Source organism: Rhinolophus sinicus, linkage group LG02 (assembly GCF_036562045.2).
Source record: "Rhinolophus sinicus isolate RSC01 linkage group LG02, ASM3656204v1, whole genome shotgun sequence".
NCBI lineage: Eukaryota > Metazoa > Chordata > Mammalia > Chiroptera > Rhinolophidae > Rhinolophus > Rhinolophus sinicus.
Window position 1 is genome coordinate 105,024,567 of NC_133752.1, and position 72,089 is coordinate 105,096,655.

Consider the following 72,089-nt stretch of genomic DNA (forward strand, 5'->3'; position numbering starts at 1 on the left):
AGCAAAAATAAATCAATGGGACTATATCAAACTAAAAGCTTCTGCACAGCAAAAGAAACCCTCAACAAATCAATCAGGAAAACTGAATGGGAGAAGATATCAGCAAACAATGCCTCTGATAAGGGGCTAATATCCAAAATATATAAAGAACTCATACAACTCAGCATCAACAAAAAATAAACAATCCCATTAAAAATGGACAGAGGACCTGAACAGAAACTTTTCCCAAGAAGACAAACGTCCAACAGATGTATGAAAAAATGCTCAACTTCACTAGTTATTAGGGAAATGCACATCAAAACCACACTGAGATATCACCTCACACCCATTAGAATCACCAAGACATATAATAACAAGTGTTGGAGAGGCTGTGGAGAAAAAGGAACCCTCATACACTGCTGGTGGGGATGTAAATTAGTACAGCTGCTGTGGGAAACAGTATAGAGGTTCCTCAAAACATTAAGAATAGAATTACCCTATGACCCAGTAATCCCTCTTCTCGGTGTCTACCCCCCAAATCTGAAAACATTGATCCGTAATGATATATGTACCCCTATGTTCACTGCAGCTTTATTTACAGTGACGAAGACATGGAAACAACCAAAGTGTCCTTCGATAGATGAATAGATAAAGAAAATGTGGTATATACAATGGAATGCTACTCTGCCATAAGAAAAGATGAAATACTGCCATTTGTGACAACCTGGATGCATCTTAAGATTATCATGCCAAGCAAAATTTCTACTAAGTTTTCATCCTTTAGTTTGCTGAGAAAAAACTAAATAATTTCTTCTGAAGTGATGAGTGAAAAGTAAAGTCTTACTCCATAGATATCTTTTAATATCTGACTGACCATGACAGCTTGGGATAGACCTCTCGTCTCACATTTGCTCACAGAACTTTCAATGGAAAGCACTAACATCCAATAGATTTCTCACCACAGTTTCAAAATTGAAGTCACTGGAAATCAACTTTGGTTCTGTTGTGTTCACTGCACTACATGACTGCCAGGGTCTAAACAGTATATATATTATATATCAGCTGTTCAATAAACATTTGTTGAATAAATGAATCAATATTTATGTGCTTACGCTGAGGGTAGTATAAAAAACAGAAGAAAAGTAACTATGGGAAATAAGCAGCAATCAATAGTAAAAGAATAAGTCTAATCAATTTTTGTTCTAAACATTTTTCATCAATTGTACATATCCCTACCATGTTAAAAGCCATATAAATATATAGAGGCCAGATAGTCTTTCTTCCCTTATTTTCCTTTCTTTCTTTCTTTCTTTCTTTCTTTCTTTCTTTCTTTCTTTCTTTCTTTCTTTCTTTCTTTCTTTCTTTCTTTCTTTTCTTTCTTTCTTTTTTTTTGTTGAAGTTTTTCTTATGACCTTTTATTAAAAGCTTGTAAATCACATTCTTAATCTGGCCGTTTTCCCTCTAAGAATTTCCCCAAAGTTATAAAAAATAGAAATTTATAAATATACTGAGAAGTATGTACAGTTTTTACACAATAACAACAGTTGGGTCAATGTTTCAAGTTGCCTCACCATCTCCCAGTGTCTCTCATCCAGAACAGAATTACAGCAGCACAGCCTCTGAAAGTCTCGCAGCAGAAATGGCGACTCTTTTCCAAATCTACCTTCTCCTGAGCGTGACAGGCACTCAATAGGTGTTTGTTTTAGACGTTAACAGCAAGAGAGGACCTGTGGAAATGCTGGCTGGGATGACTGCCCCCGAGAGCCGTGACAGCAGCCAGCAGGGGAGGTTTCTGCCTGCACCTGCCATGGCTCAAACGCGGCCCTGGAGTTAAGTAACTGAACAGGCCCAGCACCGCCGGGAGCCGAGTCACACACGCTGAGGGGCCAGCACAGTCTCCCCTGACTGCTCTCAGCGGGAAGAGTTTCTGGTCACTACAAACCTGAAAAACTCTTAATGTGGTCCAGAGCTGGGGAATCCAGATTTCTCACTAGCAACCCCTCTCCCCATGCCCACCCCTTCAGTTACTGACAAGCAGCTTTTTCCATCCAGGAGATGGGATGGAATGCCCTAGAGCACAGTGAGGCCAGAGGAACATGGAGCCTGCTGTCCAGCCACCAAAGTTTTTGAGTTTTCAAGTCCCAAGAGCCGGAAGGTTAAGAGACGACTGTGGAAGCCGAGTCTAAGGAGAGTTCAATATGGACTGGAAGACGCTAACCCAGGAACGCCTCGAGTGTTCTGTGTTAACTTCCAGGTGGCCCTGGCATTTTTCCCCTTAGACTTGGTTTTTAAATCTCTTCCTCCAGAGACCAGCCAAAGGGTATCAGCTTACCCAACATCTTCCTTAAACCCTTGTTTGGCTTGCTAGGTACATCAAAAACGAACTCTTCTGCTCCCAGGAGGCAGAGGTTGAACAAATTCAGACCTGCTTCTGGAAGGACACCTTGGCCTGGGCTGCAGGCTGCTCTCAGCCCACTTCCACCATAAGGGGGAAGAATAGCCCTGTCCGTGCCAGCCTTCCAGGAGACCGACCAGGCTCCTCAGCTCTCAGAACACAAGGCCCAATCCAGCCCTCAAATCTCATCATCCACTCTCCCACCCCCCATCAGATCCTTTTTCTGTTGATTAGAATCAGTGATTCCTCTGTCAAGTCACAGCATAATAGACCCACAGATCTAAGTAGGCTCTTGGCAGAAAGAACTCTTTTCCCAGCACGGGCAGGACTTGGGGGTTCCCAAGCATACATTCCACAGAGGGATAGAAACGACAAATCTCTCAGGAGACAGCGTGGCCCTGCTTTAGGAAGTTCATCAGATGCTCATGAGCATCGACACGGCCCTTACACATCACTGTCCTCCACATTTCCTATCTGCTCAGGCCCCCTGATTCCTGCCGGCCCCAATCGAGGAGTGTGATGTGTGGGCCTCCTGCTTCCAACATGGTGCGGGGGGACCCAGTTACCTTTGCTCAGCTCAACAGGGCACCTGGAGCCCAGATAAGGACAGAAACAAGAAGGAGGTCCTAGGATGATAAATCAGTGCCACAGATTGTCTGGGAGTCAATCAAAGGGATCTGGATATTCTGAAATAGAAACTAGGCAAACAGTCTTTCTGGCCCCTCTCTCCTGCCACCTCCCCGGCCTTCCAAGTTCCAAAGGAGTCAAGTCCTGTGACAACAAATGAAGTCACCAGCTGTTCCCACACCCCATAGGATGTCCTGCTTGATTCAGAAAGCCTCGTTATTATTATCGTATCTTACTCAACCCAAACATCCAGTGAAAATAAGGTAGCCTTAATATAGAGTTTGCTACTAAAATCATGCCTGGTCACACCCAGGCAGCCTCGGCTGAACCACGAGGAAGCCACCATCTCTTCTTCGAGTGGCTTTAACTCCCCCCAGAAAGGTGGTGTCCATGTCTCTGTACAAGGCAGGCTTCCTTCTCAGCTCAGGAGAGGGATTCCTTCCTGCGGATCTGGGATTTCTTCACAGGTCACAGGTAGGCATTATCGATGATGTTCTCCTCTCCATTCCGGCTCCCTGGCCAGGAAGGGTTCTGCTGCAGGACAGACGTGTTCTCCTTCTCGGCTCCAGAATCATCCGTGCTGATATGAAGAGGGAGGTTCTCCGTGTCAGTCTGTTCATCCTGCTCTGAGGAATCCGTCTCTAGCTGTCAGGTAGGGGATGGTGAAAGGTCTAGCAGCAATCAATGGAAACGAGTTGACATCATCTTTGTAAAGACTCGGGGTCTTGCCTGTCTTGGCCATTAAACGGCTGAGTGCCAGCTCTACATCTCATCTCTGGGATGCAGCCTTCTCCCGCAGGACCAGGTAGTCCCATACAGGCTCCCGGCACATCGGAGTTTTGATGTAGGTGTGGGGGTCAGGGAACTCTGGAAAATGGCTGGGGATGTGCGGCGGGTGGGGTCGGTTCTGCCTTGCAGTGAGGGCCTTGGGAGTCACCAGCTGATTGGTCACTGGAGAGACAGTGATGACCATTCTCTAAGACCGTTTTGCATAAACAGGGAGCGTGTCCACATTGAAACATATCTCAGCAGGTGTGACCACGATACCTGACAGCGTGAGCTGGGTCCTGGCTGTGTGCTCACAGTAAGACTTGGCACTCCTCCCAATTTCTGAAATGTGGTTCTATGAGGTGCAAATTGTCATCCCATTTCACAAATGAGGAAATTAAGGTTCAGGATGTTTAGCGACTTGCTGAAACTATTTATTTTCCTTTCTTTACCTTTAAAATGTAAAAATAAAAGGGGATCAGAATAATCTTAAGAAAATGGAAAAAATTTCTCAATATGCCTAAAATCAGTATAGTGTGATTTTATTGCAAATATAACAATGAAACACCTGAAAGAATTTCTATTACATATCTAAAGTTATTATACACAAGCAGCACTTAGCTATTTTCCTGTCACAATCCTGAGGGTAGCTTCTGTCAATTTTTACTGAGGGCAAAGTTTATTCCATGGAAGGAATGTGTTCCCCTGAAGGGCAGCAAACAAGAAGGAAGTAATCTTTTGGAGACACATGGAGAATTTTTTTGTGCATTAAGAAACAATTATTGGTAAGAGCAAAGAATTCAGAAAAGTGACTAGCTTAAAACCCAACGTTCATGATACTTTATTGCTGATTTAGAGGTAACACCATCACTCAGAAATGTGACAGAGAGAGAAGGAAGAAAGGGAAGAAGAAAGTTACTATTATCCTACTACCATTGCCTAAATGGCTTCATAAAACCAATGTAAATTTTTTAAAACATAGTGTTTTTTTTCAATCTCTCGCTCTTTGGGTTGAAAAATATCATCTCTTGAAAGTGACGACGACTGCTGTTGCTCATTAAACTTTGAGTTCCTGTCAGTACCTTGTAGCGTCTCTCCACACACTGTACACATAGCTGGGTGTTGACGAAATTGTAACAACTCGATGAAATTCACCTTGTGAAGAATCTGAACTATTTCAGAGGCTACACAATAAGATGAGAAAGATCATTCATTCCAGGGGATTTATATTTCCTGAGAATTAAAAAGGACGTTAGCAACTTCTTGCATGTAAAGGAAATTTTAAATATATTTTATTCTTAGTATTTTCCTAAATTTGAAAGTTTTCCATTTAGGAGAAAGTGTATGGATATATCCTGATGCTCATCCAGGATGTATATAACTTTTATGATTTTGCATTTAATTATTTATTGTTAAGTTATTTTTTTTAAGTAATCTTATCATAGTTCCCGAGACATGCAGTTTTGATATGCTATATACTCTTTGCACATGCTTCTTTATCTAACTGAATAGTATGTTCAAATCTCTGTAGTAGAATCCTAATGGGATGTCTCTGGCAGATGTTAAACCACAGAGAAATAGGGTACATGAGTTAAGAAAACTAAATTCGAATACTAAATTTGAAAGTGGAGTCTTCACACTACCTACCAGCATGAGGTTTCATCAGTATTAGAAGTGCAGGTCTCCCTGCTCCTTTGTATCCAACTTCCCCAGGTCTCTCTCACACAGTCTCGTGGAGCCCGATGTGGATAGAAGCCCTTCCCATGTGCCTCCTGGACTTACGCTGAATGGGGCATGAACAGATAACGCCATTAAGTTAACCGCATGCATTATGAGAACTCCAAAATAAAGGCTGTCTCCATAAGCCAGTGCAAAAGCCTACTTTTAAGTCATTTTTGCTTACAGTAACCTCTTTGAAATGCGAGATAGTCATAAGTGTGCTCCAGGTGGGGCAGGAAGGTGGCAGAGGGGAGCTCCTTGTCCTGTCACCAGATTGTGCAGGACCCTGGATGTGAAAGACACGGGAGATGGACTTCTCAAAGACACTCAGTGGTCAAGTCCACACCCCCCGAGCAGCGTTCTCATCCGCAGGACAATATGCTGATGCGCAGCTTTGTAAGGGAATGAGGACGAGACACTGTGGGAAGCATCAGGTTAGAAGGCACAGAGGGAGGACTCCAATCACACTTCTGTTTGAAGGTAGCGCCATGGACTGAATATCTCCAGCTCTCGTGCTGGCCCCTCAGCTCTAAAATGGGATGATCACGAAGGACCCTCCAAGCTGGTGCCTTCATTTCCAAGCGCTCACTATGACAGTGCCCTTGGGTTGCCTCCTGGACCCTGACGCCTTGCTCTCACCCATAACGTTTGCAGTAGCCTACCTGGTCTCTAGTAAGCTATTTTACAGACTGGAAAAAATTGGATATAAACTAGCGAAAAGATGTGAATGCTGGCAGATGGCTCCTGAGCACGTGGAGCTGTTCTGATACCTGTTTCAGAGAAGTCATCTGCATGTCGTGACTCTCAGCCGTTTTAAGCTGAGAATCAGCCAAAGACGCAGAACACAGTGCACAGAAATGTTGCTATTCCTATTTCATATGACTTTCACTGTAGGCCAAACGAAGGCACTAAGTGGTGAGTGAATTTTTTTCTTTGCTGCTCTCCTTTCCTGGGGAACATTGTGTCATCATTAACACTGATGGACTGACGTAGGTGCTTTACAAGGTTGGACAATTAAGTTCGCAAATTTGTTGCAATGATGTTGCTAACCTTTTTTGATATCAGAGGGATTATTCAATATGAATTTGTACCAACTGTATAAACAGTTAACCAAATTTACTATTTGGAAGTGCTGAAAAGGTTGCGTGAAAAAGTTAGACCACCTGACCTTTTCACCAACAATTCATGGCTCTTGCATCACGACAATGCACCAGCTCACACAGCACTGTCTGTGAGGGAGTTTTTAGCCAGTAAACAAATAACTGTATTGGAACACCGTCCCTACTCACCTGATCTGGCCCCCAATGACCCAAAGATAAAGGAAATATTGAAAGGGAGACATTTTGATGACATTCAGGATATCAAGGGTAATACGACAACAGCTCTGATGGCCATTCCAGAAAAAGAGTTCCAAAATTGCTTTGAAGGGTGGACTAGGCTCAGATGTTGGTGCATAGCTTCCCAAGGGGAGTACTTCGAAGGTGACTGTAGTGATACTCAGCAATGAGGTATGGAGCACTTGTTCCAAGACAAGTTTGCGAACTTAATTGTCAGACATCGTATGGCAGTGCCAACTACAAAGTACTGATGTGTTTTTATTCTTTTATTTTTTTTATTCTTTCCAACTTCACAAATACATTCTGCTCAATTCCCTGAATTTGATATTTCTTTAAGGTCTGTTCTTCACTGGATGTATTCATCCTGCCTCTGAAGGAGAGACTTAGCCAAGCTTCCATGTGATGTCGCTGAAGACCAGCGGCCTTAGCATTTATTGAGTTACAGGAGTAAGAGGAAGCCCCACTTCACAACGATGGCACGGGGATCACTGCGAGTCCAGACCCAGTAAGACAACCATAACTGGTTAAAAAAATTAACAAACAAACAAACAAACAACACTTAAAGTCTCTGGAAATTGTCCAAAGGTCATACAGCAAATGAGGAAACAAAACAATCTACTAAAGTTCAGTAAGTCAATGAGAGCCTGTCGCCCTTCAGCCACGACTTCTCCCCATGTGCCCCCTTTCCAGCTGAGCTTGACAGAAGCTCTGCTCCCAGTGGGAAGAAGGGACAATAAAATGGGATCCGTCTCTGATCAGCTCCCAATCAAAGGATACGGCATCCCACCAGGAGGGGCAGATGCCAGCATTTCTCCTCTCCTCACTCTTGCTGAGAGGTAGAGGCTTCCTTCCCCCACCCACCCACCTATGGGGTGGAAGCTCTACTCCAGGTCAAGAACAGTAGGGCACTGGCAGTCTTTGTCCCTGGACACTTGCAAGGCAGTTTCCAGGCCAGGAGAGGAGGCCAGCAAAGCAAGATGCCACTTTGAGATCAGAAAGCTCTAATGCTCTCCCTAAAAGTACTGACTATATTTGAAACAGAGTCTGGGAAAGTTGAAGCCCAAGGGTACTCTTGAAAACCATGGAGATTTCGGTGGTAAGCAATTAAGGAGAAGCTTGGAGCTCAATGAGAATAAGATAAACCATATACAGGTGAGTTGACAGTGAGAACTGATTAAAAAAAAAAAAAAAAACACTGTCTTCATAAAGCATCTGTGGGGACAGAGCCAGGAGTGCAGTTTCCAGGCTCTCGGCCTCATGTGGAAAGGTGCTGGCTCAGGTAGTAAATGGCCATCAACTGTGATTGGATGGCCATCAGCTGTGGCTAGTTGGCCGTCAGCTGTAACCAGTGAGCCATTGGCCACTAATATAACTGCTGTGGCTACGCTAGCAGAAAAATGGGGGCTAGCAAGAAGATGGTGGCTGAGCTGGCAAGCGCGGATTGCAGTTAGCATGGCAGAGTGCAGTTAGCAAGGGGTTGGTTGGTTGGCAGAGAAGCGGACGGCAATTTGCGGATCGTGTGCCTTCTACTTCCTGTGTCTCCAACCCAGCTGACAGCGAGACTATAGGGGTATGAACCCCCTATCTATGGCTCCGTGGGTGTTCCTTTGTGGCCTCATCACGTCCTGCGTTCTTATGTGTGGAGTGGGACCAGAGACCCCCCATGACACCCTGCATGACAGTATCCCTGCCTGAGAGTGACACCAGTAAAAAGGCAAATTAGGACATCTCAAGCTCCTGTTACCCCAAAAAAACAACCACCAGAGACTGGCTACTACACGCCAATGAAATGGCATAATCCTAAGTCAGTTCTGACATGAGATTATTAAAAATGTCTGTTCCTGTAACACTGTAGGCTCCTGTAACACATATTGATGACCATAGACAGTGAAATAAATGTATATTTAAATAATTAGAGTGTAAATTAATTAACTATATCATTTTCACATCAACGTTGATATTCATAGCAGGAGGAAAACTATGGTGGGGCCAGCATGAATGGTATTGACACTCAAGAGTGCATATACTCATTTTGTGCCCACCAATTTCTGCAATAGTACATATACCCAAAAAAATCACTTATTTGCATTTGAAGTACCACAAAATAATGTCTTTGCCTTATAGTTGATTAAAACAGATGTTTACTAGGAGAGATCCAAGATGGTGAAGTAGATAAACACTGTGCTTGTGTCCATCCATGAACACATTAAAATTACAACTAAATTATAGAACAATCAACCTAAAGAACCATCTGAAATCTAGGTGAACAGAAGTTTTATAACTAAGAATATAAAGAAGAATCCACACCAAGACTGGTAGGAGAGGCAGAGACACAAAACCAGCTGGGCCCACACCCAGGTATGACAGTTGAAAATCAGGACAGACATATCGCCCACAGATGTTTGCCATAGAAGAGCAAGAGACCCCCTAGCCCCCCAAACCAGACTCCCCATCCTGGAGTGTGAGTGCCAGGAAGAGGAGCTCCCACAACATCTGGCTGTGAAACACAGTGGGCATTCCAACAATCTGGGTGGGATGGAAGGCTGTGGGAAACCCAGGAGTCCTCTTGAATGGCCCACTCACAGACTCACTCAATCACAGGCACTCACCTTGGCCTCCAGCTGAGGGATAGTGACTCGGGGGCCCTGGAGATATGTGGGGGGCAGACTGGGGTGTGTGGTTTCAAGGAGAAGGCTGGGGGACAATCAGCATTTTCCCTGTGTGGCGTCCTCCTCCTGTGTAGCCAGCAGGCAGGCACCATCTTCCCTGTGTTGAGTCCACCCCCTCACGGCTCAAATCTGAATCTGATTCATCTGGTAAGCTTTGCTGCTCTGATCTGCTGACTCACTGGGACCCAGCCCTACCCAACTGACCCAATGCCAGAGGCACTTTCTCAAGAGCAGCCAGCCCCACACACCCACATTGCACTCTTTCTTAGAAAACTATCAGAGTCCGCAGGACCCATGGGGAGGCAACTGGTCTCAGTGGACCCAGAGACTTTTGCTGAGTAGCTCCAGGCTCAGCACTGGCACCAAACCAGAAGCTACATTAACCTGGTGACCAAAACTCTTCCCACTGTAGTGACTTCTTGAGACCCTGCCTCACCCAACTTGTATACTGCACAAAGCTTTATCAGTGGCTGAACCTTATGGGAGGTGACAGGTGGTAACAGGCCTTGGGGTGTCCTGGCATCCCATCCTTGCTTTGCAGTGTGGCCTCTCCACATGCCTCCAGGTTTATCACAGGCAGTGAACAACCATAGATCACTTTGTAGCTCCTACCAGATAGTCTCTGGCCAGTCACAGGCAGTGGCTGACCTGGGCCTACACCAGAGCCCCTCCTAAGAGGCCCCAGATACAAAATACTTGGAGGTTGCCTCAGACCACAGCAGAGCACCACCCAATTAGCCCCATAAGCAGCACACCGAAAGGACAGTCTCAACAGGCACCAGAGCCCACTGGGGCAAATCCCACTCAGTGGGGTAAGCACCCCGCACAGTAGTCTGTAAGCTGTGGATGTGGCCAAACACCACAGCCAGTCAGCCTAAGGGTCAATCCCACCCACTGATGTGCCAATAACAATCAAGGCTCAACTATAAAAGGAGAGCACACACAACCCACACAATGAACACTCTCAGAGCACCCAGCTCAGGTGACCAGGGAGACTGTGCCACTGGGCCCCATACAGCACATACTACATAAGGCCATCTGGCTAAGCCTGGGAGACATAGCAGATCGACTTAATACATAGAAACACAGAGTGGCAGCCAAAATGAGGGAGCTAAGACATGTGTCCCAAATGAAAGACCAGGAAAAAAATCCAGTAAAAGAACTAAATGAAACAGAGGCAAGCAACCGACATGAGACAGAGTTCAAAACACTGGTTATGAGTTTGCTGAAGGAACTTAGTGAGAATTTCAACAGAGAGATAACAAGCATAAAAAATGACATAGAAACCATAAAAAAGTACAGGTCAGAAGTGAAGAATACAATAACTGAAATGAAGAATGCACTAGAAGGAATCACCAGCAGACTAGATGAAGCAAGGGATCGAATCAGTGATTTGGAACACAAGGTAACAGAAAACATCCAATCAAAACACAAAAAGAATCCAAAAAATGAGGATAGTTTAAGAGACTTCTGAGACAACATCAAGTGTACCAACATTTACATCATATGGGGTAACAGAAAGAGAAGAGAGAAAGCAAGGGATTGAGAACTTATATGAAAAAATGACTGAAAACTTCCCTAACCTGGTGAAAGAAACAGACATACAAGCCCTGGAAGCACAGAGTTCCAAACAATTTGAACCCAAACAGGTCCACACCAAGACACATTATAATTAAAATGGCAAGGGTTAAAGACAAGAGAGAATCCTAAAAGGAATAAGAGAAAGGCAACTAGTAACTTATACGTGATCTCCCATAAGATTGTCAGCTGAGTTCTCAACAAAAACTTTGCAGGCCAGAAGGGATTGGCAGGAAATATTCAATGTGGTGAAAAATACCACATTGAGCCTACAACCAAGACTACTCAGCAAAGCTATCATTTAAAATCAAAGGACAGATAAAGATTTTCCCAGACAAGAAAAAGCTCAAGGAGTTCATCACCACCACACCAGTATTACAAGGATTGTTAGAGGGATTTCTATAAGGCAAATAATAATAGTAATAATAATAATAATAAAAATTATGAACAGTAAAATGGCAATAGCTACATACCTATCAACAATTACTTTCAATGTAAATGGATTAAATGCCCCAATCAAAAGACACAGGAGGGATGAATGGATAAAAAAAAAAAAAATCCTTACATATGCTGCCTACAGAAGACTCACTTCAGATTGGAAAACACACACAGACAGGAAATAAAGGGATGGAAAAAACATACAATGGAGAAAAGAAAACCCCTTCAATAAATGGTGTTGAGAGAATTGGAAAGCCACATGCAAAAGAATGAAACTAGACTGCTATCTGTCACCATGTATGAAAATTAACTCAAATGGATCAAACCCCTAAACATAAAACCTGAAACAATAAACTGCTTAGAAGAAAACATAGGTACTAAACTTGTGGAACTTGGGTTCAAAGAGATTTTGTGAATTCGACCTCAAAGGAAAGGGAAGTAAAAGCTAAAATAAGTGAATGGGACTATGTCAAACTAAAAAACTTCTGCACAGTAAAAGAAACCATCGACAAAATAAAGAGGTCACCACAGAATGGGAGAAGATATTTGCAAACAATGCCTCTGATAAGGGACTAATATCCAAAATATATAAGGAACTCACACAATTCAACCAAAAAAAAAAAAAAAAAAAAAAAACCCAAACAATCCAATTAAAAAATAGGCAGAGGACTTTTGGGCAGAGACATTTCTCCAAAGAGGACATACAGATGGCTGATAGACATATGAAAAGATGCTCAACATCACTAATCATCAGAGAAATGCAAATAAAAACCACAATGAGCAATCACCTCACACTGGTTAGAATGGCTATCACCAACAAGACAAATAATAACAATTGTTGGAGAGGCTGTGGAGAAAAAGGAACACTTACAAGTTGCTAGTGGGAATACAGATTGATGCAGATGCCAAGGCAGTGTGGAGTTTCCTTAAAATTTTAAGAATAGAATTACCATATGATCCAGTAATCCTTCTCCTGGCTATCTACACAAAACATCTGAAAACATTTATCCGTAAATACATATGTATACCGATGTTCATTGCAGCTTTATTTACAGTGGCCAAGACATGGAAACAACATAAGTGTCCTTCGATAGATGATTGGATAAAGAAGATGTGGTATATATACACAATGGAATACTACTCTGCTATAAGAAAATATGAAATAGTGTCATTTGCAACCAAATGGATGGACTTGAGATTATTATGCTAAGCGAAATAAGTCACACGGAAAAAGTCGAGAACCATATGATTTCATTGATATGTGGGATGTAAAACTGAAAGCAACGAAAGAAAAAGGCAAACAAATAAAGAAACAAAAACTCATAGACACAGACAATAGTTCGGTGGTTACCAGAGGGTAGGTGGGGAGGGCCTGGTAGATGAGGGTAAAGGGGATCAAATACACAGTGATTAAAGGAGAAATGACTCTGGGTGGTGAACACACAATATGATATATAGATGATGTATTACAGAATTGTACACCTGCAACCTATGTAACTTTACTAACCATTGTCACCCCAATAAACTTTAATTAAAAAAAAAAAAAAAAAAAGATATTTCATGAAAATGGAAATGGAAAAAAAAGCAGTGGTAGCAATACTTATACCAGAAAAAATAGACTTTAAAACAAAGACTATAACAAGAGACGAAGTAATCCCACTTCTGGGGATTTATCCAAAGAAACCCAAAATGCTACCTCTAGGGAATGTGTGCATCCATATGTCCATTGCAGCATTGTTTATAATGGCCAAAACGTGGAGGCAGCCTGGGTGTCCGTTGATGTATAAATGGATAAAGAGGAGGAGGTAAAATATACAATGGAATATTGCTCAGCCATGGAAGGGAATGGGTTCTTGCCATCTGTGGCAGCATGGATGGACCTGGAGGGTGTTGTGCTGAGTGGAGTGTAAAACAGATGTGATTTCACTTACATATGGAATATAAAGAACAAAACAAACAAACAAACAAACAAACAAACAAAAAAACCAAATCCATAGGTACAGAAAATATTTGATGATTGCCAGATGGGAGGGGATTTTGGGGGTGGGAGAAAAAAAGGAAGGGGTTAAGAAGTACAAACTGGTTGTTACAAAGTAGTCATGGGGATGTAAGGTATAGCATAAGGAATATAGTCAATAATATTGTAATAACTATGTATGGTGTCAGATGGGCACTAGATCTATCGAGGTGATAGATGGGAGGGGGTTGGGGTCAGAGTGAAAAAGGTGAAGGAATTAAGAAGTACAAATTAATAGTTACAAAGTAGTCATGGGGATGTAAAGTAAAGCACAGGGAATATAGCCAATAATATGGTAAAAACTATGTATAGTACCAGGTGGGTACTAGTCAGGGGAATCACTGCTTAAATTATATAAATGTCTGATCACTAAGCTGTACACCTGAAATTAATATAAAATAACATTGAATGTCAACTGTAATTGATAAATTTAAAAAGATGGGGAAAGGGGAATTAGTGGTCCAAATCTCCAGGTATAAAATAAATGATTTGTAGGGATGTAATATACAACATGAGGAATATAGTCAATAATATTGTGACAGCATAGTAGTGTCAGATGGTTGATAGACTTATCATGGTGATCACTTCTTTAGGTATATAAATGTTGAATAACTATGGTGTACTCCTGAAATTAGTGTAATATTGTATGTTAGCTATATTTTTAATAAAAATCTTTTAAAAAGACAAAAACACAAAACTGACATTTACTTTCAATTTATCTTTAGATTTGAAAAATGTCAGGGATTCATAAAATAATGTTGATTGAAAACATTTCTGACTCATAGACACAGACAATAGTTTAGTGGTTACCAGAGGGTAAGGGGGTGAGGGGTGGGAGATGAGGGTAAGGGGGATCAAATATATGGTGATGGAAGGAGAACTGACTCTGGGTGGTGAACACACAATGGGATTTATAGATGATGTAATACAGAATTGTACACCTGAAATCTATGTAATTTTACTAACAATTGTCACCCCAATAAATTTAAAAAATAAATTAAAAAAAAAAAAAGAAAACATGTCTGGTGAAAAGAATATATTTTTTTCTGAAATTTTAAGGCCCAGACTGACCAAACTTAGTGAGTTTTTAACACTTGAGTAATGACTTGTAATTATCCGTGCTTTTCTAAAATAGTATTTCCTGAGTGAGAATATTCATATTTCAAAATGTTTGAAACATTAATTTTAGAAGCAGTCATGAAAACATCTCAGGATTTGATTTGTTTCTTACAACAAAGAAGTTATGAAGGCATAAGTCTCAGGAATATAAGAAAGAATTAAAATACTTATTAAATATGGAAATGGGAGAATTAAGCTATAAAGTAGAAAGATTATTACTTTTTAAAATACAATAAAGCATCATATACCACCAGACTAGTAAATACTAAAAGTTACAAGTTAGTCAGAGACACTGGAAATAAGGAATTGCTTTGGGGGGGGGGGGAATCTTATATTTTATAATCCCCTCCCCCTTTCTACTCAACAAATACTTTCTGATTTTCTTTGTAGCACCACAGAGCTGGAACACCGTAAGAATCATGACTGAAACACAAGTATTTCTTCTCAAGTCCCAAGGTTCCAGAGAGGGCATGAGAATGAGACAAAGGGGCACATTATTGTAATACAAACAGTATTTAATCAGCTATGTACTATCTCAGCAGGGGAAAACAATGGGAAGATCTTGTATCTAGGGCTCAGGCTGGACGATTAAAAGGTGATGATCTGAGATGGAGGATCCGTTTGGATTCGAGATTTATGATAACGACTTTGGTCGGCTGGCACAGCAAGGTGAAATTTTGAGCTGAGTACCGATGAGCAAGATGTTAGTCCTGAGAAGTGAGCCATTTCAGTTGCTTCACATTCTTGTCTCCCAGTAGCAGTATTTCCCAGAACAGAGAGCTAATTACGCTACATTTACCTGATCACAGACGTGCTTAGATAACGTTAGGAAGCAGCGTTCACCCCAGAATGTTTTATCCTAGGGCATGAATGTATGGGAAACCCAGAACTACTTCACTCAGAGATAGTCAGTTATGCCGCTTAAGTTCTCAAAGTTAAGTCCCACTCACTGGGACTTACAGATACTGGCAGACAATCTTCATGTATTCCAGAAAGGCCACAGCAATAAATCCAAGGTAGGAGATAAATAGAGAAAAAGATAGAGGTAAGATTCTGGACAGTGTCACAAGGCCAGCTGGCACTGATAAAAACTGATGAAATGAACAGACATTGAACAACTGAGCATGAACAACATTGAAAGCTGCCTACACGCGTCAATCATACCTCTTCAGTCAACAGGTAAGGAACTGCAGTTGACCATCCCCCCTGAGACAGTGCTGATCTTCCTCACTGGCTCCTGCTGATGATCAAGAAGGGAGTTTCTCTGGAACAGCAGGTCCTCAGCAAGATGATTCCGCTGAGACCAACCAACCAGATGTTTGCTAGAGCCATGGCGACCTCAACCCTAAGATGTGAGGCTCTGCAAAGCTCTTGATAATGCATACTGAAAGAAAGAGAGGCTCTGGAAGTCTAGATATCATACAGCTGAGATCCATACAAAAAGGGTAAATCTAGTCATGCAGGGTATTGGGAAACAGGTCAGAAAACTCTGGAGTTACATTTATGCCAAAAGAATCGAACCCTGACTCAGGTTATAGGCAACATGTGTTTTACACTCTCTCTCATGAGTGGAGTTTAGCCTTAAAAACTGGTGATCTAGATTTCTAGCATAGACTCCTAATAATAAAAGAATAAAACACCAAAGTGTTAGAAATTAAATACATTCCTTGGTCAACAATATAAACACAAGGAAAAGTAGATAGAAATTCGGCTGCTGAGGAGGGGTTACTTCCAGAAACATAGTTATGCCTAGAACAATATTTAAGACTCTGAGAGTATATAAATATTGTGAAGAAAGTGCAATTAGTGGTTCATTAAAGGTTCTGACCAGTCTCTCTCTCTCTCTCTCTCTCTCTCTCTCTCTCTCTCTCTCGTATCACCAAGCAGATACATAGATACAAAAATTCCCTTCAAGCAGAGATAAAAATAGGAATTTTGAAAAATGTCCTTACATGATTTTAACATGTTCTCTCACTCTCCCTCTCTCTGTTATTTCATTGCAAATAACTGGTATGTAGAGAAGAAGAAGGAGGAAGAGGAGGAAGAGGACGAGGAGGAGGAGGAGGACAGGAAATACAGTACGTTGCTGAGGTCTGCAAAAGGTCTGGTATTTTATTCTCCTTCTGAGGTAGCAAAGCAGTCCGTCACCATTTTATAGATGCCAACAGCAGACATGGGACTCCTGGGTTGGAGACAAAGGACTATTAACCAAGGCACATCCCACAAGAACAACGTGAATCAGCCTAGATGGACACCTGCTCACAGTGGGCTGCATAAAGGGGAACTCCGAGCTTTGAGAACCCAAATATTTTATAGCGGGCAGTAAGCATGCCTGCCCTGGGTTCCGCAGTGAGACAGGACTCCATCCTCCAAGTCTGTTCACTACGGAGACATCCTTGCAGAGACAGCTCAGAACAAAGGGTGCTTAGTCCCTGGCTTACAAGTTATGCTGAAACATGAGACCCACGGTAACTGTCACCTAATGAGTCTTTCCTGCCTGAGAGGTAACACTTCAAATAGCTTTAGTTAGCTAGTTAATATTTTCGTGCATTCAAATTTGGGAAATGTTGAGATTTTTAATTATGACAAAGCCCACAAGATACCAGTGCCTGAGATAAGGTGAGGGAGACATGCTGAGAAGCTGTTCATAGGAGCAAAAGGAGAAAAATGTATAAAACCTAGTAAACATCTTCTGAATTTGCCAATGACAAACTCAAATGTGACGAAAAAAGTTCATGTAACCTGGGAGAAGGGCCAGAAGGTTTTGTATTTAGTGAGTGTAGTGGGTTGAAAAGGATCTCCCAAAATATTAATATATGCTCACCTCGACCCTCAGAATGAGACCTGTTACTCAGAAGGTGGACTAAGGGTCTCTGCAGACATTACAGTGAGGGCCTTGAGAAGAGATCCCCTGGATGAGGCTGGACCATAAACCTGGTTACAAGTGTCCTTATAAGAGACCCAGAAGGGACACAGAGAGAGAGGAAGAGAGGAAGGGGCTGTGAAGACGTGGGCAGCGATTGAAGTGGCATACAAAAGAACGCCAAGGATTGTGGCTAGCCACCAGAAACTAGGAGGCAAGCACGGAGCAGACTTTCCCTCTGAGCACCCAGAAGGAGTCAACCCTGAGACAGCTTGATTTTGGACTTTGGTTTTCAGAACTGTGAGAAAGTAAATTTCTATTGTTGAAAGCCACCCAGTGTGCAGTAATTTGTTACTTACTGGTGCGAGTGTGACAGTGGGATGGGGTGGGGGTGATTGTGATACAGGAGACTTAGCATGTCCCTAGGTAGACAGGGAGGTCCCTGGTGGAATAAACAAAACACAGCCATATCTTAAAACTCCAGGTTTTGAAATCACTCCTTTGCTCCAGGACATAATGTAATAAGGCCTGAGGTTAATCATAAAATTCCTTTTGGCCTGACAATGGAGCAGATCTGATAGATAAGAGTGGGTTACTTTGCTAATTCCTTTAGGATGGGCAAGCAGAACAAACCTGGTAGACGAGTTTCATTAGAAGGCGCCAGTTTCCTTCTTCAAACAGCTCCCCTTCCCCAAGCAGGCAAGGGAAGGTATAAAAGTAAGAGCTTTTGCCTCAGTCACTGGGCACCACCATTCGGGACCCCCTCCCACTCGGGAGCTGCAACCTCTTCTCCTGCCTCTAATAAACTATCCTCTTTTTAAAACTTTTTGCCTCTCCCTGGTCTGTGTTTCCATTCTTCTGCTTCATGAGACACGATCCCAGCCCGCACCCAGAAACTGCCGGCAGATCCAACATCACCTACATCAATTATAGAGTAGAGGAGTTGATCTGTAACAGCAATCCAGCTATGGGAACAAGGAGGCGTGGTCACCTGTCATTGTTGTCACTAATAAAGAAAATGCCTGGTGTTTCACCTGTTCATTTCTTACAATATCTGTTTGGTATCACTCTGTTCCAGAGTAATGTTGTGTACAACAGCTATTTATTCTAAGAGCTGAAGGTGCCAAAAGTAGTTAGCAATGCATTTGTCAAAAAATTTGGCAGAGGTCCTGGGATTATGGTGTTTTGTAAAAATGTGCTGTTGTGTGTCAGAAAACACATCGACAATGTTTCAGTTTTAAATTGTTTCCATTTCAGAGGGAAAAAAAAACACAAAAAACATCTGAATGTCTGAAGCTGGCCGGTCACTGCCTGTTTTCTGTTACTGTATGTAGCACAGGCCACCTGCGCTGCCCTGATTTATTGCTGAGGACACTCGGGACAGAAGCGATGTCCACACAGGTGAGGGGCAGGGCCAACACATTTCCCAGGACCCTTCTCCTGCAGCCTAGCCACCACTTACAGCGCCTTCTCTCTCAGGGGCCTCTCCCACATTCTTTCCTTTCTTTCTTTCTTTCTTTCTTTCTTTCTTTCTTTCTTTCTTTCTTTCTTTCTTTCTTTCTTTCTTTCTCTCTCTCTCTCTCTCTCTCTCTCTCTCTCTCTCTCTCTCTCTCTCTCTTTCTTTCTTTCCTTCCCTCCTCCCTTCTCCTTTCTCCCTTCTCCCTTCTCTCTTCTCTCTCTCTCTCCCTCCCTCCCTCCCTTCTCTCTCTCTCTCTCTCTCTCTCCCCTTTAATTTTTGGTTTTGGATTTTTCCTCCAAAATGTTTCCTTGGTTGTCATTCTTTTGGAGATCAGTGGCTCCAGCAGTAATGCTTGTTCTACCTCTTTATAGGAACCCCAGATTTCTCTAAACTTGGCTATTTCATGCTAACACTTACCTTGTGCAGGTCCTGCCCCAGCACAGACATCAGCCTTTCTCAGAAACGTAGGGTATCTCAGAGGCAGCCTGATAAGCACTCATTTTCCAAGCGAGGTGGCTGCAGCCCGGGGAACGTTACCTGGTAAAGTCCCAAGCTCTGACTTCAGGTCCCACTCAACTCCAACTAGGGCCAGGGCTGCCCTACAAGTCAAACTGCAGGTTTCCTTCTATGTCTTCAAATCAATCATTTTGCTAAGAAAAGTCTCCAAATAAATGAAAATGAGATAATTTACAGCAGTGCATTCTAGGCAGAGCACGGAAAATTTAAGCATCTTTTCCCTGGTTCCATTCCCTGTCCCACCTGTATCTTTATTACAGGTACAAATGATGCTAATCTGACAGATGTGATTCAGCCCACGAAAACGTGTCTTCTGGAGCAAGAACAAGTTAACCATTGACCTTAAGGCCCATCTGCAAAGCACGGCTTTCGTTTTGTTAAGCAGACAGCGGTAAGAGAGGCAAAGGGGTCTTTTTCTGCTAATGACAAAACCGAGACAGACTGCACAGGAAAAACATCTAGATATGCGTGGAGGGGAACTGTGCTTCTTTGAGAAGCTAGATGAGGAATAAGATTTCCTTGTTTCAGAAAGTATGTCAGACATGCGGGACAGGCCCATTATCAGAGACCCCCCAATGTGTCACTATTCCCGGGGTTCAATAATGCTTTGCTCATTCCAGCTATGACACCTGCGTGCCTAATAGTCACACTACTTCCACTTTTTAAGACAAGGGACAAAGATAATTTGGGAGTGCAGGGAGAGATGGAGAAGGCGGCAACCAGAATTAAGCATTTTGTGGAAGGGATACAAAGGAACCAGTGTCAGAGAAGGAAGAAGGCAGACCTTTCTGGTAGATGAACTCTGACTGACAAGACACCAACTGGTCTTTGTGATTGACAATCAGGCTGGGCCACAGAGGAACAGGTAATTGCAATTGTGTATTATCTTTTCATAAGCACTGACGCTCTAAATAGGCCTGCCGGCATACAGAAACCCAGCCTCAGCAGACAGCTGCTCCTTGGGATCCCACCCGCTGTTTTCAGGGTGCTTTACTATCACCCCGTAGAGATGAGGCCAGACCCCCAAATTGCTGCCCACTGCATAGACACTGTCACATTCCCTGGGGTGCACATTTCCTTTGCAGGCAGAAGGCCAGAGGCAGTCCCAGACTCACCACTTCTCCGCAGTAGGTATTAGATGCTGAATCTTAGCCCTATCATGCTTAAAATAGGATTAAAATACTGACCCTCCATAATGCACGCAGTTTGTGGCTCACATGAGAACCATATAAGATTGCAAATACGGATAGATTTGCACCCGTAAATGCGGCTGCATTCCAAATTCTACCCAAATACTTCCCACATTGTTAGAAACAGTATGTTTATTCAACTGATTGCTTACTTAGGCTGTGAGTTTCTTAGGGAGAACCACAGCCAAGCCTTGTGGCTGCATATGGATTTAGCACAGTGCACGAAAAAGCTGGAGATTAGCAGAGTGTGTTAAATGAATAAATTCCCATAGTTGTTCTAAATGCACTTTTGAAACCTGGGATAGCTTCTAAAACCATAAAAAACATGTATGAATTGGCCAATAAGGACCAGTGGGTAACTCTTGGGCCAAATCCTTTCTTAAACAGTATGACAATTTATCTCAATTATGAACACAGAAGTGGTAAAGCAGGTAACAACTGCAGTGCACATTGCAACCAAGATTATAATACTCAGAAAGTGGACTCTCCCAGAAAGTGCCACTGAGGCATTTTCCAGCCGAGAGACACATTCCCCTGTGCTGCGTGTGCTTTCCTCTGTGACAGCCCCAGGGGCCACCTTTGAAAGATTTGTAGTAGGGGACTACATTTATTGGTGTCCCCACTGTACAACATTTAGTGGGGAAAGGTCACTAAAATAAACCATAAAATCGGTGTGAAAGCTGAGAAGAATGAGAAGGTCCCAGAAGAGCTGTTGGCCACTGGAAATGTAGACACTCAGCTCCTGGTGAAGAGACCCACGCTTCCTCCTTGATCCCGGGTCTCTTGACCCCACCTTCCTCTGACCACACTGGGTTTCCTACAACACTGGGGTAGGGCAACCTCATCTGGATCTTGCCACAAGGACAAATCTGTCTCCAACCCTCAGCCTGAGAATCACTGGAACTGATATTTAAACTGAGGAGTCCTGGGTTCTATTCTATGTCTACATATCAAATGCAGGGATTGGCATCTAAACACCTTTGTGGGTAACTGACAGGCCCTTGCAAATGTGACAGCCTAAGCATGAGCTCCAAACATCACTTTGGTCACTGTTTCTTGGCGCAGGGGGCAGACTCCTTTTCTCGGTAACCGCCTCCCATGTGTCCAACACCCAGATGTACACCAGCTCTCCACAGCCTGATAAAATGGACTCAATTCCGCCCAGCTCAGAGACTTGCTACCAGATCGTGGAGAAACATGGAGAAATGGAGTCAAACCAGAACCAGTGAAGTATGAAGACACCAACATTCTGGGTGTGGACAACACCCGATCCGCAAGACTACTCGGAAGATGTGAGCAAGACTTCTGTGTCCTCCAAGGTGGGCTTTCACTTCTGGTCAAAGTCATTTGTCTGGTTGGGCTGTCAGCCTCATATCAGCAGTGCAGGTACTGGAGTAAACAGGACCCCACGGCCCCAGGCCTCCTCTAGGATGACGATATGAGAACATCACATTGAACCGACCCATGGATTTCAAGAGAGCATTTCTAGCATAATCTACATGTGTTATCAACGAAGGGATTATTGCTACTAGGATCAGTGGTGAGTTAAAAATAAAAACGTGATTTTTTTTCACCCTCTCCAGCTTCATTTGACATCATTAAGTCCATTAACTTCCTGGAAATTTTTGTTTAAAATGCAAAATTATGAAGAGGACACCTATTAGGGAAAAAAGGGAAGTATTCCACTGTATATACTGGAATTTCGTTATTAAATCTCAAATGTGTGTTGTGAGCCTGCACACATTCTCTCCCACTTTTTACATTCTCTCTCTCTGTCTCTCTCTCTCTTCTCTCTCTCTCTCTCTTCATTCTTTGTCTCCCCCCCTTTCCTTTTTCTCTTGTCTAAATACAAAGACAGTTTTACCTCAAACAACCTTTAGTTTAAAAATAAGCCACAAAAAAAATTTTAGCAGATTAATTTATCCTGATGAAGAGAGAACAAAATTTTTCAATGCCTTTAAAACCTATCACTGTTTCCATGAAGACATTATTTTCCTTGGTGAAAACTAAACAATAAAGTTTAACTGATCAAGGAGCAGTTATAAATGAGCTCCAAAGAGGTACTTCCTGAGTTTAGGAGTTTGGGAATGTTACTAAGCTATTCAGTCATATTGATAATCCTTGAGCAGAGAAACCATTCTTCAGACTTATAGTCCTAAAAACTATGCAACAAAGTAAATTTGTGAAAAAAATTACAATCAGCAAAGGTGAGTACATGTTAATAATCATTTACTGTTTGGAGTTTTACAAAAACCAGTAGATATTATACCGTGTTTTCCTGAAAATAAGACTTAGCTGGACCATCAGCTCTAATGCATCTTTTGGAGCAAAAATTAATATGAGACGTAGTCTTATTTTAATATAAGACTGGGTCTTATATAAGACTGTATACTATAATATAATATGATATAATATCAGGTCTTGTATTAATTTTTGAGGCTCCAAAAGATGCATTACAGCTGATGGTCTGGCAAGGTCTTATTTTCAGGGAAGCATGGTACCATTTGGAACATCTCCTGCGACTGTTATATTTGCACCTATCTACGTGCAACTAACTAGCCATCCACCTACTGGGAAATTAAGTGACCTTGACCTAACATATTTTAAAATGTTTTAAGTAAGTATTAGGTGGATTCAGGGGTCCTCTTCTAACACAACTGAGTGCTATCTACCCAAGAGCAAGAAATCTGAGCACCTGAATTGAAGGACATCAGCGTTCTAACTGAATCACTCAGTGGTTCATTCGGATGCACTTGAGGTCCTGAGCAAATACAGCATGAATTGGTTTGGCTGAAAAGAATTGGGGTTGGGGCCCGTGCATGTAGACCTGGACTCAGACTGTAGGTGTGCCCATCACCAACCCAGGTCCCCTTGGATGGGATGAGGGCGCTGCCTGTATTCCCTGCAAAGCCGACCAGAGACGTTATGCTCTACCGGGGCACTGCTTCCTGTTGCGCAGGAAGAAGTGGCCTCAGAGTTTTCTCAGCCCATGTCCACGCCCCGCTCACCAAGCACACCTGCTCAGCATAGAGACACTTGCTGCCACCACAGACAGAAAGCCACTGGACCACGTAGCCCGCAAGCCCACTGGGGTTCCACAGGCTTTATTCTAGTGCCCCAAAAAGGAAGAACTCAGCTCAAAAAAAAAAAAAAATGTTTAAGCAATAGCAGGCTATTTTCACATATCACTACATTTTTCTCCATTTCTTCAGTTTTTGTGATTTTTTTTTTACATTATAAAATGTTATTGGTGTAAATAGATCCTTAACTATTACATGCATTTTACCTGCATACATTTCATGCTGTACTACATTTTTGTTAATTTTTATTTTATTTTACTTTTTTAAAAATGTGTGATTTTGGTTACTGAAGATTTGGCTGGTGATGAAACTGCCCTGGCTAAATGGTTGGAGAACGTTAATGCTTTTTCTCCTCCCCCAACCTAGTATGGCTTAGGAGACATGCTGCTTGAGTGTGGAGTAACGTGTTCTTTATCATTGCCGAGTGACACTCCTGGCCACACATGTCTCCACATTAGGCAAATAAATTATCGCACAAGACGGGAAATGGAGAAGCTGACCTAAATTTTGTTTCCAAAGTGACAGCCTGAGCGACACTAATTCCTCACAGTAGAGGGACAGAAAGGTGACGTGTCGTTCGAATATAATTACAGCTCTACTGAGTTAAGACGAATTTCACATGGAAATGACAAAAAAGACTGGCCTTGTCATGGAGGGTGGAACTGGGATATCCTGTTCACGATTAACCATTACACGACTTCTATTCACAGTATAGTGCTCTGTTGAAAGTTGGACCGCAGCATTAGGTCTGGGTTTAAATCTCTCATCTACTCCACATTCACTGTCTGACTCTGGGCACTCGTTTCCTCCTGAATAAACGAGAGGTAATAATGATAATATGTACCTCACAGTGTTTTGTGAGGATTAGAGCCACGGGATTTCCTTTACTTCCTACAAACTCATCGTAAGTGTTCAACAATGTATTTACATCTGCTTGAGGCTAAATACTGTTGTCACAGAAAACATAAAAATAGTTCATAGCTAATCTTCATTAAAGAGCACAGTATTCTGTGCACTGCCCTTATAAGTACCAGGCTTACTTCCATGCACAATTTTGAAAAAGTGAACTTATAATACAATTGAAATTAATATATTGGAAAATGCAATGAATAAGTTGTAATATCATTATTTCTGTTCATATATATGCTTCATAATTCTTCTGTAAACGTTTAACTCCATTTTTATAGTAAAAATATGAGGGTTCACTATGGATTAACTACAGCTCCTTGCAGACGAACACCTGGTACGTACAATGGCTTATAACCTTGAACACAGTGCTGTGCTCCACTCCCACATGTCTGGCTCTATCCATCAAGCATATCAAGGTGCCGCACCCTGGAGAGTGGCCGCTGCTGCTCTGCCTGTGCCGAGTGTGGTGCGGAGGTCCGGAAACCATGCGGTGCCAGGTGCTGTGCGGAGGTCCGGAAACCACACTGAGGCTCGTCAATAGCCATCCACAGCTCGATCACATTATTTAAAAATAGTTACGACATTGCAGTTAATTGTTTTAACTGGGGCCAACCAGACATCATCGCTTCTGTGTATAGATGGGGAGACGGGTGGAGACCACGTGACCCGTATACCGGGCTTTAGAGCTCTGTGTTCCTGTGAATTTTTCTGGAGGTAAATGAAGAGAAGAATTTTCCTCCTGATAAAGGAAAATAACCTGGGAAACTGGTCTTTCTTTTCAAACAATCAGAAGATACATTAGATAGACTTCCTGTGCAATTAACAAAATACTCTGGGCATACACATGTCTTGGTAATTAGTTAGGAAAGAAGATCCATGACAGTGTTTTGGCCTTGCTTTAGTATAGCATAAAACTGCTGATGTGAAAATGGTAAATATCAATTCGGGAGTCTGTGTCAACGGATGAAATGTGAAGTTTTGTTTTAAAATAAGTTTACTATCAACAAAAACAAAGATCACAGCTTTTAATGCTTATAATGAGCACTGATGTGTGATTCCAGGGGTTTATCAATCAAGCAGCATTTTGTAAGAGGACATTTTTGTTTTCAAATCCTATTATGTGTGTCTAACCTCCTTTGACAGTGTTTTCTTCAGAAGTCACCTTCCACTAGTGTCTGCAATGCCCCATCAATGAGGTTGGACAATCCATGAACAATGAATGACTAAACTACAGGATGAAACGCGTCCTTTGTAATTTCTGTGCCTGGTTAGATCACACCCAATTATACTACTTACCACTTGTACAGAAAATCTATCAAACCTGTTGAGACATTTATAATGACATTTTAACTCCCTTCCATTGAAAATGCATTGAAAAGTATTCTGTAAGTGCAGTATTTAGAAGCAAGCTATTATTTTGAAGAGGAGCCAAATGCCTGAACCTGCTGTTTCAAAATTGCTTCCCAAATTCGAGGAAACATTTCACAAAGGAGGCTCATAATGGAGTCTGAGCTGGGCCCAGGACACATGAATGCCATGTCCTGTATTGTGTCACCTATTGACCCTCAGAAGGTTGATAAAATGGGAGGCAGATGGCAGTGGCCCTGTATGTGTTTACGTATCAAGCTGGCCCATAGCTTTCACCAGAACCAGAAATCATTTATTGTCAGTGCTGTCCAGAATATATCCTGACAGTTCTGTGGGAGTTTCACTGCCATTTATTTTCAAATCAATACTCAATTACGAAGAGGAAGATTCACTCCCTTGCCCATTTTCAAGATGAAATTATGGACTAGAGCAATAACACTTAACTCAAGGCAAACCACCGACCATTAACTCGTGATGGTACCGAAGACCAGCCAGATACTTTATTAAACGTCACTCCCTCTCGCTCTCCCTTTTTGGCTTTTAATTAATCATTGCGAAAAAGGCCCTTCACATTGTGACTGATGACCAGAGAAAACAATTTTCTCCTAACTGCCTTTTAATTTCAACTCTGGGAGAGCGCATTGACCGGTTCTCACAACAACCCATCAATGCTAGTTTTTAATGTGGTTTCTCCTTTGTTATTGAGAAGAATGGAGTGACGATGGCGCCCTGTGCCGCTCTTCATAACTCACGTGATTGATTCGGTAACTGCTGCACATTTGCTGCAGGATAAAGAGTGCTGTCAATGAAGATACTGGGGACTATATAAATTACTCCATTAACGAGAAATAAAGCTATTTATGGTTTTTAGAGGAAAATGCAGCTGGTACTAAAAAAAAAGGAGGGAGAATACAATGGCAGGATTGCGTGCACTTTCTCCCCTGTATGTACGCTATGCCCTGGTCCTACTCTTGTGCTTATGTGGAAAATAATTCGAATCACACAAAAATGAAGACAGGATGATGACAATAAAAAGCTTTACTTAACAGTAGTAAATCTGAAAGGCCAGATGGCAAGCGTGAAGTTCAACTTTTTAGGCTCCGACCCTAAATAGTTTTCACTTCGTTTTAGGTTAGTGCATACAGACATATCCAGCAAAATCTTTCAAATGTATTTATTTCATAGAAACCGTTGAACATTAGTGCTAGCAGCACTGTAAAAAAAATCAAACAACTGAGTGTTGGTGGTGAACACACAATGTGATATATAGATAATGTATTACAGAATTATACTGTATACTTGAAAACAATGTAATTTTACTAACCGTTATCACCCCAATAAATCTTAATTACCAAAACCTGGTAAGGATAACACAAAAAAAGAAAGTTACAGACCAACAGCTCTGATGAATACAGATGCAATAACTAAATAAATAAATAATAACATACAACAAAAAACAAAAAATTAAAACTCAATTTCAAAGAATAGTCTTTTTCTAGTAGTCAAAATTCAGTACCACAAATGATGACAAAATTTTTTCATGAAGATTTACTTATTTGACAGCATTTGCTTCAAATTGCAAACACAGAAAATTTAGAAAGTCACTCAAGGGAACAAAGTTTCATGTTTGTTATCCACAGTTACTGCCTGTTTCAATCAAAGTTATTTTCCAAGAAGCTGTGAGGGTTCAGGCATGAAGAGATTTTCCTGGCTTCACAAAATTGTTACTTGAATCAGATAGGAATTTTTCAAAATCACTAATTTCTTTATAGTAAAATTGTTAGGCATAATGGAAGGTATTTCCTTATTTGGAATTCACATGCTCTCTGTTCTCAGAAAACAAACAAACAAACCAAAAACACTATAATTTATTATACAATATCATATACAGTGATATCAGTTTTCGAACTTCTCCGTTGACGAACATTTCAGTTTACAAACACCGTAAATTTTATGGATCTAAAATTTTATGCATCAGATAGTAAAATTCATGTTAAATTTGCAGTTTTAGGTGTTGATTTTAAAGGTCTGGAATGGATTAATCCATTTTGCATTACTTTCTATGGGGAAACTGCACCTTGGTTTTCAAACATTTCAGAACTCGAACGGTCTTCCGGAACAGATTATGTTCAAAAACAAAGGTACCACTGTACAAAGAAATCATTGAAATTAATATTTAAGAAAAATCAGAAATCAGAGATGGAAAACAAAAGATAGTTTACCTGGAATGTATAATAAAATTGTTTCTTCGGAGTACATTGAATCAGCTTCCTAGCCACCAAGAGAAAAAAGAAAACATAATTTATCAATTCGTTTTCATTTAAAAAAAAAATACAAGTTCTTCTGAAGAAACTTTCTTTTGATAATCTGCTTTATGGATCTTTCTCTCCCCTATGTGAAGCGAGATGGCTAACACATGGCAGGCGCCACATAGTCTGATAGTCACGGCAGACTAAAAAATGCAAGATGGAAATGTGTGGATGCACCTGGCATCAGGAAACATGAGGGGAAGAAAGAACAGTGAAATCATTGACAGTTTTATAGAGAGAAGTCATCCAGCAGTGGATCCTGCAGTCACAGTGTGTTCCATGGGCCTACATACAATGTTGTATAACAACATGGCTTCAAGGGATCTCCACCTGTGGGTATACCTTAGAGAACCCAGGTTAGGAATGGGCATTGTAGCCCTCAGGCCTTCTCAAACACCAGTTTTATCAACTGCACATTTGCTCTAACACATTGGAACCTGGGGTGAGTGCCACTCATGCTTCAGCTGTGGTCCCTCAGTCTAGAATACTGACGTCGCCACAGTGGTAAGTCCAATGAGAGCTACCTCATGTGGGCCAGTGTGGTAGAGATGGGAGAGAAGCAGTATTTTAAGCAACATCTTCTCGTTTCACCCAACATTTATTTATAACTCAGAAAATGAGGTATTGTGCTCTGGCAGCATTTCTTGGCAAAAATTACCTCCAAATAGGACCACATTTAGGGATAGGAAAATTAAAGGATTACTTCCCCAGATCCAAGGGTGGGAATTGTCATCAAACTTCCTGAGGGAGGAGCCGGCCATATAGAAAAGGAGTACCTCCACTCAGATCAGCTGTCATCAGAGAAGCCATCCTGACTTGGCAGTGGGACACTGATAAGGGCAAAAGGGCCTCTAAAGAAGCTTGTCTGTGAACAAGAAGAGACTGACAGACAGGACAGTGTCATGTAGAGCCATATTGGAGCTGAAGTAACGGGGAAAATCAGTAATTCTACTGAAAATCTACTTAGAATTTTGATATTTTCTTTACCATGGGATTTTATGCATTACTTTTTATTTTCAAATATGACATGAAAGTATCATTTGCCTTGATGTGGGAGTTTGGAGCATTCCTTAAATTTGGCACTTGAGGTACCTGCAACATGGTTGTCACTGGAAGGGCTTAACAGCTGAGGGAGAGATTTGTTTGTCTGCATCTTTGTTTTACATTTAACGAGAGACTCTTTAAAAGGCAGTAGAAATGATCCAGGTGAGAGGGAGAGGTTCATATATCAATATCAAAAAGGAATAATCAATGGAGCAAGATTCTTCCATAGGAAAGATGGCAGATAAGATGAGGAGGACAGAGAGTAGGGTGTGGGCCAGTGCGGATGGTTTGCAAACGTGATGGTTTCTGGGGTTTTTCTATAAAATGGAAAAGTGAGGTTGTGTGGGGAGTTATGCAGATGGAGACATGGAAAGGCATATGGATAGGGTGAAGAACTTTGAAAGATGCCACTTTGTGCTGAATCAGTGAGGGGACAACTTCTAGGAATGTGCTGGTGCATTGTACATATGTGAGCCTGGAAGATAACTCCACTACTTCTGCCAAAAATGGACACTGAGGCCAAAGTGGTTAAGCAATTGTTATGGACTGAATGTTTGTGTACCCAAAAAATCCATATGCTGACACCTAACCCCCAAGGTGATGGTATTCAGAGGTGAGGTCTTTGGGAGGTCATGAGGTCATGAGGGTGGAACCCTCATGATGGAATTAGTGCCTTTTTAAAAGAGACCCCTCACCCCTCACGCCATGTGAGGACACAGGAGAAGATGTTGTCTATGAACCAAGTAGCAGGCTCTCACCAGACACTGGTACACCTTGATCTTGGACTTCCAGTCTCCAGACTGAGAACATATGTGTGCTGTTCATAAGCCCCCTAGTCAGTGGTACTCTGTTAGAGCAGCTGGAGCTAGGACAGTAGTAATCAGCTTTTCTGGAAAAAGCGAACACTAGGTTGGGCAGTAACCAGAGCCCCTAAACTCTCAGGAAGACTCTTCCAGTGACTTCTGTGATGAACAGAATGTGTGGTGAGTCTCTTCCCATAACAGAATCCACTCAGAATCTGAACAAATTTAAACTGTGAACGTTCCAACTATTATTACTATCATATTGCTATGGCAATCCTTGGGCGACATTAGGAATAACTCATCTCCAAGAAGAACTTGGTCAAGCATTTCTGATTTGCTGAGCTTCATCTAAAAAATGAAGAATTAATAAATGAAATATACATAAAATATGGCTAGAGAAAACCTGAGTGCTGGTCTGTGTTCCACAGACACACACTTCCCTAGCTGACATTACTTTATCAAGCATTATGGTTGCTTATTCTGAGAGAAAAATTACCACCTGAAAGTATTATTTAAAAATCGAATTCACTTGACCAAGCAAAATGAAATAGATATGGTACATGATATTCCTGGTGCTTATTGTAATTACTAGCTTTCAGGCTCCTGATTACAAGTTTCTGAGTATAAAAGTACTCAGTACTTAATCAGCTCTGACTGCTTCACCATGTGCCCACACATTGCATCCTTATTACCACCAATTTGCAAGTATTTGTTTACTTTTGTTCCTAACTTTGACCAAATCCTGTGTAACTTAACTCTTCTCTTTTTTTAGTATATGAGGTGTGATCAAACAATATAGCAAATGTTTAAATAAAAAAAATTATTAGTAAAAGACACATTGCCATTAATCTCCCTCAAAATACTCCCCTTCGCTTCAAACACTTCTTGCCACTTTCTGAAGCAGTTCGGGTAGTCCTTTTCCATAAGTGTCTTTAGTTGCACTGTCACGGCTGCCTTGATGTCCTGAATCGATTCAAAACATTTACCTTTCATGGTCATTTTGACTTTGAGGAAGAGCTAGAAGTTGCACGGTGTCAGATCAGGTGAATAACATGGATGAGGATACACCATCATGTTTTTATTTGACAGAAATTGCCATACCAGAAGCGATGTGTGACTACAGAGAGCATTGTTGTGATGGAGGATGATTTACGGCACACTTTAGAACACACCTTCTCTCAACCGTAGCTCACACTCAACTGACTGCCCTGAAGAAGTTAAAACTTGTCATATACTATTACTAAGGTTTTATGTACCACTTCCTGTATTGAAGATCCCTGCCTGTCCAGTGGATGGCACTCAGCAGCAGCATTCTCCATCTTTAGTGATCTTAAGAGAAAGGCTCCATGTCACACATCACTTCTGATACGGCAATTTATGTCAAATAAAGACATTACAGTGTGTCCTCATCCACTTTATTCACTGGATCTGGCACTGTGTGACTTCTGGCTCTTCCCCAAAGTCAAAATGACCATGAAAGGTAAACATTTTAAATTGATTCAAAACATCGAGGCAGCCACAACAGCACAACTCAAGACACTCATGAAAGAGGATTGCCAGAACTGCTTCAGAAAGCGGCAAGAATGGTGGGATAAGTATGTTTGAAGCAAGAGGGAGTATTTTGAGGGGGATTAATGGCAATGTGTCTTTTACTGTAATAATTTTTTTTTATTTAAGCATTCACCGTAGTTTTTGATCACACCTCATATAAAGAACCCATATGAACCATTGCTATGGCAGAAATTCAGAGGAAAGAAATAAGAACTATTCTCAAAGGATTACTTCTAAGATATTCATATTTGGGAAAATAGCTCAATCTACTCATGCCATAGTTTCATGTGAAAAAAAAAAAAAACTTTTCCAAGATGTAATTTCAAAATACCATGCATTCATGAAATGTTTTAGAGAATTGAAGAAAAAAACTCTAAAAATATTTGGCAGGAAAATGGGAAGAAGATACTGGGTTTTGATACAGATATATAATTTTCTACCCTACTATTTCAAATGTAGTGTGTCTCAGAATGTTTTTTTAAAAAATCAAGTAAAAAATGATGCAAGGCTCAAACTCACCAAATCAGTCAGATCATTGGAAGGAGAAATGACCTCTAGCTCCCAAACATGATGTGTGAAATGCTGGTGAATGATGTGTAAGTGACAAGAAACATTCTAAAATGTGTGTAGTTTGGATGTGTTAGTAAAGAATATTCCATTAAATGTTTATTACTAAATGCCCTGCTGATAAATTAATTTTCCCTCATTCACTGAGAAATTGTGCAGCAATCAAGGTCCTTTGTTTCTTAATAACCATTGCATCAGCAATCTCTAGTTGTGTGTGTAACTACTGGAAAGTGCTCACCTGAACTCTAAAGCACTGTTTTTTTAGTACTCTGTCTCTCTTCTCTTCATTACCCTCTGGCAACCACTAAACTATTGTTGTTTTACCCATTTGATGAGTAAAAGTGAAGTATTAATTTCCAACTGAAGGAGACTGAGTATTAAGTGATAGATGCACTGGATAATTTAAAATCAGATTTTTCGGGAGAATAAAGGCACAATTGCACCCTTTGTGTTGTGTCCCTCCTGACCTCGTTCTTTACAGCTCAGTGCAAATTTTGCATCTAGACAGAAAACTGCTCCTTTTTTAAGAACAAAATTACTGATCAAAGCCCATGGAATAATAAAAAAAATGTCCTGGGGATATTCCACTTTATGGCAAAAGTCATTATCAAATTTTATACTCAACGATATTTTATCATAGTGCATTGTGTTTGGGTTGGCAGAGAGGCAAATATCATGGTGTCTTGTGCTTATTGAGAGCTGATCCTCTCCGTGATTTCAGTTTTGTTCATATCGTATATATAGCTTGTTTTTGTTTTTTTGTTTGTTTTTAAATTCAAGAAGAAGCAAACCAGTCAGAGAAAATACAACTTCGATTTAGTAGAGAAGTTGGGAGAGAAAAGGAGGAAATGGCCAAATTGACTCAGCTTCTTTTAATCAGGTCTTCCCACTGTGGCATAATTACTATCTGATTTGTAGTAACTGAAGATTTCATTACTGGCCATGTTCCTTACTGTTTTTTCATCGTTTGTTTTTTGTTTTGTTTTTTTAATCATAATGTTTTAAAGCCAAATTATTTTTCTTTATTTTTTCATCTAACGCATATAAGTATAAAACTAGAAAGATAGTATCACAATATGAATTTTTACAATAAATTATTTCTGTTCATAATTCTTATCTTACAAAACTGGACTGTACTAGATTATAAAGAAATAGTCAGGAATAAGTAAAATTATTAGTCAATTCTATTTCAAAAATGAAGGGAGATTCAATAACTGTTTCTCTCAAACTCATTTTTATATGTAACTTAAACATAATAAAGGATAAGAAGAGAAGAGGATGCAAAGCCATTAATAGCAAAAACGTCATTCTCAAAAAAAAAAAAAAAGAAAGAAAGAAAGAAAGAAAGAAAGAAAGAAAGAAAGAAAGAAAGAAAGAAAGAAAGAAAGAAAAAACCTGGATTCTTTTCGTTATTGGCTCGAAGGAAATAAGTCTGTGACCCAAGACATCTGGAGGTATCTCTGTCTGTGTAATCTGTCATCTATCTATATCTATGTATCTATGTATGTATGTATCTATCTATCATCTATCTATCTCTATTATCTACCTATCTATCATCTATCTATCCATCTACGTATCTATCATTCATCATCTGTCTCCGTCTCTACCTCCATCTCCGTCTCCATCTCTGTCTGTCCTTACAGCTTCAATGCACCACAGACAGCACCTAAATTGTTTCAGAATCTTTATTTGTGTAAAAATCTCACAGGTGATGAGAACAGATTCCATTTGCATAAATCTGTAAGGGAAATACAGTTTTTCCCATCTTTACAGGTGAGAAAACTGAGGAGTCATAGGAACCTGCACTAGGTCACTTAGCCATGAGGTGGCAACGTGAAATATAAGTTCTGATGCTGAGGCTGGGGTGTGCAGGCTTTCACATTCCATGAGCCTACTGTACAACAGCTTTGGGCTCATTGCCAGGTGTCAGCACTCTCATGGGAGACTGTAGCTGGCCGTCTCTGGTCTGGAAGATCTCCACTTGAGAGGGATTTTTGGATGAGTCAGGTGGGGATGGTAGCCTGAGAGAGATGTCTCAGGAAGATCACTGTGGGAAAGATAAAGGGTTTGGGGTGGGGGGGGCGGAGATTGAAAACTGTGGGTGATGAAAAGGTTTGGGGATTGAAATAGGCTTTAGTAGATACGTCATCAAAATGGCAGCATGAGGTGAGCCTCTGGAAATCTCCCCTGGAATTTACAATAAATTGAAAAACTATAACTCCACAAAGGACTCCCTGCACAGCAGACAGGCAAGACAAAGAATTCACTGAATACATGTAAAGGTGGGCAAATTGCACAAAAAGGGAAGGAGAGAAGGGGGAAGCTCTGAGACGGAGCCCCGCAGACGTAGGACGCAGTCTTAGTTCAGTTCTCCGAACTCACTGCATCCTGGAACTACCGCAGCTGCGGGAGAGGGAGGAACTTGGACTGGTAAGGGCTCTGTTTATGGCCCACAGGGCAGAGGGGACAGCATTTAACACGGCTGAACCCAACACTCACGGCAGAGACCTCGGAGCAAAGACTGAGGTAAGAAGTCTCAAAACGGTGGTTTGAGCCCTCACTGCCAAGCAGAGAATAGAAGCCTTAGGCACTGAGATGAGCCGCCCCTTCCCTACCCTCCCAGAGCTAGCCCCTCACCGACCTGCCCAGTGCTAGAAGTGGAACAGTAGCAGTGTTAGATCAAAATAACAGAATATTTGCAGTTCAGAAAACTGTGGTCTGCAGACACAGATTCGCAGTCCAACTAGTTCTGGCAAAGGGGAAGGAGCTGTGGAAGCAGGACCAGCTGTGGTGATGGTCGCCACCATTGCTCTGGGCCAATTCTAACAACTCATCCTGCCCCTGTCCCCCCATATCTAGGCGGATCCCTGCAGGATTAAACAGAACTGTTGAAACACACGGGTTCTGAATCTGGTGCAGGAAGAGCTTTGGAACTTCAAAAGCTCTCTGCATTCCCACATGGATGCTGCGCCATATGACCCAGGTGAACTGTTAACAGAGGAGAAGCCCGTCTCCCAGGGAATCCCCCCATTGTGTGAGAAGCTTGAATAGTGCACAGAAAACATGACACTACAGTGTGAGAGAGAAAAAAGACTGCAGTCAGAGAGAAAATAAAACATTCTACCAACAAGTACTGGAAAACAAAAGAAAGACGTTTTCCTATCAACCTGTTGCAGAACCCACTTCTGTAGATATCTAGGAAGAGAAATAATAAATCATTAATTGCCATGAATAACCAAGGCAACAAGACAGCTCTGAAAGAAAGTGAAGAGTCTCCAGAAAATGAACTTAAAGATATGAAAATATGTGACAGAGAATTCAAGATTGCAATTCTGAAAAAACTCAATGAGATGCAAGAAAACACAGACAGGCAGTTTAATGAACTCAGAAACACAATCAGAGAACAACACGAACATTCTACAAAAGAGATTGAAAATTTTAAAAAGAACCAAATAGAATTTCTGGAGATTAAGAACTCAATAGAAGAAATGAAGAATGAAATAGCCAGCTTAGGTAGTAGAGTTCACCAGATGGAGGGAAGAATCAGTGACATCGAAGATAGAAACCTGGAAATGACACAGATGGAAGAAGAAAGAGACTTGAGACTTAAAAGAAATGAAAGAACTCTACAAGAACTTTCTGACTCCATCAGAAAGAGCAATATAACAATAATGGGCATACCAGAAGGAGAAGAAAGAGAGAAAGGAACAGAGAGTGTATTCAAACAAATAGTCGATGAGAACTTCCCAAATTTGTGGAAAGAACTGGATCCTCGAATCCAAGAAGAAAATAGAACACCTAATTACCTCAACCCCAACAAGCTTTCTCCAAGGCACATTGTATTGAAGATGTCAAAAATCAATGACAAAGAAAGAATCCTCAAGGCAGCCAGGGAAAAGAAGACGGTAACCTACAAAGGAAAGCCCATTAGATTATCATAAGCTTTCTCAGCAGAAACTCTACAAGCCAGGAGGGAATGGAATCAAATATTCAAACAATTGAAAGACAGAAATTATGAGCCAAGAATAATATACCCAGCAAAGATATCCTTTACATATTAAGGGGGAATAAAGACCTTTCCAGACATAGAGAAGCTGAGGGAATTTTCTAATACATGACCTGCACTACAAGAAATACTAAAGGAGGCTATTTGACCACCATCAACAAGGACAATTTGTGGCAACCAAAACTCAAAAATGGGGAGAGTAAAGGCCGGAATATGGGAATGGAGAAAGTAGGCATGCTGAAGAAAATGGAATACTCTAAATATCAAACTTTCTTTTACATAAACTTAAGAGTAACCACTCAAAAAATATCCCCTACTGAAATATATACTGTAATAAAAGAAGAAACAGAGGGAAACATCATAGAATACCACCACACAGAAATAATAGACAATAACAAAAAGGCAAAGAAAAAATGGAGACATAGTCTTACCAGAAAACTAAAGATAGAATGACAGGAAATCCTCATATATCAATAATCACCCTAAATATAAATGGACTGAACTCACCAATAAAAAGGCACAGAGTAGCAGATAGGATCAAAAAACTAAACCCAACCATATGCTGTCTCCAAGAGACACATCTCAGCTACAAGGACAAGCATAGACTCAAAGTGAAAGGGTGGAAATTGACACTCAAACAAATGGTACCCAGAGAAAATCAGGTGTAGCTATACTTACATCAGATGAAACAGACTTCAGGGTGACAAAGGTAACAAGAGACAAAGATGGACATTTCATAATGGTAAAGGGGACCATACAACAAGAAGACATAACAGTCATCAATATTTATGTCCCTAATCAGGGAGCACCAAAATATACCAAGCAACTACTAACAGAAATAAAGGGAGAAATTGACCAAAACACAATTATACTAGGGGACCTAAATACATCATTGACAGATATGGATAGATCATCCAAAGAGAAAAATAATAATGAAATAGCAACTCTAAATGACACACTAGATGAAATGGACATAATTGACATTTATAGAGCACTTCATCCTAAGACATCAGACTATACATTTTTTTTCTAGTGTACATGGAACATTCTCAAGGGCAGACCATATATTGGCACATAAAATTAACCTCAGCAAATTTAAGAAGATTGAAATCATACCAAGCATATTCTCTGATGACAAGGCTTTGAAATTGGATATCAACTGCAAAAAGAAAGCAGGAAAACCCACAAATACATGGAGATTAAACAACATACTTTTAAAGAATGACTGGGTCAAAGACGAAATTAAAGGAGCGATCAAAAGACACATAGAAACAAATGACAATGAAAATACGTCCTACCAAACTTTTGAGGATGCAGCGAAAGCAGTTTTAAGAGGGAAATTTATATCATTACAGGCCTATCTCAAGAAACAAGAAAAATCCCAAATAAATAACCTCACGTTACACCTTAAAGAACTAGAAAAAGAAGAACAAGTGAAACCCAAGGTCAGCAGAAGAAAGGAAATAACAAAAATCAGAGCAGAACTAAATGAAATAGAGAACAAAAAGACAATAGAAAAAATTAATGTGACAAAGAGCTGGTTCTTTGAAAAGATTAACAAAATTGACAAACCCTTGGCTAGACTCACTAAGATAAAAAGAGAGAAGGCACTAACAAACAAAATCAGAAATGAAAAAGGGGAAGTTATCATGGATACCACAGAAATACAAAGGACCATCCAAGAATACTATGAAGGACTATATGCCACCAAATTCAATAACTTAGAAGAAATGGACAAGTTTTTAGAAACACATAGCCTTCCTAGGCTGAACCATGAAGTACTGCAAAACTTAACAGAGCGATCACCAGTAATGAAATTGAATCAGTCATCCAAAACCTTCCCAAAAGCAAAAGTCAGGGAACAGATGGCTTCACTAGTGAATTCTACCAAACCTTCAAAGAGGATCTAATACCAATCCTGCTCAAAGTCTTCCAAAAAATTGAGGAAGAGACAGTACTCCGTAATTCATTTTATGAGGCCAACATTACCCTGATACCAAAACCTGGTAAAGACAACACAAAAAAAGAAAACTACAGACCAGTATCTCTGATGAATACAGATGCAAAAATCCTAAACAAAATTCTAGCAAATCAAATACAACAATGCATTAAAACGATTATTCATCATGACCAAGTGGGGTTCATCCCCGCGGCACAAGGATGGTTCAACATCCACAGATCCATCAATGTGATACATCACATAAACAAAATAAAGCACAAAATCAAATGATTATATCAACTGGTGTAGAAAAAAGCATTTCACAAGATACAACAACCTTTTATGATTAAAACACTTAATAAAATAGGTATAGAAGGAAAATACCTTAACATAATAAAGGCCATGTATGACAAACACTCAGCTAATCTCATAATTAACGGTGAAAAACTGAAGCCCTTTGCTCTACGTTCAGGAACATGACAGGGCTGTCCCCTATCACCTCTGCTTTTCAACATAGTGTTGGAAGTCCTTGCCAGAGCAATCAGGCTAGAGAAAGAAATAAAAGGCATCCAAATTAGGAATGAAGAAGTTAAATTGTCACTCTTTGCAGATGACATGATGCTACATATAGAACACCCTAAAGACTCCACCAAAAAGCTGTTACAAACAATCAACGAATACGGTAAAGTTGCCGGCTATAAAATCAACTTACAAAAGTCCATTGCATTCCTATATACTAACAATGAAATCTCAGAAAAAGAAATTAAAAAAAAAACAATTCCTTTTGCAATTGCAGCAAAAAGAATAAAATACCTAGGAATAAACTTAACCAAGGATGTGAAAGACCTATATGCTGAAAACTACAAGACATTTTAAAAAGAAATTGAAGAACACATAAAACAATGGAAAGATATTCCGTGCCCATGGATTGGAAGAATCAACATAGTTAAAATGGCCATATTACCCAAAGCAATATACAGATTTAATGCAATCCCCATCAAAATCCCAATGGCATTTTTTAAAGAAATAGAACAAAAAGTCATCAGATTTGCTTGGAACCACAGAAGACCCCATATAACCAAAGTAATCTTAATAAAAAAGAACAATGCTGGAGGTATTACACTCCCTGACTTTAGCTTGTATTACAGGACAACAATAATCAAAACAGCGTGGTATTGGCAGAAAAACAAAAACATAGACCAATGGAATAGAATTGAGAACCCAGAAGTAAAACAACATAAATGTGGACAGATAATTTTTGACAAAGAAGCAAAAAACATACAATGGAGAAAAGACAGCCTCTTCAATAAATGGTACTGGGAGAATTGGAAAGCCATGTGCAAAAGAATGAAACTGGACTGCTGTCTGTCACCATGTACCAAAATTAATTCAAAATGAATCAAAGACTTAAGCATAAGACCTGAAACAATAAACCGCATAGAAGACAACATACATACTAAACTTACGGACCTTGGGTTTATGAACTTGACTCCAAAGGCAAGGGAAGTAAAAGCTAAAATAAATGAATGGGACTATATCAAACTTAAAATCTTCTGCACAGCTAAAGAAACCATCGACAAAATAAAGAGGCAACCAACTGAATGGGAGAAGATTTTTTTCAAACAGTGCCTCCGATAAGGGGCTAATATCCAAAATATACAAGGAACCCATGCAACTCAACAACAAAACAACAAACAACCCAATTGAAAAATGGGCAGATGACCTGAAGAGACATTTCTTCAAAGAGGACATACAAATGGCAAACAGACATATGAAAAAATGCTCAACATCATTAATCATCAGAGAAATGCAAATAAAAACCACAATGACGTATCACCTCAACCCAGTTAGAATGGCTATCATCAACAAGACAAATAGTAACAAGTGTTGGAGAGGCTGTGGAGAAAAAGGAACCCTCATACACTGTTGGTGGGAATGCAGACTGGTGCAGCCGCTATGGAAGGCAGGGTGGAGATTTCTCAAAAAATTACGAATAGAATTACCGTATGACCCAGCAATCCCTCTCCTGGGTATCTACCAAAAAAATCTGAAAACATGTATCCATAAAGACATGTGTGCCCCAATGTTCATTGCAGCTTTATCTACAGTGGCCAAGACATGGAAACAACCAAAATGTCCTTTGATTGATGAATGGATAAAGAAGTTGTGGTATATATACACAATGGAATACTATTAGATAGTTAGAAAAGATGAAATAGGAACATTTGTGACAACATGGATGGATCTAGAGATGATAATGCTAAGTGAAATAAGTCAGACAGAAAAAGCAGAGAACCATATGATTTCATTGATATGTGGTATATAAACCGAAAACAACCAAAGAACAAGATAAACAAATGAGATACAAAAAGTCATAGACACAGACAATAGTTTAGTGGTTACCAGAGGGCAAGGGGGTGGGGGGTGGGAGATGAGGGTAAAGGGGATCAAATATATGGGGATGGAAGTAAAACTGACTCTGGGTGGTGAACACACAATGTGATTTATAGATGATGTAATACAGAATTGTACACCTGAAATCTATGTAACTTTACTAACAATTGTCACCCCAATAAACTTTAATTACAAATAAGAAAAAAAAGAAATAGGTCTTAGTGTGTTTTCCTTTTGGAGAAGCCTGGCCATGTCAGCACCACTCCTGTTCTCACTGGCGTCCAGGGCAGCCTAAGTCCTACCTGGGGAAAGACCTGGAATGACCAACAGGATGCTGGTAGACAAGCATGTGGGGAAGGCAGCTGGGGAAAACCTACCAGTTTTCAGATTTCTGATCATAAAAACCTCTAAAGTTTGTAAAATTGTTTTACAAATTTAAAACAATAAATGAAATCTTAAATGATTAGAGTTAGCATTCTTAGTATGGATTCAGTAAGTATGTATATATGTATGCATTATCCATCCATCATCCATCCATTTATCCATTCATCTATCCATAAACCTTTCAAATTATCCTTTTAAAGGCTGTTAACCTTCCTCAGCCCTTATTAATTAATAAATTGAACACAACTTTTGAAATGTTCATTTTATATGTTCATGAGAGCAATGAGTTAACCTTTGAAAAAACGAAGCTTTGTCAGGGAAGAGTACATCTGGCCTGTGCTTTCTCTCGTCATTGGCCTCCACTGAGGTGCAGGTAACTCTTCCTGGGGCCCTCATTGTACTAGTCCATGGACCTGGACCTTTGTGTCACAGCCACTAGATCTCTTGTTGGCTTCAAGTTCTCTTTGACCACTGTTGGCCAATCTCCCCAAACTGTTGACATGAAAAGGTTTTCATGAAACTGTTGCCATTACTTTCCTCCAGGCATTCTAGGCACCCATCTAGTACTACTTCTCAGCAGCCATGATGCCAGGCTTTTTTAAGAGAACGTCTGTCCCTAGGATATACATAAGAAGTGAGGCATATGGCTTCCCTGTTTGCTCACCTTGAAACCATCAGACATTTCTATCACCCTCCCCTATCTGGCTTCAGCCTAACGTGCTGAGACACTGGACCCCTTATCAGACCCAGGTGCATCAAAGTTCCTATTACACCCCCTAGTGTACCCCATCAGACTGATGATGGAACATCACAGAATGGTTAATAGTCTACGCTCTGAGTCCTGTGATGTTACTGCTGGTATTCTTAGCCGAGCTATTTTTAACTTGAAGATTAAAAAATTCCTTCTCAAGAGAGCCTGGCTCTTACAAATCAAAAGTGCTTTGACTTTCAGATGATTGTTCAGCTTTAGTTTTTAAAATGTCTAATTAGCAGCTCAAAAATCAAGAGGTAAATGTTTGTTAGGTCCCTTGTGTTCTCTTTCCTGAGGCAATAAAGTTTAGCTTCATAATGAGGAATTAATAGAGGAGAGGATGCAGGATTTCAAATATATATAGAAGTAAACATATGTTGGGTACTCTTTCAAGATACTGTCCCACAAAAACGTATTAGGCAGAAAATGCCTGCTCCTCCCCCATCTGTGTCCCCCCACCATCTTATTCATTTATATTAAAGGGGAGGAAACACTTCTTCTTCTACAAAATGACACATCTAAACCTGAGTTTCTTTCCCTCCCAAACCAGGTCCTCCTTCCAGTTCCTCACTCAGATACCAGCAGCTTTATTTTCCTAGGAGAATAGGCTAAGAGCCTTCACTTTGTCTATTGACTTTTTCCCTAGCCTTCCCCACATTCAGTCAATCAGAAGGTCACGTAGGGTCACTTCTTGCCCCTTCTTGCTCCATTTCCGTGGTGTGAACCATGACCATCAATCCATCAATCCTGTGCCTTATTTCAGCAGTCTACCAACTGGAGCCCTCACCTCTGCCTCCCAGCACAGAGGTCAGGACCATCTGTACAAGTGTAGACTCCATCATGTCTGCCCAGCCCATAGATAGCCATCCTTTTCAATGTAAAGCCAACCTCTCTATGGAAACCTACAAAATGCTTCATTATCTGGGCCACTTTCTCCTCCTAACCCCATCTGGGATCTCTTGTTTGTGCTTTCCCTCCAGCCACAGCCTCCCCACCCCACCATTCCTCAAATATACCATCTCTACACTGCATGGGGGTCACTGCATCTTCTGTGTAATCTTCCTCCCATATCACACAGCCAATGCCTTCCAGTCTGGGCTCAGAGGTTGCCTTATTTGTATGCTACCCTCTGGAAATACCAACCTCCCCTCACCCTGGCCTTCCCTACCCACCCCACCCCCACTTTTTCTTCATTGTGACCTGTCACCAATATCTACCATGCTGACTTTTTAATTGTTTATCTTTCTTATCGTCTTCCTCTCCAAACAGAATGCAAGCTTAATGTCTGCAGAGACAATATATCTGAATTTTGGAGCATTTTTCTTAATATTTTAGAACAGGTTCCCATGTTCACTGAATATTTTTGTGTCATTTATAACTATAATAAAGATATAAGGGCTTACATAAATGAACAAATAATTATTCTTCACTGTGGAGCTATAAAGTCAAACAAAGATGGTCCAATTTGTTTCCAATACTGTGGACATCGTCTTCAACTAGGTTTTCACTAGAAAACACACATTTTTATTTATGTATTTTAGGTACACATACCCTTTATTACATGCTATTATACTTATTAACATTTAATTTATTCTTAAATCCACATTTTTCTACAAACAAACTCTTCAAATTCCATTGCAACTGAAAAGCATTTTGGTTTTGTGTATTTAATTCACCACATATCTTTTATATGAAGACACACACAGAAAAAAAAATCAACTCTTGAAAAGTCTCATTTTAAGGTCACAAAACCACCCAGGACAACAATGTTCAAGTTTAACACAATTGGAAGGGATTGTCCCGATGGTTGACAATGCAATTTCAAGAGAACACTTCAAGGAACGTGACAGCAGCTGTGAAATCTTGGAATTTCTCCCCTCTTCTCTATGACACCTTGATAAGGCAATTACAGCATAATTACCTTAACAAGTGGCATTACAGGAAATTATTGTCATTCTCCTGTTAAAATAACACATAATCATCAGCAAGTGAATTTTAGAATTCCCAATCAGCATGTCATTACCTGCTGTTGGCCCTGAAATGAGTGTAATTGGTGGGCAATAACTGACAAGGTATTTGAGGGAAGAAAATATGAAAAAGGAGAGTTTGGAAAATCAACAGGAACAAAACCACATTAACCCCCAGTGACTGAATTTGCCCTTCAACAGCAACATTTGAAACCCTGGCAAACCTGGCATTCCCTTTGTTTTCCATAAACACGTTGGCTTCCCTGGCCTGCCATCTTGATGTTTTCCAAGACAGTCACTCCTTCTATGAAGCAGCCAATTGTGACCCTGTGTTCTTCTGTCAATGGCACCATTCTCTATTGTGTGTCACTTCAATAAAAACATTTCTTTAAACCCTTCATTTTTTGATACAATAATTTGCTTTCAGATGCAGTCCTAGTTTCACAACAGTAGACATACTTAAAAATAGATCTTTATAAACCATTCCATGTCCCTTAAAGCCTAAATGTTTATCAAGGATCTTAAAGAAACATGATTGACAGAAAGGCATGAAAAGACACTATTAGAAGATTTAAACCTTAATAACAAAGGACATGGGAACTTGTGGGGATGTGCACAGAAAACAGGAGATGCCCACTGAGCTACTGGAGGGAGGGGTAGCCTCCAGGTCCCCAGGCTCCAGAGAGGGAATGTCCTGTGTAAAGTGAAGATTCTGCCAGTTTGTCACTGCCTTTGCCAATATCTGAGGGTTTTTTCACATATGCCTGGTCACCCTCTGATCTGACTCCCCAGATGGTTGTGGCCACCTGCTGGCCAATATGTAAGGGGCAAGGAGGACAACCAACCCCAGCACGCTGCTGAGTAGTCACTGCAGGCCTTTCCCTTTCCACATATCTCACCACAAGTCTAGATGTGAAGCCCAAAGGCCACCTTTCCAAAGACTGTGAACAACGTAAGCATGTGCACTTCTCAACATTTCATTTGGTGAAATAAAGGATCACATGACCATTAATACAGGGGACACAGAGACTCTGTCAACTATAACAAGCAGCTCCCTTCACTGTGTGTGCATTTCTTCCAGGTCAGCTACGATGCCATGAAAAAATAAAACCAGAAAAACAAGCTATGACATTGCATCTTAAATAAGCCATTCTCCTTTATTTTGTTTACAGAGATCTCAGAGTAGCCCCACTAGTGGAAATTATCAAAGTATCTGAGAGATGGCTTGTCTGAGATTTCCATCTCCACCTGTGGCTGCGTGAACACAACTTCCCCCTCAGGTGCGAAGGCACATTCAGGGTCACTTAGTCTACACCCACATTAAGCAACAATGGGATACCTTGTTCTCCACCTGCCTCTCCAGAGTCTCTTTCAGTTGACATGCTGAGGGATGTGCATTCAAAATATCATTTTCACATTCAATTGCAGCCGTCGGGAGGTTTTGTTGTACAAGAACTGTCTCCTTTGTTCAAATAAAACCACCACCTCCTGGGAAGTGAGGGAAGCCACCCTTTCAGGTATTTCTGGTAATTTTTTATCTTCCTTTTCACGTCTTCACATTTTAAATCCCTTTTCACTAAGGACATACAAAATCCCGTTGGTTCTGTTTCCTTTGTTTTATATGAAACAAGCTCTCCCATGAGAAACAAAGCTCATGCAAAATTAACACATGGAAATTCACACAAAGCAAACGAAAACGATGAATTGTGATGACTGTACACATCTGATCCTACAAAAATTGTGCTTTGGCCCCAAGGAGTAGTACCAGTTCCCAGGCTCTCTGCCCGGGTTCCGCCCCTCCCATGCCACCCCCACCCCCATATGTGGAGCCACCTTCCTGCTTCCTGTCAGATGCACTTAGACTTTTCTTTCCTGTGGAAAACTTTTTCTTCAACAGTAGCCACCTCCAAGAGAAAATAACCAAACTAAGCATCAACCCTTTAAAAAAGCCTGTACAGTAGCTGAAAAATATAAAATTCACTTCTGCTCAAAAGAAAATCGTCCTGGGAGGTGGTGTTCACACAGTTGGCGAGATACCTGCCCCACCAACACCTGCCGGCAACAACTTTCGCATGCTCTCCACTGCTCCATTCCCCACACGGGGGCGTCGGTCCACTTCTTGCATGAGGTTACTGGCACCAACAGGGTCCCCGCTGGTCATTAGTTCCCAGCGGCTTTGACGGAAGGGAAAGCCCCTGGAATTCTCTTCTGAGGGTCTTGAGGACTAACGATTAACCAACAGAGCACATTTTAAAATATCATCAAGTTCCCTAAAGTTTTGGAAACAACATTCTTGGTGACCTTATTAAATAACTTATTATTGGAAAGAGAAAAAGACATTGTAAGTGTGGACAACATTCAAGAGAGGAGCAAGGTGGGTGAGCAGGCCCTGTTATGGTCTCCATGTGGACGCCTGTCCTCCAACCCCGCACCCTGCCCCTGGATGGTTCCTGCTGCGGAGGGCCGATCATGGTGGCTGAGGACCACATAGAATCCCCTCGTGCCCCTGAAACTGGCACGTCTGGACCCACTGAGGCACACACTTCCCCAGAGGCTGCCTGGGAGTTGGGGTCAGGCATCTAGGAGATGCAGGGGCCCTTGCACCCTCAGAGAGAACACCTGGACAGGTGAGGAACGCAGGGCACTCAAGGATCAATTGTCCTCCTGTCTTTTCCCCAGAGGGACTCTCCCAAGAAACAGCAGTTCATACAACCCACGTGAAGATGTCCCATGAGATTGAGCCATCAGCCGCTCCTGTGACAAAAGGTGGCCAGCCCGGAAAGGTGTCCCTGTGTATCTTCTGTCCCCACTTGCTTGTCTGATTTCCTCTTCCCCTCACCCTTGTTGCCCTGGGTTTGCACTCATCCATAAAGTGTCTGCAAATAAGTTTTTGCCTCAGTCTCTATTTTCTGGGGCACCAAGTATAAGAAAGTAACATTTTTAAAGAGTTTTATTCTTCAAAGAAAAACAACTGGTCTTTTGAAAAATTCCATGAAATTACCCTAAATTTACTTATTTGTTAAATGACATGTTGAAGCATGTACTTCAGAGTTTCTGAAGTGGTTCCCATAATAGGTGCACTTTGAAAAGACATATAAATCATTGAAGCATTTTATTAGTCTATTGTTACTATGATGAGCTAATATTTACCACATAATTATTTACACCTTTGCTAATAGTATGGGAACTAATAGAAATCTTTGTGTAGGCAGAGTAATTGCATTGGGTCACTTTGAAAATTATATTATTAGTTGGCCTTCAGCAGGTGTTCATTTCATCTGATTTAGATCATTTTTACTTATGTCTGTTATAGTTCATCAAAGCATAGTAATTATGGCACATAGCAAAGTAAATTCTGCATAATATCATAAAATGATAATCATGGGCTTGGTGAATATATGAATAAGGTACTAGTCCTCTATTTCACAATGTGATAAATAAATAAATATCTGGGAACTCTTCTCTATAAGTAATAGAACAAAGACATTGGGAAATGTTAAATACATAATACATATAAATAGAAAATACATTTTATTATAATGTTAACTTGAAAAATAAATTGTTCCATTTAGCAACATAAAATCACTATCTTTAACCACTTACTTATCTAGGATGTGTGAAAGAAATCTTTTTCTTAAGCTTCATTTCAAATTGTCAGCTATGATTTTGCATGCTGTTTTTGTTCTCATTATTTAACACCAAACGTAATGTATTTCTGGGTAATAGTCTCAGAAAAATAAGATTTGCTACAGATGAGACACTTTGTAGATTTGATTTTTGCCCTATATTCTCAGCAATAGATTGTGATGATAATAAAGGAGTTTTCCTTTCATATACAATTAGTTTTTGCTTGGATTTGGTGTTATTTTTTAAGTGGGTTGTGTTCGCATGCATCATGTTTTGGAAGTCGAATGAAACAGGAAACCAGGATTGCCCTATAGAACATCACTCCAAATTTGACGCAATATTTTCATTCAAAAAATCAACAATTCCATGAAAAAAAAGGACTAGATTACATTGTACAACAGAAAACAGACTATAAATCATTGTTATTAAGTTAGTCAACACAAAGAAGATTTGTTTCCATAATCCACAGATCACTCATAAGACAGGACAAAAATGAAATATCTCCCCCTTCAGTCTGCCTAACTCTTCCATCTTACTGCATGAGATGTTTACTACTTTATAAAACAACAGGAAGCCTATTTTTTTTTAATACACCACATTCTAGGAATACTTCATGTTCATGCTGATATTTTTAAGTCAGGTCACTCACTGAACTCCAACATGACCTTAAAACCTAAAGTAACAAACAAACAATACAAGCAAAGAAACAAAAACTCATAGACACAGACAATAGTTTAGTGGTTATCAGAGGGTAAGGGGGAAGGAGGTTGGTAGATGAGGGTAAATGGGATCAACTATATGGTGATGGAAAGCGAACTGACTCTGGATGGTGAATACAAAATGTGATTTATAGATGATGTATTACAGAATGGTGCACTTGAAACCTACATAATTTTATTAACCAATGTCACCCAATAATTTTAATAAAAATTTAAAAAACACGAATTCTAAAGAATCTCCATTACTTGACTAATGTTTGGATGTGTTGAACAGTAAGTACAAATGTTCCCATCAGCATCTATGTGCCTTCACCCCGGTAGAAGTGAAGGAAAGATAAGAGTATAGAAAAAGTCTCATATTTTTGCAAAGCCTCAAAAAATGTTTTAAGTATTTGTAGTTGTGCATTAACACTGGGCTTTAATATTTTCTTAATTAAAATTTTCTACTTAAAAATAAAGTTTGTTTCTCAGGTTCCACTATGCCTCCAATCACAGCCCTGGCCATGCATGCCACATTCTCATTTACATACTTTCAGGTTTTTTTGTCCTGGAGAATATAGTCCAAATTTCAAGTGGTTGTTTTTCAACTGACACATGACATAACCTACTATTCAGACAGCGATTCCTTTTTTTCTTTCCTTTCACCAAGTTTTAGCAGAGTTAAACTACCCTTTTCACTTACACACTAAAAACCTTATGCCTGAGTTGACATTTAAAATATTTAATAGAGATGGTGCTCAGGTGAACACACCAATCAGAGCACAAACCAGCCAGAATGGGAATAAAAAAAGCATACAGCTGTCCCTACGCTGAGTCTCGACCTGTATGTTTAATATATGTCTTTCTTATATCTCTATTGTGGACTCAGCATTTATGTCCCCCCCAGATTTACACCTTGAAGTCCTACCCCACAGGGTGATGATGTCAGGAGGTGGAGCCTTTGGTAGGTCATGAGGTCATGAGGGTAGGGCCTCCATGATGGGATTAGAGCCCTTATAAAGGAGACCCCAAGGAGCACCTCACCCCTCCCACCACGTGAGGCCACAGAGAAAAGACACCATCCGAGAACCAGGAAGCAGGCTCTTACAAGACACAGAACCTTCTAGCACCCTGATCGTGGACTTCCAGCATCCAGACTGTGAGAGATAAATGTCTAAGTCACCCAATCTATAGTCTTTTGTTATAGAAGCCCAAACTGATTAAGACAAGTTCCTATTATTTGCATATATTGTAATTCCATTTGCTTGTTCAAATTCCTTCACATGAACTATGAACTGCTTGAAGGAAGATTTGATATATGTTCCCCCTTTGTAATACCTAATACGCCTGCAATATGAGAGCTAGAGACAGAGGGAAGACAAGAAAAAAAGAAGAAAGTTTTGCATAAATATTTGCTAAATGAATGGACTAACATTCCTCTAGAAAATGCCATTGTGATTGAGATTTTGGTGATATTTCCATTTAAAAAGGAATGGCAGAAGCAAGTCTGATGAAAGAGTTCAGTTGTGTTTTAATGGTACTATTTTAGAAGAAACATTAATCAGAAATGTTTCTTGGTATCTTGTAGAGAAAACAACCTGGGACCATTCTGTTATCCGATATAAAAGCAACTGAAGTGGAGAAATACATCAGAAGTTCAGAGCTAGATAAGGTGACACATTAGTACTTTAGTGACCTACAACAGTAACCACATACATCTTCTAGGCAAGGGTGATTTTATTTAGTAACAAATTTGGTCTCTAAATCTTTTTATTAAACTCCCAACTTGAAATGTGTGCTACCTCCATGGAATAGGAATTTGTGTAAGAGGGCGCCCTTGTGGCAATGGGATATCTTGTTTCCCGACTATGTCACTGTCCATCCTGGTTGTGGAGCTTTGTCACAGATTTGCAAGATGTTGCCACTGGGGAAAATTGGCTGAAGGATAATCATATGACTTCAAGTAAGTCTACAGTTATCACACACAAAAATAAAAAATAAAAAAATAAAAATTCTCACTTTAATTTCCCGGTCTTTTCAACTTGTTTCCATATTAAAACACTCGACACCCTGAAGAGGTAAATGGCACTGCGGTTGGTCAGACACTAGTGTGACAGTGACCACTTTCCCAGGCATGAAATCCCTAATTAGCTGTCCGATCACCAGTTGATAGATTAAGTTGTGATGTTCAAGTCCAGGTAAGATACACAAGAAAAAATAAAACTGAAAAAAGAACAAAAACAAAAACAAAAAAACAATAACAGACATATCCATCAGAGTCTGAGAGATGAGAGCGTCTGCCTATATTTACCCACCGAGGTGAGTTCCTCACTCTCCATCCTGACACTCAGGCTGCTGCTGTCACTCTCCCAGGAAGCTCTGGGAACAGGATGGGACAAACACACAACATAATTTTCCTCCATAACAACTTTGAGGTCTCTCCTTTCAAGACAGACATTTGTGAGGCTGCATGCTGATGGCAGGCCTAAACAGGAAAGCAGGAAGCTCTAATGTAAATGCCAATGTGATGAGATAGACAAAAAACAAATTTAGCTTGATCCACAAGAACTAGCCCTCCCGAATATGCCACTTTTTCTCAGAATTATACAAGTTCAAAGTGATCTCACGTTATGTGCGGTACGATACTGCAATACCGTTACTGCTCAAGACATAATGTTTTAAAATCGTCGTTTCTATCATTCACATTGAAACTTTGATGTTTTATACAGGATGCTTTCCAAAGGCCCCCTGGCCAGAGATCCTTTTCTAGTCCCCACGAGGTCTCAAGCTCATGGGAAGGAGGAGCTGTGCCTGTTTAGCTCACCTGCCTCTGCTCACCATTTCCCTCATTTCCCAGCACTTAGTGTGTCTACCACTGGCAATGGGTAATGGACAAACAACTCACGGAGGTCAGAGTGCTGTACCCAGTCCACAGCCTTTTAATTCTGACCACGTGTGGTGTCTAAGCTTCTGCTCCCAAGCTCCCTTTCACTCCAAGAATGGACTTCCCCGGAAACCTGCACCTAGAGGAGCATACAGTGGGGCAGGGTCACTACTGAAAAGGACCTGGAAAAGTCTGTCCTGTCTCACAGCTAGGTCAGCGTTCTGCCAGAGGCCAGACCCACCCAAATGTCTCTGTCCTCGGTTTTCCACCCAGGACATGCCAAGATGCTGAAAGGGTCACAATTTGGATCAACGTACGATAAAACGCAAAACAGTCCTCTCTGCTCTACACAGAGAGAGAATAAATAACAGTCCCTGTCTACTCGGGAAATCTCCCTTGTTAGATTGTATAGGAAAATAGATGTGAGAATCACAACCCATCATTCACTCATAGAAAGTCATGACTCTTGCATTCACAATCAATCACGTGTCTTGGGAGTCATGTGTGGGTTAGTCCAGAGAGAAAACATGGATCTGAAAAGGAGGTTGAGGAAAGCAAGTCCATCCTGCCCTGATGGTCCCATACCATTTCCTTTCACTGTGCTTTCTCTTTCTTCACCACCACGGACCCAAAGCCTCTTCCTTCTCCCACTGTAAGGGAGAAAATAATGCCCACATCAAACAAGGAAAGATTTTCACTGCAAATAAATAAATAAATAAATAAATAAATAAATAAATAAATAGGAAGAAAGGTAACATCTTCTTGCCTAAGTTTCAGAATTTGCATTTTCACCTCATCAACTTTCTTCCCTATTAAAATGTGTTAGGCTGCAATCGATGAAACGACCTTCCACAACACAACTAGTGATTTTTCTCCTAGGGCAGAATCCTGCCCCATGAAGGCGCTTTGGTGGCCTCAGTAGCCGAAACTGCACCGTCTTGCGATTCACAGGAGTGCCAACGGGAGATGTGCAGGGTGTGAGCATACTGGGTTTTGGGGGAAAGCATGTCAGCTCTTAGATGAGCAAGAAAAAAAGTCTAAACTATTTCCTACTTTGATCCACTTATATTTTAACGCATTGAGAATAACTGCTTTTGCTCTCTGCTGCTTGACTGGCTTTCTGAGGTATTCTAGGACCCCAGTAACATTCTCAATACCCGTTTCTGCTGCTCCTGAAGGTCACACAATCAGGGTCACAAATAGAAAGATCTCAACAAAACGCATTCTCCTGCAAAGAAAGCACTTTGCAAGGCTCAAAGTATGTGTTTTCCACAGTTAAAAACAAAGGAGGAAGCCAGTGCATTAGAGATGCATTGTAAGTGTGCAAATGTGTGCCCCCGGGGCCCTTCTCACTCAGACCCCAGGGAAATGGGGGGAACTTTAATTTTAGCATCCAGAACAAGGATTGCACGGTGGGTTAAGGAAGCCTGTTACTTTGTCTTTTCAATCTTTAACACATGAGAAGGAGCAGCTGTGAAAAATCTTTCTTTGCCCTCTTCAAACTTCAGGTAAGGTCCTGACTCTTGATGATTAAAGCATTGTAATTACAGACTTCCCCACATCTATTCCAAGATTTGGGCATCAAGGTATCATATCAATATCACTCTTTTCAGGTTGTGATACAAGAATATGTCCTGTTTCGCCAATTTGAAATTTTCAAAACGAGGACAAATAAAACTTAATATTAAGTGAAAGAACTGCTAATATGCTTCTGCCAGTTGCAAGAAAGTCATAGTTTCTCATCGGGGATCATTACTCTGAGCGAGCGAGCTCATCTGGAGGAAGTCCCACTTTCTCCCCAACATGTCCCTCGTAGTTCCTATCGTCACAATTTCCATCACACCTTTCCTTGCACAGACAAACTGTCTCTTGGGGGTGGTGACCAAGCAGATGTCACAAAGGGGAGAAAGATTGTCTTCCTCATATCCAGGCTAATGATTGGTTATTGAAATTCTGCAGATCTGCAACTTCCCCACATGTCCATTTGTTAAACTTCCAAGTGTGTTCACGCAAATGTATGCAACATGTACACACATGCCAGCCGCTCCGCCCCCCAATCCATGCCTGGGGTCCTGCACCTGGAACTAACTCTCTCCGGAGACCAGGGGGGCCTTACCTTTCCTTGGGTCCTCTCACTGCTCATTAGCAGGCTCCCCAGATCTGTGCAGGGGACTTCTGTGCTGTGGATGTCACCCGTGAAGGGAGTGGGGAAACAGAGGCTCCGTGATGCTCTTCCTCCCTGGCCTGCCCAAACAGATCACGTCTCTTGGTCTTCCCAAGCCTGTCCATCTTGTCCCCAAGTCCCCAGGAAATCCCTCCTGCTTTGATTCAAGCTCCACCTACTGGGATGATTAATAACAAGAATATTGTCTTGTCTCCGAGGTTAGAAGGAGACACGTGCAAACACTTGCTTACATCTCCCTTTCTCACCTTCATAGTTGTCCACGGCCACACCATGGACCCTGCTGGAGGCCCCAGCATCACGCCAATACCCCAACCAATAGGGACTAAGCCTGTGCTACCACCCACCATTGTACTACAGCATCTGGCTTGAGTGGGGGGCCTTGAATGGGTCCCCGTATATAAAACCAGCCTTCCCCCTTGGATGTGAACAATTAGAGAAATAAGCGAGTGAGTTTAGACCAAGATGTCACTTGCCTATTAACACATGAGAGGTTTGGGTCAGCAGCTTGATGTGAGAGCCTCATAACTCAGCTGAGCTGCAGGTTAAGACATAGGCAGGCGTTTCCACGTGGTCACAGCCATGACAGACCAAGGCAGGCATGTGTGGACACTGGCCTAGCAAAACTGGCACAACAGGACACTGAAGACAACTTTAGATTTTTTGCAGGAAGTTTGTTTCCAAGAGTAGAGCTGAGATGAGCACGCCCAGGATTTCTTCTGCCCTCCCCAATTCTCCACACTCAAAGTAGGCCGAGACAAGGTGGGAGGCCCAGGAATGCACTAACGGCACTGTTACAGAAAGGAACCCGCAATGTGACCGTCTCTCATTTCTGTATAAAATGGCCCTGTGCATACCAGCCTAAAACAACAGGGATTTTATTTGTTCTCAAGTTGGTAGATCAGAAATCTAGGTTAGACCGATTTGAGTCAAAGCAGGAGGGATTTCCTTAGGACTTGGGGACAAGATGGACAAGGCTTGGGGAGGCCAAGAGTCGTGTTTAATTATTGCAAGAAAACTGCTGGGCAGTTCTTCTGCTGGTCTAGTCTGGGCGTAACTCATGCAGATGAGTTACTGGGAACTTCGCGGAGCTGGAAAATCTAGGAGCCCCACCAGGTATCTGGTGGCTGGTGCTGGCTGTCCTCTGGGCACCTTGGTCCTCCATGAGATCAGCTCAGACATAGGTGACAGATTCATGGAGGCAAGAAAGTGAGAGCAGAAGTTCAGAGCCTGGACTTCAAATTCCCAAATGATGGCTTCTGCTCCATCTCATATGTCAAAGCAAGTATAAGGCCATCTCAGACTCAAGAATGGAATGAAATAGGCTCCATATCCCAATGGTGAGCAGTGACATGGATGCAATGGGCATGCGTGCCAATATGTGGGCCTGATCATCTTGTGTTACACACCATAGAGTGTCTTGTGTGTAACTCAATGTGGGTGGAAACAGGTTGGTGATTAGATCACCACCACCCAAGGACAGGAAAAAGTAGATGGAGTCCAAGATGGTTCCTGGATGACATTGTCTACAACCATGTCCAGGGTTTAAAGAATTGATGGAAGACTGTAATTCCTGTACTGGCAAGGACATCAAAATCACAGAGACCTTAGGAATGTGGATGTGTGTCATCTCACTAGATAAAGAAAATCTAAACAATCTGTTTATCCTTCTAGGTAAGTAATCTTAAATGGTTGGCTGAAAGCAAATAGAATGTTGACTCAAGCTGCAAAAGAACTATTATAAAGACTTACCATAATCTGATGATCAGTTATAACATTCACTTGCTACTTTCATGTAACCGTGTATATGTGTGTGTGTGTCTGTGTGTGTCTGCGTGTGTCTGTGTATTTAACTACTCTGTTATGCTTATCTCTGCCTTCTTCTGCCACTATCAAGGGTACATTGGTGCTGACTAAGTTTATAATTTATCCTGTGAATTTCACAATATCAAAAAAGAAAGGATCTGACAGAACTCAAGGAAGAACAGACATCATTTGGAGAGACATCGTAAGGTGTATGTCATCTTATAAAATATCGGTTGTCTCTCTTTGTAGAGGACAAAGAGTGCCTTAAGCTAGATGAAAGAGAGTAGTTTTAAATTAGGTGCCAGAAGTTGTTTGGAACTCTAAGTTTAGAAAAAGAATACATGGATATTGGGAAGCAGTTGAGTTTTATCAATGTAGGTATTGGGCACCTGTTCCCCTTGAGGGGGTCCTCTTATGATAGACACAGAGCAAGGACCCACCCACCATGGTGGTCTGGGGCCTGGACGCTGCTTCTCCCCACATCTTGGCAGTGAGAGCATGAACTTGAAGACCAAGTCAGCCAATCAGTCACTTCTTCCTGGTATTGGAATCTGAGGGGTCATAAAGACATAGGGGCATTTAAAGACCAGTTGCCGCACCTACTGTGGAGAAAAGACCCATGGTGGTAAGGGTCTGGTGGTAACGCACTGAAACAGTCTCAGCCTCATTGTAACAGACCCCAGCTGACCCTGCTGGTGAATTCCTCTTCTGTATGAAGGAGTTGATTTTGATAGTTTACAACCAACATTGGACAGAGAGCAGTAGGCACTCCATTCTACCTGAGCTTCAGAGATGGAGCAGGTATCAGGGAAGGGCTTGTGTAAAGAGTAAAGAGCTAAGAGATTGGCCAATGCATGTAATCAGCGTATACTATCTATCTGAATTCCATTATGCAGTTTTGAAATCAGGGCTCCAAGGTTTTTGTGCTAAATATCCAGATCCTTGTATCAACTTATGCTTTATTTGTCTTTATCACTCTAGAGTTGTGAGAAGGGGGAAACTGAGAGAAAATATGTAAATAAATCTTGTCTGTAATACTCATCATTAAGAAGAGAAAATTTTATTTTCTATGAACAAATATATTGCTCACACTTACATGTTGTATTTTGATGTTATAATTTATTATACTTAAACAAGGTAAATGTTTTGAAATAAAACATACTTATATTATTTCCAATAATTGTGGTAAGAATACTGGAAATCAGTTTTATTTTCTGCTAACATACAAATGAGAGACTATAATCCATAGAATTATTGAATAGCATGTTAAAATCCTCTGAAGAATTCTCAGAAAACAACCTTGTTAGAAAAAGCGTATTTATGTCTTACGACTTCTCTATTTTAAATTGTCCATTCTGGCAAAGCATACTTTTACTGCAGTTCATTAATTTTTAGAATCTATAGGTTTGTAGAACTCAATTTCTTTAATCATGCATGAAAAATTAATTATTAGAATTTATTTTTATTTTGCTGATTTCAGCAAGTGTGTGGCACCACACAAGATAGCCCTCAGCAAAATATGTAGTATCTAGCAGAAAAAGGAAAAACGTTCTTGTTTTTTCTTAAAATGAATTTTCTGTTTCAATAACTCGTATTCAAACCATTAGGGCAAACATCGCTTTGCTTTCTTTTGTTTGCATTTTCAGCAGAAAGTTGAAAATAACACTTCCACTCACTCTAAAATGTTCCTAATCCTATAGGCCTGTTTTACAGGTAAAGGCATATTCAGTGAAGGGAATCTTACGTAAATCAAGCACTTGTATGAGTGACATTTTTGCCATTAAACACAGAATTTAAAAAAAATCTCATGTGGAAATGATCTCAGGAAGGATTGTAACCCAGAGAAATAAAATTGTAGGAGGGTTCAGGTGTAATAGTAACTTCCTCACCTTCAATTACGTAATAGTCTAGTAAAAGTGATTTGAGAATTTCAGCTCCATTTAGCATTATTTTAAAAAGAAGCAGCTGTTACTTTGGGAAGTAAATATTACACGGGAGCAGGCAGCACCATAGGTTTCATAATGACTTTCTTACGATGTGGCATAAATTCAGCAGTGTACAGAGGGTCATTTTAAGTGTATGATAAGCAGGTCAAGACAAGACTTAATTCTATATTTTCCCCAGTAAACGTAAAAGCTGAAGTACCCATGGCCGACACAGGGGCTCCCGCAGGCACACTGATGGGTGGGCATGACCAGCCCTCAGTTCTCCAGAAATACTAAGCATGTCTTGTATGCTCCCCTTCCTATCTGAGTAAAAACCACACAAATAAAGCAAAGGTGTTGATTCATTTCTGTGACCATGGAGATCTGTATATCCTTCTCCTTTCCTTTCTTTTCTTAGGATTTTTATAAAAGTAACTTTGAGCACATTCTTAATTGTTTTGGTTCCCCTTTTGCACTTCAGAAATAAGAACATTGTTCAGAGCTGGGGAAATAAACATTCAAGAAAGATGACAAAAGACGCCCCTTTGTCCAATTTGCTATTTCAATAAAGCCATCTCCCATCTCCTAACTTCCCCCACAGCCCTCAGCACAAGGTCAGGTGTAGCTCCTGCCGCCACTTCTTTCTCTGTCACCTGCAGGAGGGACCATCTGACCAGATCAGTATCTGACTCTCTGGACATGATAACAACAGAAGAATTCTTAGGCTTTTTCTTTATGTCTTCCTTTGGGGGTCTAAAAGGCCAGCTTCCAGACAAAAGGAAAGAAAATTTAAGAAGTGATTTGTAGCTGAGCTTGGGTCATCTTGGTTAGAATCTCATCGATTCTGAGTCTAATTTAAGGAAGGATTAAGTTCAAGTGGAAAGGCTTGACCGCTGAGCACTGGCCCCTCCTAACTTATTTATGAAGGTCTGCCTCTTACACTTCGCCACAGAGTTTAAACCAACATAATTTGAAATAACATAAACTGTATTAATGATCCAATTGACCTCGGAAATAATGGAGTTGGTTAACCAGCTGTCCTCTGAGCCTATGTCTTCTTTTGTTTTGTGTGTGAGTGACGTTGTGAGCTTACGTCAGTTTCAGTTGCCTGAGAATTGACAAACAGCATTCTGAAAGCTGAGGTCTAGACCTCAGGGATCACCGGAGGCCAGCTAGGCTTCAGCCACAGGCGTGGGGGTCCCAGCTACGTGAGCAAATTACATCACCTCTCTGTGCCTCACTTCCCCAGCCTGCAAAATGGACACCAGAATCCTAGCCGCCTCACAGGACACTCCTGTGGGCTTTACAGAATAATGTATGGAGATACGCACCACAGTGTTAGGCACATCATAGGGTTAAAATTGTTATTTTAAAAGAATTTCTCATTACACACACAAACACAGACACACACACACACACACACACACACACACACACCAATTATTGAAATAGAAATAAATAACCTCTTCAATATATGATTACGACATTAACAAATTTACACTCTTATTTATGACACTTTCGGAAATACGTTTGTCCTGGCTCTATGGTCAAAATATCAGCCATGAGTCAGATGAGTTTCAACACAAGGGAAACGAGATTGTGAGAAAGAAAGTCCATGTTCGGGTTCTAGGTGATCCACCACGTCTTCTAGAAAATAAACTCAAAGGACTGGAGAAAAAATATAAAGAAGACCGGACAGAAAATGCTACTTCCTGCCTACCATTATTTTATACTAGATTCTAAGAGACATAGGTAAGACTTTAAAATAGCAAATTCTATAGGAATTCTCATTTTGCTCTAGGGAACTGCTATTCTCTGCCTCATGAACAGCTAATCGAATATTAGTCTCACAGCAAATGACACGGCAAGTGACATGAAAAACATACAGGATAGATTTTGCGTGTGGATATTTGTTAAAGTAGTAAGTTTTTTCTTTGTTGAAATATGCACTGAAGATTTAAATTCCAAGACAATGAAAGAGAAAAGCAGACAAAGAATTTTTATAAAGCGCTTTCAAGAATATTTGAAATGTACCTCATTTTTGGATTCATTGATTTTTATTCTTTAAAACAGACTTTTTTTATTTTCCAATATGACATGCACATTATTCAGCCACACTGAAGAACAGTACAATTTGTTGCCGACTGTATCATCAATTCTGTTTTAATCTTCCCAGGGTACTGAAGTAAAGCCTGCTGAGCTGTAGATTTCCTTTGTTGTGGCAGGAGAAATTTACTAAGCAGTGTCGCGGCTCTTCCTGGAGGTTTGCAGGTCTGCCTTGCCTCTGGAGCACAGCCCTGCCGCTGGGGACACAGCCAGCTGTCTGGGAACTGCGGCACACCACCGTGTGTGCTCCATTGATTAACCATGAAACCAGTAATGGAACTGCCATTGATCCCTGAAATGGCGCCTCTGAAATCCTTCAGGACGGCCGCAGGGTCACTACTCATGTTCCCTTGTGAGGATAAGCTTCAAGCTCTCTGACTGCTCGCTCACCGCCACCTGCAATAAACTGCTTACCTTTCCATTACCAGCTTAACAATTGCCTGCCAGAGTCGAGTGTATGAAAAATAGATAAAGAAGCTCCCAAACTTCACAACTGTAGAGTCATTTGCACGACCGACTTTGAGGATTTTCAGTCTGGAAAATAACTCTCCTGCACACCGGGAAGTGCAGAGTGACTCAGTCCTTTGTTTTGAAAAATCCAGAATTTAACAATAAAAAACAGGCTACCTTTGTACACCACTTTTAACTTTTCAGAGCACTTTCATATTTGCTTTGCTTGCTTCTTTCTTGGGGTTTTATATCTGACAATTTCTAAAAATGACCCACCCACCCACCTACTCATGGTGAAACCATGACTGAGAAATATTAAATGGCAATGTGAAAATCACTAGAAGCAGGACCCTAAGTCAGATATTCCATTCATCTACCCACTCACCTATCCTCTCACCCATTCATTCACCCATTCCATTCATCCATCCACCCACCCACCTACCCATCTATCTGCCCACGCACCTACACACCCATCTGCCCACATATACTGTCCACCCATCCAACCCAGCAAGATTCTTCACTGAGTCACTAACAAGTACAACGATGTGTCTAATTTTTCTCTTTCTATTATTTCAACCAAATTCAGGGCAGTTTACAAAACTCATCAACAACAAAACCTATGGAAGATTTAGGAAAATTCAGAAAAAGTGTGCCATCTATGAAAAAAATGCACGTGTATCACCATGTCTCTCTACAACCAGGCTATTTTCTGTGAGCATTGGTAGAAATCAAGTTAATTTCTCTGGTAATTGAAGGATGTTTAGAGTGACTTAAGTTGGAGGTCTTATTATTGCTGTGGGGAAATGGGGAGGGAGTGACTTACTGAGCCATCGGCGAATGGTTCTACTCCAATGCACATATTTTTGTATTGTTGTAAGAACACATAACCCGAGATCTATACTCTTAATAGATTTTTAAGTATGCAACACATTACTGTTAACCACAGGCACAATGTCGTACAGCACGTCTGTGAACTTACTCATCTCGTACAACTGAAACTATACCTACTGAACATTCCCATTTCTCCCTTCCCCCTCTGGCAACCACCATTCTATGCTCTGCTGCTGTTGACTTGACTATTTTCGATTCCTCATCCATTGGGATCATGCAGTGTTTGTCCTTCTATGGCTGGTTTATTTCACTCAGCATGATGTCCTCTAGGTCCATCCATGTTGCTGCAGATGGCAAGATTGACATCTTTTTAGAGCCATTGTGTGTGTATGTGTATATCCCCCATAACGTCTTTATCCATTCATCCATCGGTGGACGTTTAGGTCTAAGGTTTCCATATCTTGACTGTTATGAATCACACTGCAATGAACAAGGCAGATATCTCTTCAAGATACTGATTTCAGTTCTTCTGGATACATATCCAGAAGTTGGATTGCTGAATCATATCATATGATAGCTCTCTTTTTAATTTTTTAATAAAAGAATTTTCCATATAGTTTTCCATAGCAACTGTACCATTTTGCATTCCTATCAACAATTCACAAGGGTTCCAATTTCTCCATGTCTTCGGCAACACATCTTTTTTAAAAAAATAATAGACATTCTTACACATGTGAGGTCACATTTCATTGTGGTTTTGATTTGCATTTCCCTGATGACTAGTGACGTTGAACATTTTTTCTTGTACCTGTTGGCCATCTGTATGTCATTGGAGACATACTGGTATAAAGACCAATTAAACAGAATAAACAGACTGTAAACAAATCCACATATATACAGTCAACTATCTTTGAGAAGGGAGCAAAGAATGAGCAATGGGGAAAGGACGGTCTCATCAACAAATGGTGTTGGGAAAACCGGACATCCACACTCAAAGGAATGAAACTGGACTCTTAACTTATACCATATACAAAAGTCAACTCAAAATGGATCAAAGACAAAAACCTAAGACATGAAACTATAGAAGTCCTAGAAGAAAACATATGAGAAAATCTTGACTTTGTTCTTGGCAAGGATTTCTCAGATGACAGCCAAAAATCAAGCAACAAAAAAGAACAGGCATTTAAAAATAGCACTAGGGTGCTCTAATTGCAGAGTAGGGAGACAGACTGACCAAAGGGAAGCAGAGAGGCTGGTGGAAGACCATTACTGTCATTTAGGGGAGACAGAAGAAGCTTAGCAGATCGAGCTCTGTTTCGAGGCAGAGTCCAGCCAAACCTACCATCTCAACGGGAGTCTGGTGTCCCTGCAGACTCTGTGACAGACACAACATGATAAGCATCTCCAGGCCTGTCACTTCACTACTATGAGTTTCAGGGTCATTACTTATAAAAGAAAAATAGAAGACTGCACCTCCCTTTCCAGGCAGTTGTAAGGGTTAGGAATGACATGTATACATATCTTAGTGTCATGGTTGGAGTGTAATACCAGTTTATTAACTCAGTCATTCATTCCTCCATTCACTGACAGGTGGTAAGTGTTAAAGTCTCTTATGTTTTCATCTTCCTTCGGGCACTGAGTTTGATTCCAGCCCCTGACCCCAGAGGATGGTCACAAGTGGCTGGTAACAAACATTTCAGTTTGGGACAGTAGCAGAGATAGACCCATGACCATGAACGGAAAAGGAGCACTTGGAGGGAGCTTCCTGGAAGAGGAGAGAATAGACGCCAATGCGGGTGACTTGGGTGAGGCAATGAACCACAGTAGGCTGCCAGGTGTGGGACAGGAGATAAAGCTGGGTCCCAGGCAGGCGGAAGTCAGGGGGAAACCCCAGGAAGCCCTTGGGAGTAGGACCTCCGAGCTATTTTCTCACATCCCTCCCTGGGGTGTGCTTGGAGCCAGCGACCAGCCTCCTGCCAGCTCAGCCCCCAACAGCTACATCTGGCAGGCTCATACCTGTTTTCCACACTTGAAAGTTCCTGACACTCGCTTCTATGTAGACACAGACAGACTTCTCTTAGTTTCCCTGACTCCTTATCACTTGCGCGTTTAAGCAGTCCTGGCTAGGTTAAGGTGGCTGCTTAAAATTTTATTTTGTGCAGGAGTATTCACAGGGGCAGGGAAGACCTTCCATCTCCACCAAGACTCCCTGCCATGGTCCTGGGCCCCACCTGTGTCACCTGACACCTGGAACCCCCCAGGGTGCAGTTCGGACAATTTATTCTTTCACAAGTCATTTTTTCACGGTATGATATCCATCCTTTTGTTTGTCAAAGAAAAAGAGCAGCAAACTAGGGTTGGGAATGTGTGTTTACTTGAGTCATAGTTCTACAGATGATCAATTACACTTGAGAAAAAGCAATTAGATTATGCCCTGTTCTGATAAAATTATTAACATGACATTTTTCCAGAGGAAAAATAAAATCGCAGCATGGTGACTCATATTTTAATGTTAAAAGTAGAAAGATCATTATCCAAGGGAAAAGTAATACCTAGTAGCCATGTGTTTAGTAAGTAGCCACTTACTAAAATATTAATATATCCAATACCTATTAGCATTGAATAATATTAATAGGTATTGGATATATTAATATTTTAGTAAGTGTGGATCCATTGCATTGGGTACCACCCCATCGTCAATCTAACAGTTACATTTACAATTAAGAAGTAGCAGTAGATGAAGCCTTGTGCTTTATGGTTAAAGATTATTTATTAAGAGAACTCATTTATAAGAAAACCAAAATTCTTGAATCTGCCCTCAATCTAGCAAGTATAGTAACTCACAAAAAGTCAGAATTTCTTATTAGCTCAGCTGCTAAGGCAGAACTTCATACAAATGAACACAATTGTACCCTCATTTTCATTTTGTAAGGAGATGGTCCTATCTGAATTTTTAAATGTGTTTAAAATTTTTCAAAATAATATGGAACCCAGATATTAACTATTAAATGATCACTTCATGTTTGCTTTTGAAGGTGTCTGATACAGTGCCAGTGGAAGAGGAAGTCAGAGGGGACATTTGGTCCCCAAACAGCGCCCTCCCAACTCACATTGGACTCAGAAACTCACAAGGGGGCATTTCCTTCGTTTCTGAGACTACAAGATGCATATTGATCACCTAATTTAAATCTATAGTAATTAGAAATTTGTTTTGCGCAGAAATGATGACGCCTGAAATCATGCTTTGAATGAAATGACAAGAATTTGAGCTTGTCATTATTCATTATGAATTTGTACCAACTGGACAGTTAACCAAGTTTACTATTTGGAAGTGCTGAAAAGGCTGCATGAAAAAATTACACAATCTGAACTTTTTGTCAACAACTTATGGCTCTTACACCACGACAATGCACCAGCTCACACGGCACTGTCTGGGAAGGAGTTTTTAGCCAGTAAACAAATAACTGTATTGGAACACGCTCCCTACTCACCTGATCTGGCCTCCAATGACTTCTTTCTTTACCCAAAGATAAAAGAAATATTGAAAAGAAGACATTTTGATGACATTCAGGACATCAAGGATAATACGACGACAGCTCTGATGGCCATTCCAGAAAAAGAGTTCCAAAATTGCTTTGAAGGGTGGACTAGGCACTGGAGTCAGTGCATAGTTTCCTAAGGGGAGTGCTTCGAAGGTGACCGCAGTGATATTCAGCAGTGAGGTATGTAGCACCATTTTTAGGATGAGTTCGCAAACTTAACTGTCCAGCCTTGTGTGTGTGTGTGTGGGGGGGGGGGGGTATATAGTGCCAAAAAAATGTATACACATTTTAAGAAAGGAAAAAACTGTATGAAAATTGTAATGCAATGAATGATGCTAGCATTCATTTGATTAACACCATCTTTTGAGCAAACGTCATACTACACATTCCTACTGTAATTCAATTCAACTTTGAAAAGTAATATATAGATAACATCTCTTAAAATGTGTTAATTTTTTGGCATGTGTGTACATATGTGTGTGTATGTGTGTGTACGTGTATACACACACATACTAGTGTGGAAATATATGTCATATATACAGATATACACACTCGTATGAGAATAGACGTCATACACACTCACTCACACATGTACTGGGAAGGGATTATATACATGTAGACATGTAGGGGTGTGAATAAACCATATCCCAAATCAAGTCTTCTCCTGGATCCTACACAAACCGGAAATGTGATGCCATGTCTTGCAGGGTAGGATACTTCCTCTTGTATTTTCCAGTTCCAATGCTTCTCTTAAGACAAAGGATTGAAGAGATTACCCTTCCTTGCCACTTTTCCAGTGGAGCTGAAATCTACAGCCTCTCAAGAGACCTTCCACTATATTTAGGCCTCTACCTTGATTCAGACACCAAATAAGCCTGAGATTACTGTCTGTGCTCTTTAAATGCTGCATGGCCCTCGCATCTGAGTGGGGTGTCAACTGACCACACATGGGCTCGGCCCATCCACCCTAGGCTCACAAGTTCAGTGGGCCCGGCCAGCATGGGGCACCTCTGGTCATCACTGTGGGCCCCAGGGAAGAGGCCTCCACTTTCTACACACAGTAAACAAGGTGGGAAAATTACTAATGAGAATTACGTAAAGAAACCATAAGGAATATCCACAGACCAAACCTGGAAAACCAGGGGTTAAGAGTAAAAATAAACAAAACTGTGCCAGGTTAATGGAGAAAACTTCCACCAAGAGATGAGGTTTTTCTGGAGCAAATGATGTTAACCACCCTAGCCTGCTACATCTCGGAGCAATGAGGAAAGCATAAAAATAAAAACAATTTTTAAAAAAATTCCTTGTATACTCACACACTTAAGAGAATTGCTCCTTTATATTTAGGTCTTTGATCCATTTTGAGTTAATTTTGGTGCACGGTGACAGATAGCAGTCTAATTTCATTCTTTTGCATGTGGCTTTCCAATTTTCCCAGCACTACTATTTATTGAAGAGACTTTCTTTTCTCCACTGTGTTTTTTGGCTCCTTTGTCAAAATTATCTGAATTGTGGGGTTTATTTCTGGGTTTTCAATTCTATTCTGTTGGTCTGTGTGTCTGTTTTTCTGCCAATACCATGCTGTTTTGATTATTATTGCTCTGTAGAACCTGAAGTCAGGGAGTGTAACACTTCGACCCTTGTTCACAGCTGTCAGAATGTCTATCATCAACAAGACAAATAATAACAAGTGTTGGAGAGACTGTGGAGAAAAAGGAACCCTCAAACTCTGCTGGTAGGAATGTAAATTGGTATAGCCGCTATGGAAAACATTATGGAGGTTCCTCAAAAAATTAAGAATAGAATTACCATATGACCCAACAATCTCTCTCCTGGCTATCTACCAAAAAATCTGAAAACACTTATATGTAAAGATACATGTGCTCTGATGTTCATTGCAGCATTCTTTACGGTGGCCAAGACATGGAAACAACCAGAGTCCTTCGACAGATGATTGGATAAAGAAGATGTGGTATATACACACAATGGAATATTACTCTGCCATAAGAAAAAATGAAATAGTGCCATTTGCAAGAACATGAATGAATCTTGAGATTATTATGCTAAGTGAAATAAGCCAGACAGAAAAAAATTGAGAACCACATAACTTCACTCTTATGTGGGATATAAAACTGAAGGCAACAAAAGAACAAGACAAACAAATGAAGAAACAAAAACTCATAGACACAGACAATAATTTAGTGGTTACCAGAGAATAAGGGGGGAGGGAGAATGGTAGAAAAGGGTAAAAGGGGTCAAATATATGGTGATGGAAGGAGAACTGACTCTGAGTGGTGAGCACACAATGTGAAATATAGATGATGTATTACAGAATTGTACACTTGAAACCTGTGTAATTTTACTAACCGTTGTCACCCCAATAAATTTAATTAAAAAAATAATAAAAAAGAGAATTACTCCCTGATAATAGCTGAAATATATATTTGCAAAACAAAAGTGATATTTAATCTACTATATGTATTTTATGGCATTGGTTATTTATTTAAAGTAGTAATTTCTAGAAAAGCCTAAATTAAATCAATAAGAGTATAAAGGTTGAAGATATATTATTTTCTTGAAAATTATTTAGAAATATAATTTCAATTTTTATTGAACTTTGAAGACATTTCATACCCTCACTATTAAAGTGCTTTTTCTAATGACATCAGTTTTAAATACTTTGTGGTAATGATTTATATAATTTGAAGTGGTTATTTTCCATACTTCATTACTTTCCCCCAAATGATCATTGATTTGATAATTACTTGATATTTTAAAGCCTGAAGACATAATGTCCTTGAAAATGTTTTAAATGTCTTGTTCTAAGCAAAAATAATTTACGTGAACTTAGAGATGATTTATTTTTCAAGAAAGATAAAGACCATTTTATTTTATCTTAATTAAGACTGTTTAGCCACATATCTTACTGAAGAAACCAACATATAGCTGGTTAACAGACCATAAAATAAAGTGTTTCTTTATGTAGTGTGCAAAGATTGTTGCATTTCATGAGAATGACCTACGAGCAACTGTAAACAGCATTTTACTGATTTCCCTCTAGTTTCTCTCTGAACACCCCGATGAGTGACATTTGTCTCTATAAAGTGGACTGACATTTAAATATAAAAAGTTCGATTAATTTTGATTATTAATCAATCTGTGTTTTTGTCATTTATTTATATTTAAGTCTTGCCCTTTAGGCATTCTTAAGAACTGAATCAAGGTATCCAGTTTACTGCACTGCACATTTTTACATAAACTAAAGAGTCTACTATGTGTGAAGCAACATGGTAGGTGTTAGGGGAGATGCACATTTTCTACCCTGGAGAACCTGAAATTTTAGAGAGGGTCAGTGGGGAACATAATATAATTGTCTCTAGCTACCGTTGGAATGAACATACATTCATTGATCACCAATACCTCCTGGTTTTAGAATTACTACAAAGACCCGGGACTTTTCTTGTGAGATATCACTAAAAAACAATATGTTATCTTTAGGAAAATATGTTTTCCTGTTTTGGACCTGTACTTCAGAATATCTACTTTCTAAAAAATTTTTTTAAAAAATTGTCTTACTTTTCTCTCTTTCTGCTTGTGCCTGTCGACTGTGCTTATCTTCTCAGTATGTATTTCCTGAGCTCATATTTATATGAGTCAGTTTTTTGGGGAAAAGAACAGAATAGTACAGCGCCCTTCATAGGTATTACCTATAACTATCTGTCAAAATAAGTATATCATAGGACACTAGCTGCTGGTCTCCTAACCTCCACAAGGGTTGTTCACTTCATTTCCTAACTTTCAAATTCACCTTTAAGCTATGTTCACTGTTTTCAACCCCTGACTCCTGAGACCAACTGCTGACCAGTTTACGTTTCAAAATGTGGCATGGATGTTTCAGTAAATACTGATATATAAATATGGACACTCAATACTGGAAACACATCTAGGTTATTAAGAAGAGACTAGAACAAGAGTGAGAACAAGGGCAAAGTCATTAGTTCCTATGTAAAGTCAGCGCAAGTTCTGTTCTTACTATCTGTCACATTACAGATGTCCTGACTCTACCACTGATACAGAGGTGCCCACTCTACCCAGATCTTCAATACAAATGAACTTGGATTATATTCTGTTTTCGATAGGGTGATTAGAAAATATCTATATCAATCTTTATTTTTTCCACCCATCCCTTAATGCATATTTTCTCTGAGGATACATCTTATTTGGAAGGTACCAACATTCTGCTTATGACCAAATTAACATTATTCCACACAATAAATGATAATAATGGAAAATTGGATTCTTTAATTAATCCAAACACTACCACTAAGAAGTTTCTTACCCTTCTGAGGAATGGATTTATAAATCCATTGTGTGTATTGTTTCATAATCATATAGAACATTATAGACAGTGTTTCTTAACCATTTGTAAAGTAAATCCAAAATTTCTTAGAGACCTTTCCGAGAATATAGTTATAAAGTTCACTGCAGTAGAACAAACACAGGATTATTGGGGGTTAAAAAAACCTTACTAAATATGGGTGCCTGAGGGTTATCAAGTGACTTTAATAAAGCATTGTGACTTACTGTATTTTCAACTGAAATTAATAATAATGTAATGTATTATATAACACAATAATGTCATGCAATATATGCATTATTTTTTTTACCATGTCCCACTTTTACAATATCCTTTCTCAGCATTTTTCAAGATGATGGATCATTGTACCATTAGTTACACACACACACACACACACACACACACACACACCTAAATATACACAATATTCATATAAAAGATGTATGAATATACATATCTACTTTCTGCTGTATCTTCATTCCTTCCTCACTTATTATGCATTTTACATATTTGTCATTTATTTTATAATGTTGTGTGGGATTAATTCATGTCCCATGTGTTGATCACATTCACCAGTTTTAAGCTGTGTTCTAGAAACTTTCATGTCTTATATTGCTTTGTATTTCTGTCTGAATAAATGTCTTCCATGTCATATGCGCTTAATACATGTTTGTTGACTGATACAGAACATTTCCAAATGGACTATTTTTCTTTGAAATTCAGGTTGCTGATGACCCCCCCCATATGCATAGACAGATTGGAAATGTGAAAAACCCACAAGGAACTCAGAACTAAAGGAAGTTGTGCTGTTTGAAGTCTCAGATCCAGAGTAGCTGAGGATTGTTATAAATAATACATTACACACAGGGCTCTGATGTCCACAGAGAAGCACGTTCTCTGCTGGCTGTTTATAATCCCACCTTTCGAGCTTAATCCTTCCACCTTCAAGTATTAGCCTTGGTAAAGGCTAAACTAAACTAAATAAAGCTACTATAAGCAAGAAGTCAATTTTAACAGAAGAAGCTGATAGTTGGAAAAATTAGAGGTATCATTTCATGGCAAGAAATAAAACCATGTGTCTACATTTCCATTTACCTTTACTTTCATGTTTTGCATTAAACTTTTCTATTAACAGAATTTAGTGAATGTTTTCTGTGATGGTTATGATGAGGTATCAAATAATATCAGTCATGATTAAAGAAAATAATGCAAATCATTATTAAATTATTCCCAGTTAAGTCACTGTGTCACTAGCCTGTCCAAATAATTCAGACAGTAGCATGTTGGGAAAGGATAAGACCCAGACTGGACACAGGCAGCCTGGGCTCTAGTGCCCACTTCCATTTATTTTGTGTAGAATATGGATAAACTCAGTCAGTGCCTCCAAATGTCAAAGTATTTCTCATCAGTGAAGTAAAAGGAATGCAGTACATTTGGGTGCTTTGTCTAGTGTCCACAAACTCAGAAAATTTTATGCAAACTGTCATGTATGAATGCACGTGTGCATGCATATTTTTCTGGAAAGAGGGTCATAGTTTGTACAAGATTTTCACAGGTATTTTGACATCTACAAATTAAGATTTCTGGATTTGAATAACCTCAAAGTACATTTGGTATACATTAGGAGAAAATTGGTTGTAGAAATTTGGTACTTACAAATTGACCCCCCCATATGCATAGACTGATTGGAAATGTGAAAAACCCACAAGGAACTCAGAACTAAAGGAAGTTCTAAAGGAATTGGGAGAGGACATAAAACTTTAAAATTTATGTCTCTCAAACACCAGCATTAAGAGAATAACAAAAAATAAGAGAATTATTTGCAACATATTGGGAAAACAACTTGCTAATAACTACATAAAAGAACTCTTCAAAAGAAAAACATGACTTTAACAAAACTCATTTGGCAAAGTATATGAAGAGATAATTAATAATAGAGAAAATGCAAACAATGTGAAAAATAATTAAACCTCACAAGTAATTAAACAAATGCAAATAAAAACACTAATAAATTGTCTCACATGAATAAAGTTGATAAAATATTCCACACTTCATTGGACTGGGGAAATTAGTGAATAAGTATATGGAAAGGGTCACAGGAAGGAATGCAGATTGTGAGGAAAGTCTCAACTGTGCTACAAATGGATGAAACCCCGTCTCTGATGGGTGGGGGCCAGGTGCTGACTCACTCACTTTGGAAATGAGTGGAGTCTGTAACATTCAAGGCAAAGGAAGTGCATAGAGCACTGTACTCTGGTTGATAAGGTTGTTCGTCAGCATACAGGCTATTGACTCTGACACTGCCCTACATGTGTACCAGAAGTGGACAACTAAGTAAGGGGATGGAGGGTGGTGGGAGCCCAATTTCTTCACATTAGGGGGGTTGGTTGCAGATCAACAAAAGAAGGAGGCCAGAGTGATCCATGTGGTCACCACCTAGAGGTTGGGGACATCAGTAAGAACTCGTGCTTAGCTGCAATGCCAGTCGAGATGCCCACATATAGAAATATTTACAGGTATATGTACATGTACAAGTTAGTAAAGAGACATTAATTTCCTCATCCTGTCAACTGAGAGGACCTAAAAGAAACAATGTTCAGCGGGCAACATGCCCCCTAGCACCCAGATCCCATTTCTGATAAGATTCTCCAATAAAAGGAACCAGAGCTCCTTGGAGAAATGGCTGATTCTAAGAGTGGAGCAGGAAACATGCAAAACATGCAAGGTGAACCTGCAACATCTTATAGTTCCGTAAAGTAAGGAAATAGCAAAAAAAAAACAACAAATCCCACATTCATGAGGTTATGCCCCAAGGGGAAAACTGAAACAGTTTTCATTGGCCAAAGCCAGGACACTTGGAACAAAAAATAAATGTGCATGTGTGTGTGTACACATGTGTGCAGATATGTTCACCTGTGCTTCATGTGCATGCATACATGTAAGCATTGTGCTGCACACACACACATTGTGTGTGTGCGCATTGTTTGTGTGTGCATGCATGTGTCTGCAGCCTCAGCAGAGGAGACAGTGGGGGAGTGAGGTATCCTGAATTTGTGCCCTTGGGGATCTGATGTGCATTGCTCTGCATCCTTTTCCACTGAAACAGCAAGACTGGTGATTTAAGTCATGACTGGAGAGAAGAGATGAAGAGAGACACAAAAGAAACTCAAATGGTTGAATGTCTACCTCAGAGCAATACAATTAAGAGTAATGTCAGTTTTCTCTGTTTTTCCAAATGTTCCCCGATTACCACGAATTATTTTAAGAATCAAAAGAAAACAAGAATCAATGTCCAGCAAGTGTCAGGTCTAAGGGAAGCGGGTGCGTTTGGGACTACAGTTATGTGTCCGTTCACCTGCACGCAGAGTGGTGGTTCCCTTCTCTCCCGGCAGCTCTGGCTTCTCTAGTCAATTGCTCAGCACCTTTTTGCCAAAGTTTGAAGGACTATTAAGATCAAAGAAAACATTTGAATGTAACTTATTCTTTTTTATTCAAAATGATCTATTTTTTTCTATGTTTTAAATGATCAGCTCCTTCATTTAAATGACTCACTAGAAACATGTCCCCTAATGAAAGCCCCATTATGCTTTTTCATAACTTCCGACTTGAGTGGGTTCAGCGCTGGGCTCGGGAAGATATTAATTTAAAGGGAAAAAAAGATAGGATGTAATGAGCTGTGAAAAGACTGTACGTCTGGAAAGAATAACACTGAAAGGCACTTAATATAAGGCCAATTATTTGACTGGCACTGGGATCTTGCCGTCTGTAATAACCTCAGCAGAAGAAAATTTCAACCTAGAGATTTTCTCTACACCGTATACAGCATGTACGAGCATACAGGGTAACGATCTTGAAGCCAGGATATCTCCACACACAGAGAATCTGTAGAGTCTTTAGGCAAGTTACAATCTCTCTGTGTGTCATTTGCTTCCTCT

At 40.3% G+C, this 72,089-nt stretch overlaps 1 pseudogene; it reads right to left on the bottom strand.

The window, feature by feature from the left end:
* Positions 1-3,424: 3,424 nt before the first annotated feature.
* LOC109439183 (transcription initiation factor TFIID subunit 8) lies at positions 3,425-25,208 on the bottom strand (annotated as a pseudogene).
* Positions 25,209-72,089: the final 46,881 nt, after the last annotated feature.